This window comes from Lolium perenne, chromosome 6 (genome assembly GCF_019359855.2).
Source record: "Lolium perenne isolate Kyuss_39 chromosome 6, Kyuss_2.0, whole genome shotgun sequence".
NCBI classification, from domain to species: domain Eukaryota; kingdom Viridiplantae; phylum Streptophyta; class Magnoliopsida; order Poales; family Poaceae; genus Lolium; species Lolium perenne.
In genome coordinates, this window is record NC_067249.2 from 134,141,243 (window position 1) to 134,202,190 (window position 60,948).

Sequence of the window (60,948 nt, forward strand, 5' to 3'; positions counted from 1 at the left end):
TCGAAGCATCACGTGATGATCGAGTGTTATAGATTCTACGTGTGCATACAACGGGTTCAAGCCAGATTTGCACATGCGAATACTAAGATTAAACTTTACGAGCCTAGCATGTACAGACATGGTCTCGGAAAGTCGTCATGATATGATGGATAAAATTATGAGTGAAATTGTTCATCATATTACAAAATTACTAATAGTGAAATCTGGAACACTTGTCATATGATGATCAACTTCAAAGTAAGAACCTCAAGGTTATTGGTATTTGACCAACAAACCTAGAAGTTATTGATGTTGAAGTGTTTTTCTGAGAATGAGGAAAGCTAAAAGAGAAACTACAAAAGATATTTTGGTAGAAAGAAAGAAAAGACTAGAAAGTCTAGCTCAGGTGTATATAAATGATATACATATTATGGATGTATTCCTTGTTTGGTCATATAATGAAATTCTTGGGTATTTGTACCAGATTGGTTGGTATGAGATGTCATACAATACAACGCAATACAAGAATATGATGGCCTAAGTGACTGATCAGGAATATGGTAATAATGAACGTCTGGAACATAATAAAGTGTTATTATGTTTGTCGTTGGCATTCTACCTAGCCCTTAGAATTTATAATAAAGAACTTAATAATTGTTATTTTGCTCTGGTCAAATGAAAACAATGAGTTGTTCAAATTATGACATTACTCCATGTACGATGGATAAGTTATTATAAATCTTAATGGTGAAACACACATACATAACACTGACGCTAAAATGCCATAAGGCAAATGATTTGAATTCCACTTAATTGTGGAACCGCAATTTAGGTCATGTTAGAGAGGAACGCATGAAGGAACTCCATGCAAATGGATTTTTGGAGTCATTTGATTTTTGAATCGTTTGGCGCTTGCAAATCTTTTCTAAAGAGAATGACTGAAATACCGTTCATAGGCCAAGAGTTGAACGGGCAACTAACTTAGTGGAAACATACATGATGATGTATGTGGTTCACTGGGCATAGTTGTGTGCGGGAGATTCTTCTACTTCATGAAAACTTCCAACAATGAATTGAGTATATAAATGTGGATATATTCGATAAGGAAGAAGTTTGAAATATTTTAATGGATTCAAATAAAATTCAGCATGAAGTGGAAATCATCGTAATAGAAAAGTCAAATATATATGATTGGATCATGGTGGAAATATTTGAATTACGAGTTTTTAGCGAACATCTAAGAGAGTTATGAAATTGTTCTACAACTCACGTTTCTTGGAGTATCATAGTAATGATGGAGTATCCGAGAGATGTATCCAAACCTTGTTGGATCAATGATGAGATAAAATATTGATGCCATTATATTTTTGTGGATTATGCTTTAGTGACTACCGCTTTTACACTGAATAGAGCATCATCATGATCCATTGAAATGACACCATACGAGTTATGGCATGGTTATAAACCCTAATAGTCCTTTCTTTAAATTTTGGTCTAAGAGTTTACAACCAAAATCGGATGAATGTCTTTGTTGTTATCCCAGAATTAGAAATTCTTCCCACTATGAAGTAAAAGACAAAAGTGTTTGTTAATGTTACTTGCTTATTTCCAAGAAATTTTTTTCTAGCGAAGTATTTGAGTGGGAGGACAATAGAACTTGATAAGGTTTATGAACCTGAGCATAATGATCAGAGTAGCGCAGCATCGGAATTGGTTCTGGAAGCGGCCACGACGATCATGGCTCCCATGACTACAAAATGTTTTAGCCATGGAGATCAAAGTACCTATTGAACCTTGTAGGTATGATTTACTTTGTGATCAAATAAATGATTTGTGGACAAAGGATTGTTTTTGAACAATAATAAATCAACTACATACAAAGAAGTTATGATGGGCCCTGACTCCGTTAAAATGGCTATGCGCCATGAAATCCAAGATAGATGAATATTTTTTGAAAGTAAATGAATCTATAAAATTGATGGACTTGGATGTAATATCCTTGAAGAAGCTCGGCTTGTCAAAAATTTGTTTACGACAAAGTTCAAAGAGTTGACTGCGATAAGATTAGATCTTCCGTAGCAATGCTTATAGTCTATGTGGATTATTCTAGTAATCACTACATATTTCTTTTATGAGATATGCTAGTAGGATGGCAAAATACATTACTTAACAGAAGTGTGTATTAAAGGTGTATACAAGATACAAACCAAGAGTTTTTGCTAGTCCGTGGAATACTAGATAGGTATACGAACTTCAAATTGGATGAAGTGAGTATCACGGAGTTGGAATCTTCACCGGATGAAATAGTCAAAGAGTTTTTGATTTCATCAGAAACGGTGAAGATGCTTGCATTTGCAAGAAATTAAGTGGGAGCGCTGAGACATATTTATAATACTTTATGTAGATATAGTTGGTTATAAATGATGTAATTATATACTTGATTATAAAAGGTTTCATTGAAAATTAACTTCAAATGAAAGAATATGGACTAAAACATATTTAGTGTCAAGATCTATGAAGATAGATTGAAACACATAATAAGTTTAAGTCAAAGTACATAGAATGGATATTGAAGTAGTTCAATATAGAAATATTAAGAAGGTGTTCTTTTCATGTGAAGGTGTAGGGATTCGTTGCATAGAAAACAAAAAATTTCCTACCGCGAACACGCAATCCAAGCCAAGATGCAATCTAGAAGACGGTAGCAACGAGGGGATTATCGAGTCTCACCCTTGAAGAGATTCCAAAGCCTACAAGATGAGGCTATTGTTGCTGCGGTAGATGTTCACTTGCCGCTTGCAAAAGCGCGTAGAAGATCTTGATCACGGCGCCATGAACGGGCAGCACCTCCGTACTCGGTCACACGTTCGGTTGTTGATGAAGACGACGTCCACCTCCCCGTTCCAGCGGGCAGCGGAAGTAGTAGCTCCTCTTGAATCCGACAGCACGACGGCGTGGTGTCGGTGGTGGTGGAGAAACCCGGCGGAGCTTCGCTAAGCGTGCGGGAAGTGGAGGAGCGGGGCGGCTAGGGTTTGGGGAGAGGGGGGCGCCGGCCACTTGAGGTGGTGCGGCCACCTTGTGCTTGTTGGGGTGGCCGGCCCCCTCCCCTTGGCCCTCATTATATAGGTGGAAGCCCCAAGTGTTGGACTACAAGTCTCCGAATAAGACCCGAACCCAAAACCTTCCATGTGATAGGGAAACCTACCCAAGGTGGGAATCCCACTTGGGGTGGGATTCCCTGTCAACACCCGGATTTTTAAGTCCGGATGCCTATTATGTCATACATCGCAATCCCAGGAAATTGTTGTTGCGAGGCATAATAGTTAAGTATCACAGTCATCATTCATTACAAACCATAATGTCTTACAACTTGGAATCACATGATCCATATTACACAAATAGTTGACCTAATGATCAACGAACAAACACAATTTCATAGCGGAAGCGGAAGATACAAGGACTCTCTAGTCCACATGCCAACGCTTGACGTTAGAAGCTCCTAGTTGTGGTAGACGTCCTGCTGATCGTCCTCCTCGTACTGCTGCTCGGCTTCATAGTCTGGCCATTTGAATAGCCAGGGACAAAGCCGTGAGTACTTTATGTACTCGCAATCTAATACTAAAGCAAGTACTAGCATTGACAAAAAGGTGTTCTAAGCTCTAAGTTTATTTGCATAAAGCCAATTTTATTTCATAAACCCTTTTGTAAACAACTCCCCAAGTGCTAACTAACTCAAGTGGGAACATTAGTGTCATTCCCACAACTCAGTTGTGATTCACAGTCAAAGTCACTGTTCAAGTTCAAGTTCAAAAACACCAGTCACAAAGATATAAATTCTGATGACGGAAACAGAATGGCCTTTCCAATTGTCCATATCCGCGGACGCGGCTATTCGAATAGTTCTACACTCTGCAGAGGTCGCACACTTGTGCCACAACATTTGATTTCACCCGTCAGGGATAAAACCCTGAAAATCGTAACTCAGTACGCGGATCATCAACCGTTAACCTTTCACTTACACACCCTAGTATAGGCACCTCTCCCCATGAGCTTGGCCTCCCGGTGAAAACCAACTGTTAACCCGGGAACTGCACAGGGCTTGGCCGTACAATTCACCTTCAATTCACATCATTTCTCAACAACGGAGGCAGCCTCAAGCATAACCCCTATGATGTGTGTTCAGAGGGAACCCATACTAAGACACATAAATTTCCAGCTAAGCCCTACCCATAATCAGGTATTGTGGGGGTACTTAAAATTGGTAAGGTATCGCATCCAACTCAATCATCAGTTTTTATCCCAAAATCACCAAGTCAACTTCAGTGTCATATTCACCTTCAAAATCTGTCAATGGAAATGACTAATCATTCCAAGGTTTTCACCATCATCATTTCATCAACACATGTTCCCATCTAGAGTAGTCAATTTAAATTTAGCACTAGCCACTATGTGTGAGGGGTGCTAAGTATTTGCTTTGCTTCTAGGCTAAGTTTGATACTCTTGTACTAACTCCGTACTAACCTAGTAAAACATAAATCAAAGATACTTTGATAAAACAAAGGTAAATAAAGCTTGTAAAGTAAAACTGGGAAATAGGATCATAAGCATAAAGTAAATGGGGTAATGCCTTGCTCATGGTGAGCTTTGCACTTTGCAAGAGTATTATCTTGCCTTGGTTGGGAAACTGGTCAAAGTGGTCTTCTTCTTCCTGGAAGTAGACCTCCTCCTCCTCCTGGTACTCCTCGGTACTAGCGTCTAAAATACGAATACGGAGTACACAATCATCACACCAAACTAATCTATTAAACTATGCACAAACATGGTTCACACACCTAAACTAGCATCACATTGGCTAATAAGTTGGTGGATGTGTTTTTCTTAGTATTTAAGAAAGATAATTTCCTCTCATACTAAACTTAAATGTTACTTTGAATTATTTAGAGAAATAATTTCCTCTCATTATCTTATTAAGATTTAATTTCTCTTATACATAATATGTGACCTAGGTTGACCCAAGTCAACCTCTTCACACTTAGCATTTGGAGAAAAAGATTTAAATGAGGTGAGCACCTCATACCATTTAATTCTAGCATAACAAAGATTTAATATCACCAACAATTCCTATGGGTCCTAAATAACCAGAGTCTCCACTTCATTTGGAATTGGTGGTGACAAGATTTAAATGAGGGAAAACTCCCACATAAGATTTCTTAATAGTTTTGGATAATATCTTTGACTAGAAAATGGCCATAAGGCATTTAAATCAACTAAACCATGATCATCCAAAGAAAGCATGGCATATTTTTGTAGAAACAATTAGTATAAGTGAAAAGTGAATTATTGGAGGTGGAATTTACTGAAAAGCGTTTATGGTTAATTTTTAAGAATTATTATAAGGCAGAAAAGTCCCTGCCTTGTTTATTTTGTCATTTCATTTCTACAAAAGATCTAGGGTTCTAGTCAGTGGCATTGTGTAGACAATTTCATAAGGTTTCCAAAAATATAAAGTTTGTAAAATTTGGCCGAGTAGATTTGTCACTATTGAAATTCAAAGTTTGCAACAGATTATGCTATTTTTCTAATTTCCAAAATTGAATTCAAACGGTGGGCTTCGCGCGGGAAAGAACTTGGGCTGCGGAGAAAAAAGGAAAATGGGCCGGCCCACTTCGCGTCCAGCGCGAGCAGGCCGTCTGACGGCGGGACCCACGCGTCAGTGAGTTTTACTCACCGAACCGGTACGGGGAAGTGAGGAGCGTTGGATCAGGCGATGATCCAACGGCTGGAGGTTGTCGTCGTCGACGGCGAGAGGCAGTGGCGAGCGCGGCGGCAGCAGGGGGTCGGAGGGGTCGTCGGAGCTCCGGCGGTCGTCGGAGTGGTGCGCCGCGACGTTGTCGATGATGGGGAGGCGCCTGGAAGCAGCGGCGCGTCCTGGGGTGGCCTCCTTCTCCGGCGAGCTTCGGCTAAGGTAAGCGGCGGCGAGCTAGCAATTGGGGCGAGGCAGTGGCTAATCGATGGAATTGAGGCGGCGAGGAGAACTGTGGTGAGGTGGGGAAGAGATTGGCGTGCTCAGTTTGGGGCGCGGAGTGCTCCTTTTATAGCGGCGAGAGGTGGCAGTGGGGCGGAGCTGGGTTCGCCATGGTCGCCGTCGGTCCAGGGCTGCGAAGAGCCAAGGCGTGGGCGCGTACGGTAGCTGGTGCTCTGGCGAGGATGACGCGCGTGACGGTGAGGAAAAAGAGGCACTACAGCGGCGGCGATCGTGATGGAAGCTTGCAGGTCATGGCGGGAGGGCGTGGATGCTTACGTCGGCTGCGGCGTTCCCGCGGGCCAGGGGCCATGTCCAGGCGTTGCAGACGGTCGTCGTGCGTCGACTGGCGGTGAGCGTGATGGCGGAGGTGATGCGAGGACGCGGGGCGTCGTCACGCTCTGGGCGTCCAGGGTGAGCGCCATGCGCGCTCTGGCGCGGCATGGGCGAGTCCTGGGCGCGTCTGGGCGCTCGCGTTCCGACGCGTGTGTGCTCGGTCTCGGTCAAGGGAGGGCACGAGCTCGTCCAGGGTGGTGAGAGGGAGCCAGTGGGCATGGTGGTGCAAGCTAGAAGCGACGGGTGAGGGAGATGGCACGGTGAGGCCATGCCATGCCACGGCATGGCATGTTTGAGTTGATTTAATCAAACCCTGGCCAATGCAAGTGGTGGTGATGGTGTAGTGAGGTGAAAGGGAGACTCCAGGGTGCAGAGAGGGCAAGGTTGGACCAAGTCCAAGTAGAAAATGAGGTATGGGCTCAAAAATTTACCCTGCCTGCAATGTGTTCGACAGAATGCCCGCAAGAAAAATATTTTCGAATTTTGAAATTCTTTTTGGTGGGTTGTAAACATATATTGAAAGGAGCATTTTGGTGGTGGTGGTGGTCAAAAAGGAATTGATATGCAAAATCACATTTTGCATATGATCTTGATTATGTGAGAAAGTTCCAACTTTGCTTGCTTCCCATTTGAAAATGGTGAAGAATTTGGGGTGGTGGTTTTGGGCAAAATTGTAGTGCTTGAGTTTGTCTTGGATGAGATGAAAAGGTTTGACAAAGTTTAGAAGTGGAAAGAGGAGAACCAGGGGCTCAAAGTGGCCATCAGACTAAAAATGGCATAAGTGACCATATTGCATGTGACTTGGAATTTGAGTTTGATTTTGGTTTGAATTGAGTTGGCTTGATTCCAAAGGTGTTAATAAGTGTTTAGTAACCCTTTACAAGTAATGGTGCAAACCAAATTGGCCTAGATTAAGTATTTGCAAAAATGGCATAGGCCTTATGTGAGAGTGAAATGGATTTTTGGGATTTCTTTTATATTTCAAAGTTTTATTGGCTAAGGGTGATCAAGTGATCATTGCTAGGGTTTTAGAGTGAGAGGGAACACATAAGCAAACATCATGGCAATTGCACACTCAAAATAATTAATAAGGTGACCTATATGCATAAACCTATATGATGAGAAAAAGTTTTTGTTAACCCTGATTTTTGGATTCTTAAATTCTCTCTTGTTCATTTTGTTGAAACTTGGGATGTTACAAACCCTTCCCCCTTACAAAATATCTCGTCCCGAGATCTAGAGAAAACTAGGTACTAAAGAGATCTGGGTATTCCTTCTTCATATCTTCCTCGCGTTCCCAAGTTGCTTCTTCTTCAGTGTGGTTACTCCATTGTATTTTCAGGAACTTGATACTTCTGGTGCGGGTGGTCCTGAATGCTTCTTCAAGGATGCGAATAGGCACTTCGCGGTAGGTTAGGTCCTTGTTGATATCAATGGCTCTGTGGTCGATGTTCTTGAATACTTCGGTCTTCTCAGGCACTTCTAGACACTTCCGAAGCAGTGAGATGTGAAACACATTGTGTACGGCGGACATCTCTTCCGGTAGTTCCAACTGATATGAGACTTCTCCTCGGCGATCCAGAATCTTGAATGGTCCGACATATCTGGGGGCGAGCTTTCCTTTAAGTTGGAATCTCTGCATTCCTTTGAGGGGTGAGACCTTGAGATACACAAAATCTCCGATCTCGAATGTCATCTCTCGGCGTCTCTTGTCGGCGTAGCTCTTTTGTCTGGACTGGGCGGTCTTGAGGTACTCGCGGATCTTGTGCACCTTTTCTTCGGCTTCGCGGAGAACGTCGGGGCCGAAGACTTGACTATCTCCGACTTCCGACCAGTTCAGAGGGGTACGGCATTTCCTTCCGTACAGGGCTTCAAAGGGGGCCATCTGTAAGCTGGCTTGATAGCTATTGTTGTAGGAGAATTCTGCATATGGTAGGCAGTCTTCCCATTTGGATCCGTACTCTAGCACACAGGCTCTTAACATATCTTCTAGGATCTGATTGACTCTCTCAGTCTGTCCGTCAGTCTGTGGGTGGTATGCGGTGCTGAAATTCAGTCGGGTTCCTAGTCCTTCATGCACTTTCTGCCAAAATCTTGAGGTGAATTGTGATCCTCTGTCTGACACAATTGACTTCGGTGTTCCGTGCAGGCTGACTATTCTGGATATGTATAACTCAGCTAGCTTTGGGCCTTGGTATGTGGTCTTGACAGGGATGAAATGGGCAACCTTGGTTAACCTATCAATGACTACCCAAATGGAATCATTTCCTCGGCTAGATTTGGGCAATCCTGTGATAAAGTCCATACCGACAGAATCCCATTTCCACTCAGGAATCTGTAAAGGTTGCAACAGGCCTGCGGGTCGTTGATGTTCTGCTTTGACTCGCTGACAGATATCACACTTGGCGATGTAGCTTCCTATCTCTCGCTTCATTCCGTGCCACCAGAATTGTTCCTTCAGGTCTTGGTACATCTTGGTACCTCCGGGGTGAATTGAATAAAGGGTGTCATGGGCTTCTTGCAGAATGACTTGTTTCAAGTCAGAGTCCGATGGTACGCAGAGACGTTCTTTGTACCAAAGAACTCCGGCTTCGTCTACGGTGAATCCTGGTGCCTTTCCTGCAGCTATCTGACTCTTTATTCCGTCAATGCTGGCATTTCCCTTCTGGGCTTCTTTTATCTGGCTCATCAAAGTGGGTTGGAGTTCAATGTCAAGAGGAATCCTTCGCTCACTAGCTCTAGTCGGAATTGTTCAAACTCTTGGTACAGGCTTGGTTGCTCTATTGCGATCATGGAGTTCAACTGACACGGCAGTCTGCTCAAGGCATCCGCTACCACATTGGCCTTGCCGGGGTGGTAGTGAATTTCCATGTCGTAATCCTTGATTAATTCAATCCATCTGCGCTGTCTCATGTTCAGCTCCTTCTGGGTGAAGATGTACTTCAGGCTCTTGTGATCTGAATATATCTCGCATCGATTACCCATGAGGTAATGACGCCAAACCTTCAGGGCTAACACTACGGCTGCTAACTCCAAGTCATGAGTTGGATAATTCTGTTCATGTTGCTTCAATTGCCTTGATAGGTAAGATATCACTTTGCCTTCTTGCATCAACACACATCCAAGTCCAGTCTTGGATGCATCACAATAGACATCAAAGGGCTTGGTGACATCGGGCATGATCAATATTGGGGCTGTGGTTAATCTGAGTTTGAGTAGTTGAAAACTTTCTTCACATTTGTCATTCCAGTCAAATTTCCGGTCCTTCTTCAGCAGTTGAGTCATTGGTCTTGCGATGCTTGAGAATCCTTCAACGAATCGGCGGTAATATCCCGCCAATCCTAGAAATGCTCGGACCTCAGTCTGGGTGGTTGGGGCCTTCCATTCCTCAACAGTTTTGATTTTTGCGGGATCTACAGCAATTCCTCCTGCAGACAAGATGTGTCCCAGGAATCCCACTTCTCTTAACCAAAACTCACATTTGCTAAACTTGGCGTACAACTGATGTTGCCTAAGGGTTTCTAGAACCACTTCCAAATGTTGCTCATGTTCTTCTTCTGATTTGGAGTAGATAAGGATGTCGTCGATGAAGACAACGACAAACTTGTCCAGGAATTCCATAAAGATCTTGTTCATGAGATTCATGAAGTAAGCGGGGGCATTGGTCAGTCCAAAGGACATGACATTGTACTCATACAGTCCATATCTGGTGGTAAAGGCAGTTTTTGGAATATCTGTTGCTCGGATCTTCAGTTGATGGTAACCTGTCCTCAGATCAATCTTTGAGAAAACTTGGGCACCGGTCAGCTGGTCAAACAGGTCTTCTATCTTTGGCAAGGGATATTTGTTCTTGATGGTGACATCGTTAAGCTTACGATAATCCGTAACCAAACGGGTGGCACCGTCCTTTTTATCCACAAACAAAACGGGTGATCTCCAAGGTGACGCACTTGGTCGAATCAGACCTTTGTACAGCATATCATCCAGTTGCTTCTTCAGTTCCATTAATTCTGCGGGGTTCATGCTGTAGGCTCTCTGGGCTATAGGTCCTGTTCCAGGGATTAACTCGATGATGAACTCGATATCCCGATCTGGGGGCATACCGGGTAGATCATCCGGAAACACATCAGGGTATCGACAGACGACCCTGATTTGATCCAGAGTTGGCTTGGCTACACTTTGGTTGCAGGTAAATTTTCTTGGTAGTTTTTCAGATAGGTGTTCTATTATTATTCCTGTGCTACTTGTCATGGTGATGGCCTTCTTGGCGCAGTCTATCAATCCATGATGTTTCGCCATCCAGTCCATACCCAGGACTACTTCCAATCCTTTTGTTCCCAGAACAATCAAGTTTGCATAAAAGTCTATTTCATGGATTCTGATGGGTACATCTTTGCAAAATTTTCTAGCTTTAGTTGTTGATCCAGGTATTTGAACTACCATGACATGTTTCAAGCTGATTGGTTGAATCTTACTAGTGCACACAAAATCTTCTGTAACGAACGAATGCGATGCTCCAGAATCAAACAACACTCTTGCTGGTATTGAGTTAACAGAGAACATACCCAGCACCACGTCAGGTGCTTCCTGGGCTTCCTCAGCATTCATGTGGTAGAGGCGACCTCCGCGGTTGTTCGGGTTGTTGGGGGCGAACTTCTTGCCGGTGGAGACACGGCGTTGCTGCTGAGCAGGTGGTGCGGGGTTGCCTGCGAGCTTGGCGAGCCTCTTGGGACACTCATTGGAGTAATGCCCCACTACACCACACTCATAGCAAGTGATGGTGGTCTTGTCTTGCTTGTTCGCGACGGGAATTGCATTGCTCCCGGTCCTTGGTGCGGTGTTGGTGTTGTTGTTGCTGTTGTGGTTGTTGGGGGCTCTTGGCGGAGCGCGGTTGAAGTTGTTGTTGGTGTTGTAGTTGCTGTTGTTGTGATGGCCTCCTGGCCTGGGGTTTCCTCCACTCCGGTTCTGATAAACCGGACGTGACATCTGTGCATTGGGCTTGTTGGTTCGAAACCTCCGCCCGAGTTGGGGCGATACCTTGGGGCATTGCTGGGCCCACTCGATTCATCATGCGGCGCTTGCGGTTCTCGCTGGCTTGGTGCAGTTTGCCTTCCATCTGGATGGCGGAGTCAACGAGGGCTTCAAGGTCGGCAAAGGGGATGTTGATCAACACAGTCTGCATCTCATCATGCAGTCCGTTCAGGAACCTTTCCTTCCTCTTCTCAGTAGTATCAGTCTCATCTGGGGCGTACCTTGACAGTGTGAGAAACTTGTCGCGGTATTCCACCACGGACATCCGGCCTTGCTTCAGTTCACGGAATTCATCTCTCATCTTCTTTATCAGACCCGGGGGCACATGGTACTTGCTGAACTTGAGCTTGAAATCAGTCCAAGTCATGAACTGTCCCGCGTTCATGGCACGGGTGCTTGTCCACCAAGCTCTTGCTGGTCCTGCTAAGTAGTGCGTTGCAAACAGCACTTTCTCATTCTCTTCCACTCCAGCCTACTTCTAGATTGTTCTCCATAGTTTGGAGCCAATCATCTGCATCAAGTGGTTCCTCAGTCTTGCTGAAAACTGGTGGGTTGGTGTTCTGGAAGTTCTTGAGCTTAGATCCTGGATGATCATGGTGGCCTTGATTGTTGTTGACAAGCTGTTGAAGTGCTGCAATGTTGGCTTGCCTTTCAGCTCTTTCTGCTTCTCTATCTTCCAGCATAACTTGCAACATCTGCATCATAGCGTCTTGGTTCGTGTTGCGAGTTGGAGGGGCCATCTGAGTATTGAGATAGATCATGAGATAAGAGGGAAATTTTCTATGGCTTGTTTTGTGTTTGAGTTCAAAAGTTTAAAACTTGAAGTCTTTTCATGATGACACAAACATACATTCATTCATAGCAAACAACACACATTACAAGCTAACACACTAAGGGTTTTAAGAACCCTTCTTCTCCAAGCTACGATACATGGGGCGGGATACAACTCACACCTACGATAGTGCATAAGTGAACTACTCCTCCTCCTCATCAACATCGATGGGGGTGTGGTCATCATCCTCGTCGTCCAGGAAGTCGTAGTCTTCCCCCTCGGTGTTCTCATCTTCCTCGAAGTCGTTGTCGTCACTCGGGTAGTTGCTTCCTCCTGAATGTCTTCTCCATCTTCCTCCATCTTCTTCATCTGCTCCTCCACTGGGCCTTGACAAGTGGCCTCAAGTGCGGTTATCTTCGCGCGGAGGCGGGTGATAGTGGCATCCCTCTTCGCGCTGCGGCGGAGGGTCTGCGGTCCTTGGCGAGCAGCTTGATGCGATCACCTTGCTCGATGATGCGGGCGTGAGTCTGGTTGGCGTACTCACGGGAGTGGTCGAGATCCCGCCGAGTGTGGTACAAAGATGAAGTCGAGATGCTCCACATGGTGCTTCAGCTCCGGGTGAGATGACATGTCCATGGGCTCTCCAGCAGAGTTACGCCTCGCGAGGTGCGAAAAGCGAGGGTGCTTGAGTGCCTCCCCGCTCATCCCGCACAGGCGTGCGAGTCCCTCCTGAAGTCCGCGAGCGAGTCCGTCCAGCCAGTTGCTCTCCATGAAGGAGAAGAGGATCCTCTCAGAAGTGGGAGGCTCCATCTTGCCCCTCAAGTCAGCGGTGATGATCCACTGCAGCTCGCCTCCTGGCTGGTTCGCGATCTGCGATCCGTGGAACTCTGGGTGCGGGCGACCAAGGTGGTCGGACAGGGCGTTGAGGTCGTGCTCGAAGATCAAGCTTCCCCCATTCCCAAGCTGGTAAAACTTTGTGTTCACGGGCTCCATCTGAAAGTGAAGTAAAGGATTAAGTTAGAGAAGTGAACAAGTGTGGCAAAATTTTAGTTATATTTCTAAGGAAGAGCATGACTTCTTGTTTTTCCAAGGAGCTCAAGGAGAAGACAAGATTAAAATTTTCAGAAATACTTCATTTCTTTTTGAAACTCAATTTTTCAGAACGTCCATTTCTAACTAGGGTCTCCTAAGGTCAAACAATGGCTCTGATACCAACTTGTCAACACCCGGATTTTTAAGTCCGGATGCCTATTATGTCATACATCGCAATCCCAGGAAATTGTTGTTGCGAGGCATAATAGTTAAGTATCACAGTCATCATTCATTACAAACCATAATGTCTTACAACTTGGAATCACATGATCCATATTACACAAATAGTTGACCTAATGATCAACGAACAAACACAATTTCATAGCGGAAGCGGAAGATACAAGGACTCTCTAGTCCACAGGCCAACGCTTGACGTTAGAAGCTCCTAGTTGTGGTAGACGTCCTGCTGATCGTCCTCCTCGTACTGCTGCTCGGCTTCATAGTCTGGCCATTTGAATAGCCAGGGACAAAGCCGTGAGTACTTTATGTACTCGCAATCTAATACTAAAGCAAGTACTAGCATTGACAAAAAGGTGTTCTAAGCTCTAAGTTTATTTGCATAAAGCCAATTTTATTTCATAAACCCTTTTGTAAACAACTCCCCAAGTGCTAACTAACTCAAGTGGGAACATTAGTGTCATTCCCACAACTCAGTTGTGATTCACAGTCAAAGTCACTGTTCAAGTTCAAGTTCAAAAACACCAGTCACAAAGATATAAATTCTGATGACGGAAACAGAATGGCCTTTCCAATTGTCCATATCCGCGGACGCGGCTATTCGAATAGTTCTACACTCTGCAGAGGTCGCACACTTGTGCCACAACATTTGATTTCACCCGTCAGGGATAAAACCCTGAAAATCGTAACTCAGTACGCGGATCATCAACCGTTAACCTTTCACTTACACACCCTAGTATAGGCACCTCTCCCCATGAGCTTGGCCTCCGGTGAAAACCAAGCTGTTAACCCGGAACCGCACAGGTCTTGGCCGTACAATTCACCTTCAATTCACATCATTTCTCAACAACGGAGGCAGCCTCAAGCATAACCCCTATGATGTGTGTTCAGAGGGAACCCATACTAAGACACATAAATTTCCAGCTAAGCCCTACCCATAATCAGGTATTGTGGGGGTACTTAAAATTGGTAAGGTATCGCATCCAACTCAATCATCAGTTTTTATCCCAAAATCACCAAGTCAACTTCAGTGTCATATTCACCTTCAAAATCTGTCAATGGAAATGACTAATCATTCCAAGGTTTTCACCATCATCATTTCATCAACACATGTTCCCATCTAGAGTAGTCAATTTAAATTTAGCACTAGCCACTATGTGTGAGGGGTGCTAAGTATTTGCTTTGCTTCTAGGCTAAGTTTGATACTCTTGTACTAACTCCGTACTAACCTAGTAAAACATAAATCAAAGATACTTTGATAAAACAAAGGTAAATAAAGCTTGTAAAGTAAAACTGGGAAATAGGATCATAAGCATAAAGTAAATGGGGTAATGCCTTGCTCATGGTGAGCTTTGCACTTTGCAAGAGTATTATCTTGCCTTGGTTGGGAAACTGGTCAAAGTGGTCTTCTTCTTCCTGGAAGTAGACCTCCTCCTCCTCCTGGTACTCCTCGGTACTAGCGTCTAAAATACGAATACGGAGTACACAATCATCACACCAAACTAATCTATTAAACTATGCACAAACATGGTTCACACACCTAAACTAGCATCACATTGGCTAATAAGTTGGTGGATGTGTTTTTCTTAGTATTTAAGAAAGATAATTTCCTCTCATACTAAACTTAAATGTTACTTTGAATTATTTAGAGAAATAATTTCCTCTCATTATCTTATTAAGATTTAATTTCTCTTATACATAATATGTGACCTAGGTTGACCCAAGTCAACCTCTTCACACTTAGCATTTGGAGAAAAAGATTTAAATGAGGTGAGCACCTCATACCATTTAATTCTAGCATAACAAAGATTTAATATCACCAACAATTCCTATGGGTCCTAAATAACCAGAGTCTCCACTTCATTTGGAATTGGTGGTGACAAGATTTAAATGAGGGAAAACTCCCACATAAGATTTCTTAATAGTTTTGGATAATATCTTTGACTAGAAAATGGCCATAAGGCATTTAAATCAACTAAACCATGATCATCCAAAGAAAGCATGGCATATTTTTGTAGAAACAATTAGTATAAGTGAAAAGTGAATTATTGGAGGTGGAATTTACTGAAAAGCGTTTATGGTTAATTTTTAAGAATTATTATAAGGCAGAAAAGTCCCTGCCTTGTTTATTTTGTCATTTCATTTCTACAAAAGATCTAGGGTTCTAGTCAGTGGCATTGTGTAGACAATTTCATAAGGTTTCCAAAAATATAAAGTTTGTAAAATTTGGCCGAGTAGATTTGTCACTATTGAAATTCAAAGTTTGCAACAGATTATGCTATTTTTCTAATTTCCAAAATTGAATTCAAACGGTGGGCTTCGCGCGGGAAAGAACTTGGGCTGCGGAGAAAAAGGAAAATGGGCCGGCCCACTTCGCGTCCAGCGCGAGCAGGCCGTCTGACGGCGGGACCCACGCGTCAGTGAGTTTTACTCACCGAACCGGTACGGGGAAGTGAGGAGCGTTGGATCAGGCGATGATCCAACGGCTGGAGGTTGTCGTCGTCGACGGCGAGAGGCGATGGCGGCGCGGCGGCAGCAGGGGGTCGGAGGGTCGTCGGAGCTCCGGCGGTCGTCGGAGTGGTGCGCCGCGACGTTGTCGATGATGGGGAGGCGCCTGGAAGCAGCGGCGCGTCCTGGGGTGGCCTCCTTCTCCGGCGAGCTTCGGCTAAGGTAAGCGGCGGCGAGCTAGCAATTGGGGCGAGGCAGTGGCTAATCGATGGAATTGAGGCGGCGAGGAGAACTGTGGTGAGGTGGGGAAGAGATTGGCGTGCTCAGTTTGGGGCGCGGAGTGCTCCTTTTATAGCGGCGAGAGGTGGCAGTGGGGCGGAGCTGGGTTCGCCATGGTCGCCGTCGGTCCAGGGCTGCGAAGAGCCAAGGCGTGGCGCGTACGGTAGCTGGTGCTCTGGCGAGGATGACGCGCGTGACGGTGAGGAAAAAGAGGCACTACAGCGGCGGCGATCGTGATGGAAGCTTGCAGGTCATGGCGGGAGCGTGGATGCTTACGTCGGCTGCGGCGTTCCCGCGGGCCAGGGGGCCATGTCCAGGCGTTGCAGACGGTCGTCGTGCGTCGACTGGCGGTGAGCGTGATGGCGGAGGTGATGCGAGGACGCGGGGCGTCGTCACGCTCTGGGCGTCCAGGGTGAGCGCCATGCGCGCTCTGGCGCGGCATGGGCGAGTCCTGGGCGCGTCTGGGCGCTCGCGTTCCGACGCGTGTGTGCTCGGTCTCGGTCAAGGGAGGGCACGAGCTCGTCCAGGGTGGTGAGAGGGAGCCAGTGGGCATGGTGGTGCAAGCTAGAAGCGACGGGTGAGGGAGATGGCACGGTGAGGCCATGCCATGCCACGGCATGGCATGTTTGAGTTGATTTAATCAAACCCTGGCCAATGCAAGTGGTGGTGATGGTGTAGTGAGGTGAAAGGGAGACTCCAGGGTGCAGAGAGGGCAAGGTTGGACCAAGTCCAAGTAGAAAATGAGGTATGGGCTCAAAAATTTACCCTGCCTGCAATGTGTTCGACAGAATGCCCGCAAGAAAAATATTTTCGAATTTTGAAATTCTTTTTGGTGGGTTGTAAACATATATTGAAAGGAGCATTTTGGTGGTGGTGGTGGTCAAAAAGGAATTGATATGCAAAATCACATTTTGCATATGATCTTGATTATGTGAGAAAGTTCCAACTTTGCTTGCTTCCCATTTGAAAATGGTGAAGAATTTGGGGTGGTGGTTTTGGGCAAAATTGTAGTGCTTGAGTTTGTCTTGGATGAGATGAAAAGGTTTGACAAAGTTTAGAAGTGGAAAGAGGAGAACCAGGGGCTCAAAGTGGCCATCAGACTAAAAATGGCATAAGTGACCATATTGCATGTGACTTGGAATTTGAGTTTGATTTTGGTTTGAATTGAGTTGGCTTGATTCCAAAGGTGTTAATAAGTGTTTAGTAACCCTTTACAAGTAATGGTGCAAACCAAATTGGCCTAGATTAAGTATTTGCAAAAATGGCATAGGCCTTATGTGAGAGTGAAATGGATTTTTGGGATTTCTTTTATATTTCAAAGTTTTATTGGCTAAGGGTGATCAAGTGATCATTGCTAGGGTTTTAGAGTGAGAGGGAACACATAAGCAAACATCATGGCAATTGCACACTCAAAATAATTAATAAGGTGACCTATATGCATAAACCTATATGATGAGAAAAAGTTTTTGTTAACCCTGATTTTTGGATTCTTAAATTCTCTCTTGTTCATTTTGTTGAAACTTGGGATGTTACATTCCCCCCTTCCATGTGGGGGGGTGGCCGGCCCCCTTTGGGGGAGTCCACTTGGGACTCCTCCCCCTCTAGGGTTGGCCGGACATGGAGGTGGAGTCCCTTTGGGACTCCGCCTTCCAAAGTGGTTTCTTCCGGACTTTTCTAGAACCTTCTAGAACCTTCCATAGAACCTTCCGGATCATTTTAAATCTTATAAAATGACTTCCTATATATGAATCTTATTCTCCGGACCATTCCGGAACTCCTCGTGATGTCCGGGATCTCATCCGGGACTCCGAACAAATATTCGAACTCCATTCCATATTCAAGTTCTACCATTTCAACATCCAACTTTAAGTGTGTCACCCTACGGTTCGTGAACTATGCGGACATGGTTGAGTACTCTCTCCGACCAATAACCAATAGCGGGATCTGGAGATCCATAATGGCTCCCACATATTCAACGATGACTTTAGTGATCGAATGAACCATTCACATACGATACCAATTCCCTTTGTCACGCGATATTTTACTTGTCCGAGGTCTGATCATCGGTATCTCTCTATACCTTGTTCAACCTCGTCTCCTGACAAGTACTCTTTACTCGTACTGTGGTATGTGGTCTCTTATGAACTTATTCATATGCTTGCAAGACATTAGACGACATTCCACCGAGAGGGCCCAGAGTATATCTATCTGTCATCGGGATGGACAAATCCCACTGTTGATCCATATGCCTCAACTCATACTTTCCGGATACTTAATCCCACCTTTATAACCACCCATTTACGCAGTGGCGTTTGATGTAATCAAAGTACCTTTCCGGTATAAGTGATTTATATGATCTCATGGTCATAAGGACTAGGTAACTATGTATCGAAAGCTTATAGCAAATAACTTAATGACGTGATCTTATGCCACGCTTAATTGGGTGTGTCCATTACATCATTCATACAATGATATAACCTTGTTATTAATAACATCCAATGTTCATGATTATGAAACTAATCATCCATTAATCAACAAGCTAGTTAAGAGGCATACTAGGGACTCTTTGTTGTTTACATATCACACATGTACTAATGTTTCAGTTAATACAATTATAGCATGATATATAAACATTTATCATAAACATAAAGATATATAATAACCACTTTATTATTGCTAAGTGTGACATCTGTCAGAGAGTCAAGGCAGAACACCAACGACCCGCCGGACTGTTACAACCCCTCCAGATTCCGGAATGGAAATGGGACTCCGTAGGAATGGACTTTATCACCGGACTGCCCAAATCCAGCAAAGGCAATGATTCAATATGGGTAGTTGTCGATAGATTGACCAAGGTCGCCCATTTCATCGCCGTCAAAACCACCTATCAAGGCCCCAAGTTAGCTGAACTTTACATCTCCAGAATAGTCGCTCTGCACGGAACCCCCAAATCGATAGTGTCAGATAGAGGATCATAGTTCACCTCAAGGTTCTGGCAGAAAGTACATGAAGGACTAGGCACCCGCCTAAATTTCAGCACCGCCTATCACCCTCAGACCGACGGACAGACTGAGAGAGTAAACCAGATACTGGAAGACATGCTTAGAGCATGCGTACTGGAATACGGATCCAAGTGGGAAGACTGCCTACCTTACGCAGAATTCTCTTACAACAATAGTTACCAAGCCAGCCTACAGATGGCCCCCTTTGAAGCCTTGTACGGAAGGAAGTGCCGTACCCCCCTGAACTGGTCAGAAGTCAGAGAGAGCCAAGTTTTCGGCCCAGACGTTCTTCGTGAAGCCGAAGAGAAAGTCCACAAGATCCGCGAGTACCTCAAAACGGCGCAATCCAGACAGAAGAGCTACGCCGACAAGAGACGTCGGGAGATGACCTTTGAGATCGGAGACTTCGTCTATCTCAAGGTATCCCCCTTGAAAGGAATGCAAAGGTTCCAACTGAAAGGAAAGCTTGCACCCCGCTATGTCGGACCTTTCAAAGTCCTCAGCCGCCGAGGTGAAGTATCTTATCAACTGGAGTTGCCTGAAGAAATGTCGGCTGTGCACGACGTGTTTCACATCTCACTTCTCCGGAAGTGCCTTGAAGTCCCGGAGAAGACCGAAGTGTTCAAGAACATCGATCACTGATCGGTGGATATCAACAAGGATCTGACTTACCGCGAAGTGCCGGTTCACATCCTGGAAGAAGCTTACCGAACCACCCGCACCCGAAGCATCAAGTTTCTGAAGATACAATGGAGCAATCATACCGAGGATGAAGCCACATGGGAACGCGAAGACTTCATGAAGAAGGAGTACCCAGATCTCTTTAGTACCTAACTTTCTTTTCGATCTCGGGACGAGATCTTTTGTAAGGGGGAAGGGTTTGTAACACCCCAAATTTCAATAAAAAGAAAGTTAGAGAATTCCAGAAAGCAAAATTTCAAACCAACAAAAACTTTTCTATTTGCATATAGTACCATGCATAGGACTTGTGCATTTGAGTGATATGCCATGATGATTGTTATTACTTGTATTTGATATGCTCTAAAACCCTAGTGAGATCATATGAAGATCACCAACCAAATAAATCAAAGAGGAAGAAATTCCATAAAATGGAAAACCCTAAAAACCCTCACATATGCTCTATGGCATTTTTATAAATTTTGACCCTAGACCTATTTGGTCTTCACCATTAGTTGAGTAATGTTATTAAACACTTATTACAACTTTTGGAATCAAAGTTTCACAATTCAAATGAAATTCAAACACAAATCCAACTCACATATGATAATGGTCAATTTTGACAATTCTAGTCTGATCACCACTTTGAGCCCTTGCCATTCATTTTTCCCAAACCAACTCTTGCTAACTCTTTGCACCATTTCAAAGTCAACATCAAGGTGAACAACTTTGGTGAACATCATCATGCCAAATTCATCTTTGATCATGAGCAAGGCTCATCCAAAGTTCCAACTTTCTCACATATGCAACAATCTACACTTAGCCATTTTGGCCAACTTTTGATTTCTAATTTTTCCACCACCACCTCAAAAACTCTCTGGTCATTTACAACTTATATCAACACTCACATTTCAAAAACTTTCACCTTTTGAATTATTTCAAATTTGGATATTTTTGAATTTCACAAATTCGGACACTATTTGCAATAGTTGCAAATAGTGAATCTACCTAACCTAAACTACCCTAACCTATCACATTGTGTTCCCTGGTCCCCTTAAACCTTAATTGAGGCATAGTGATGCTAAGGGAGAGAGAGAGCAAGCTAGGGCATGGCCATGCCGGCCATGTCCCCGAGCTCGTCGACCTCCCCCTTCTCCCCTTGCTCCTCTGCCAGGACCCCCTCGCCACCGTGCGCCAACGCGTCCCCTAGCACGCCCTAGCACCGCCATGGTCGAAGGAACAGCGACCAGACGCCAGACGATGCGCGCCAGCACACGCCCTGGACGCCGCTCGCGTCGCACGCATGCACGACGCGGACACGACCAGTACACGCGCCGCGCCACCACCTCGCTCACTCCCTGGCCCTGCTCTCAACGCCTTGAGCACGCACTCGCCACCTGGAAGCCGCCAGACACGGCCAAGACCGCGACCCGTGCCCACCGCCGCCGGAGACGAAGAGGAAACCCCGCCGCGGGCGCGACAGACACGGAAGCAACGCGACATAACCAGGCCCTCCCCGACCACGCTGTCGCCACCATTCGCCTCGCCTGGACACGTAGAGCATCCCTGCACCCTCGCCTAGCTCGATAGCTCGCCGGAGACGCCGTGCCCATGTCGCCCGCATCACTGCCCCGCAACTCCCATGCGATTCTATAAATAGCACGTTCCCTGGACCAAACCAAGCACACCATTCCACTCCCCACCTCTCACTGCTTCTCCACCACCACTCCACTCACTCGATCGTCGCCGGAGCCGCCCCAATTTGGAGATCGGAGCCGCCAGTACCTGGTGGACGCCGCCGTCGATTGGAGCCACCCCAGGACGAGCCGCTGCTACCAGTCGACTCGCCGTCGTCCACAACTTCATCGCGCACCTTGCCAACCCTAGCTGGAGCCACGGTGAGCTCTCCGACCCCCTACCCTCGCCGCCAGCACGTCGGGTTCTCGTCGGAGAAGACGATGAACCTCGACCGTCGATCTGCGTTCTAATCCAACGCTCCACTTTAAAACATACCGCTTCGGGCGTTATGAGCCACTGACGCCTGGACCCCACCCTGTCAGCGCGCGCGCGTCTGTGGACCGTGGCTGGGCTGGACTGGGCCGTTTTTATTCGAATCTGGCCCAGTTTCGTTTCCCGCCGGCCCTCTTAATTCAAACTCCTTTTAAACATTTCCAAATAATTTCAATACTGCCCAAACTTTGAAAATCAATAGATTCAAATTGGCTTAACCAAATTCAATGAATTTTATATTGTTGGAAAGCTAGTAAAATGATCTACACAATGCCACTGGTCCGATGCCAAGATGTGCTGTAGAATTAATCTGATAAAAAGAAGAAGGCAGGGACTTTTCCCTATTCAAATAATTCTTAAAAATCAACCAAAATAGATATTAAATTAATTCCAACTCTAATAGCTCACATTTGACTTGCACTAATTGTTTATGCAATAAAATGGGCTGGTCACTTTGTATGATCATGCCATAGTTTAATTAATGGATCATTTGACTAGTTTAACTAGTTGATATTGTCCAAAACTATTAAAGTAAATTTTGTGAAGTCTTATACTTCGTTTAAACTTGTCTCACATGAATTCATGGGATGTTTGGACCCCTGGTCCCAAACTCTCTTATATGAATTACTTGAGATTTAAATCAAATGTAGTGTTATTTAAATAGTATGAGGTGATCTACCTCATTTAAATCATTTTCACAAATGATGATGATGAACATTTGACTTAGGTCAATATGAGTTCAGACATGATTGTTTGAGAAATTAAATCTTAATAAGATTTCAATGAGAGGAAATTATTTCTCAAGAACCCTATGGAAACTATCATTTACATATGAAATACAAAGAAGTGAATTCTACTTAACCCCCACAACCCATGCACCCTAGTTAATTTATTTATGTGCATAGAGTAGTTTGTGTGTTATATGTGATGTATGGAATAGCCATTGAATTAGTGAGTAATTATACTCGTATTCCAATTTAGACGGTAGCACCGGAGAGTACGCCGAAGAAGAAGGTTGCTACCAAGAGGAGGAGGAGGAACAGTTTGAGAACTACCAAGGCAAGCTATTATTCTTGCAAAGTGCAAAGCCCCTTGGGGCAAGGCACCATGATTCTTACCTTTTCTTACATGAGCCTATCCCAAGTTTTTACATTACAAGTTTTTACTTGTTTTCTAAATGAGTTACTTTTATAGTTAACTTTGGTCAAAGTACAAGTTGGATACTAGAGTAGTGAGTTAGTCTTCTCCAAGCAAAGCAAGATAGCACCCCTCATGAATTAGAGCTAGTGCTAATGAATTAAAACTTGACTACTCTAGATGGGAACAATGTGAATTTGAAATGATTTTGAAACCTTGGAATGAAGATGCATTCCATTGAATGATTTTTGAAGGTGAATGTGAACAAGAGAAGATGGTGATTTTTGATAAACAATGATGTTGGTTTGAATGCGATACCTTTCCAATTATTAAGTACCCCCACAATACCTGATTATGGGTAGGGCTTAACTGGAAGTTTATGCGTCTTAATATGGGTTCCCTCTAAACAAGCGTCATCGGGGTTATGCCGAAAGCTGCCTCTACAACAAAAGAAATGATATGATATGATGCGAAATGAGGTCAATGTCCGGCCCAAGCCCTGTGCAGTTCCCAGGCTGACTGTCTGTCTTCACTGGGAGGCCAAGCTCATGGGGAGAGGTGCTCATACTAGGATTTGTAAGTGAAAGGTTATGGTTGATGATCCGCGTACTGTGTTACGATGATTCGGGGTAATCCCGACGGATGATATCAAATGTTGTGGCACAAGTGTGCAACCTCTGCAGAGTGTAAACCTATTCGAATAGCCGCGTCCACGGTTACGGACGGTTGGAAAGGCCATACAGTTTCCGATGTCATATCTTTGAAAATGATGTTGTAAGGTGATGGTGAAATGACTTGTGGTGAATTGAATTGAAATCACCACTTGAATGGTGGGAATGACACTAATGTTCCCACTTGAGTTAGTTAGCACTTGAACAAGCTTTTCTCAAACTTTGTGAACTAAAACTAGCTTTATGCAAATAAACTAGAGCTTAGCAAACCATACTAGAATGTCTAGCACTTACATTAGTATTAGTTTGCGAGTACTTAAAGTACTCACGGCTTTGTCCCTGGCTATTCAAATGGCCAGAGTATGAAGATGACCAAGGAGATGACCAGCAGGACGCCTACGACAACTAAGCGCCTTCCGACGTCAAGCGTTGGCCTGTGGACTAGAGAGTCCTTGTATCTTACGCTTCCGCTATGTTGAACTATGAACTTGTGTTTGGTTGTTGATCAATAGATCAACTATTCGTGTAATATGGATCATGTGATTCCAAATTTGTAAGACTTATGGTTTGTAATGAATGATGACTGTGATACTTAACTATTATGCCTCGCAACAACAATATTCCTGGGATTGCGATGTATGACATAATAGGCATCCGGACTTAAAAATCCGGGTGTTGACACTTGGTCACCTCCATAACAAAGAAACATATCCTTAGTTCTTTTCAAGTACTTCAGGATATTCTTGACCGCTGTCCAGTGTTCCATTCCTGGATCACTTTGATATCTGCTAGTCAAACTAACAGCATGTGCTATATCCGGTCTAGTACATAGCATGGCATACATGATAGATCCTACTGCCGAGGCATAGGGGATATTACTCATCCTTTCTCTTTCTTCTGCCGTAGCCGGTCCTTGAGTCTTACTCAAGACCTTGCCTGGTAACATAGGTAAAAACCCTTTCTTACTTTCGTCCATTCTAAACTTCTTTAGAATCTTGTCCAGGTATGTACTCTGTGATAGCCCTATTAGGCGTCTTGATCTATCTCTATAAATCTTGATGCCTAATATATACGATGCTTCACCAAGGTCTTTCATTGAAAAACTATTATTCAAATAACCTTTTACACTGCTTAATAGTTCTATATCATTCCCAATCAATAATATGTCATGTACATATAATATCAGGAATGCTACAGAGCTCCCACTCACTTTCTTGTAAATACAGGCCTCTCCATGACACTGTATAAACCCGAAGTCTTTGATCACCTTATCAAAGCGTCGGTTCCAACTTCTTGATGCTTGCTTCAGTCCATAGATTGAACGCTGAAGTTTGCATACTTTGTCAGCATTTTTAGGATCGAAAAAACCTTTGGGTTGTACCATATACAACTCTTCCTCAATGTCTCCATTAAGGAACGCCGTTTTGACATCCATCTGCCAAATCTCATATTCGAAAAAATGCAGCTATTGCTAACAAAATCCTCACAGATTTTAGCTTCGCTACAGGTGAGAAAGTCTCATCGTAGTCAACTCCTTGAATTTGTCGGAAACCCTTTGCGACAAGTCGAGCTTTATAGACAGTAATATTACCATCAGCATCTGTTTTTCTCTTGAAGATCCATTTATTCTCGACAGCCTTGCAGCTATCAGGTAAGTCTACCAAAGTCCATACTTTGTTATCATACATGGATCCCATTTCGGATTTCATGGCTTCTTGCCATTTGTTGGAATCTGGGCTCATCATCGCTTCTTCATACGTCGCAGGGTCCTCATCATTGTTATCCACAATCATGACATTTAGACAAGGATCATACCAATCAGGAGTGGCACGTTCCCTTGTCGATCTGCGAGGTTCAGTAGTTTCCTCGTTCGAAGTTTCATGATCATTATCATTAACTTCTTTACATAGGCTTCGCAACCCCAAACTTTAAGGAACGACAGCTTAGGTTTCTTATTAAACCATAATTCATACGGTGTCGTTTCTACGGATTTTGATGGTGTTCTATTTAAAGTGAATGCGGCTGTCTCTAATGCATAACTCCAAAAAGATAACGGCAAATCAGTAAGAGACATCATAGAACGAACCATATCTAAGAGAGTTCGATTACGACATTCGGACACACCGTTTCGTTGTGGTGTTCCCGGCGGTGTCAATTGTGAAAGTATTCCGCATTTCTTTAAATGCATGCCAAACTCATAAGTCAGATATTCACCTCCACGATCAGATCGTAGAAATTTAATCTTCTTGTTACGTTGATTTTCTACTTCACTTTGGAATTCCTTAAACTTCTCGAAAGTTTCGGATTTATGTTTCATGAAATAGATATACCCATATCTACTCAGATCATCTGTGAAGGTTAGAACATAACGATAACCACCGCGCGATGCTACACTCATTGGTCCGCATACATCGGTATATATGATTTCTAATAAGTCAGTAGCTCGCTCCATCATACCAGAAAATGGAGTCTTAGTCATTTTTCCAATTAGACATGCTTCGCATCTATCAAGTGACTCAAAGTCAAGTGATTCAAGTAATCCATCAGTATGGAGTTTCTTCATGCGTTTCACTCCAATATGACCAAGACGACAGTGCCACATATAAGTAGAATTATCATTCAATTTAATTCGCTTAGCATCAATGTTATGTATATGCGTATCACTACTATCGAGATCTAACGGAAATAAGCCATTCTTTTCAGGTGCTCGACCATAAAAGATATTATTCATAAAAATAGAACAACCATTATTCTCCGACTTGAATGAATAACCGTCTTGCATTAAACAAGATCCAGATATAATGTTCATGCTCAACGCGGGTACAAAATAACAATTATTTAGGCTTAAAACTAATCCCGAAGGTAGATGTAGAGGAAGTGTGCCGATAGCGATCACATCGACTTTGGATCCGTTTCCAACGCGCATCGTCACTTCATCTTTCAGTAGTCTTCGTTTATTCTTTAGTTCCTGTTTCGAGTTACAAATATGAGCAACCGAACCAGTATCAAATACCCATGTACTAGAACGAGAACCAGTGAGATAAACATCTATAACATGTATATCAGATATACCTTCTTTCTTCTTCTTGACAAGGCAGCTCTTCGGATCAGCCGGATACTTGGAGCAATTACGCTTCCAAGTGTCCCTTCTCCTTGCGATAATAGCACTCAGCATCGTGCTTAGGGCCGTTCTTAGGTTTCATAGGAGGCGTGGCAGCTTTCTTGCCACCCTTCTTGAATTTTCCCTTAGACTTGCCCTGTTTCTTGAAACTGGTGGTCTTGTTGACCATCAACACTTGGTGCTCTTTCTTGATCTCAATCTCAGCAGCTTTTAGCATGCCAAAGAGTTCAGGTAACTCCTTGTTCATGTTCTGCATATTGTAGTTCATCACAAAGTTCTTGTAACTTGGTGGCAGTGATTGAAGGACACGATTAATCCCCAGTCTGTTAGGAATCACTATTCCCAAGTCACTGAGTTTCTTCGCATGCCCGGTCATGGCGAGCATGTGCTCACTAACGGAGCTGCCTTCTTCCATCATGCAGCTGAAGAAGTGTTTCGATGCTTCATAGCATTCCACGGCCGCATGAGTCTCAAATATAGCTTTCAGCTCATTGACCAACTCATGAGGATCGTGGTGCTCAAAACGTTTTTGAAGATCGGCTTCCAGACTGCACAGGAGGGCACACTGAACTTGAGAGTACCGAGTTTTCCGAGTCTCGTAAACAGCTTTTACTTCATCGGTTTCAGTTTCTGCAGGAGGGTCACCTAGCGGTGCATCAAGCACAAATTGCAGATTTCCGCCAGAGAGGAAGATCCTCACATGACGGAACCAGTCGGTGAAGTTGCTACCGTTGCTCTTAAGTTTTTCTTTCTCTAGGAACTTGTTAAAATTGATTGGGGACGCCATCTCTACAACATATATTTGCAAAAGTTTAGACTAAGTTTATGACAAATTGAGTTCAAATTTTAATTCAACATAATTAAAAAACTGGGTGAACTCCCACTCAAAACAATATCCCTCGCATTGTCTTAGTGATCACACGAACCAAATCCACCGCACCTAAGTCCGATCATCACGAGACAAGGTGTGATTTCAATGGCGAACACTCAAAGTGTTCATCATATCAACCATATGATTCATGCTCTACCTTTCGGTATCACGTGTTCCGAGACCATGTCTGTACATGCTAGGCTCGTCAAGGCCACCTTAGTATCCGCATGTGCAAAACTGTCTTGCACCCGTTGTATGCACTTGTTGATTCTATCACACCCGATCATCACGAGATGCTTCAAAACGACAAGTCTTGGCAACGGTGCTACTAAGGATGAACACTTTATTATCTTGAGATTTTAGTGAGGGATCATATTATAATGCTACAGTCGCGATCTAAGCAAAATAAGATGCATAAAAGGATTAACATCTCATGCAGTTCATATGTGATATGATATGGCCCTTTTGTCTTTGCGCCTTTGATCTTCATCTCCAAAGCACGGACATGATCTCCATCATCTACGGGCATGATCTCCATCTTCGGCGTAGCGTCAAGGTCAATGGCATCGTCTTCATGATTGTCCTCCATGTAGCAACTATTACAACTACTTTGAAATACTACTCAACATGAAATTTAAAGACAACCATAAGGCTCCTGCCGGTTGCCACAATACAATAATGATCATCTCATACATATTCATCATCACATTATGGCCATATCACATCACCAAACCCTGCAAAAACAAGTTAGACGTCTCTAATTTGGTTTGCATATTTTACGTGGTTTAGGGTTTTCGATAGAGATCTAATCTACCTACGAACATCAACCACAACGGTGATACTAATGTTGTCAATAGAAGAGTAAATTGAATCTTCACTATAGTAGGAGAGACAGACACCCGCAAAGCCTCTTATGCAATACAAGTTGCATGTTGAACGAGGAACAAGTCTCATGAATGCGGTCATGTAAAGTTAGTCCGAGCCGCTTCATCCCACTATGCCACAAAGATGCAAAGTACTCAAACTAAAGATAACAAGAGCATCAACACCCACAAAACCATTGTGTTCTACTCGTGCAACCATCTATGCATAGACACGGCTCTGATACCACTGTAGGGATTCGTTGCATAGAAAACAAAAAATTTCCTACCGCGAACACGCAATCCAAGCCAAGATGCAATCTAGAAGACGGTAGCAACGAGGGGATTATCGAGTCTCACCCTTGAAGAGATTCCAAAGCCTACAAGATGAGGCTCTTGTTGCTGCGGTAGACGTTCACTTGCCGCTTGCAAAAGCGCGTAGAAGATCTTGATCACGGCGCCACGAACGGGCAGCACCTCCGTACTCGGTCACATGTTCAGTTGTTGATGAAGACGACGTCCACCTCCCCGTTCCAGCGGGCAGCGGAAGTAGTAGCTCCTCTTGAATCCGACAACACGACGGCATGGTGTCGGTGGTGGTGGAGAAACCCGGCGGAGCTTCGCTAAGTGTGCGGGAAGTGGAGGAGCGGGGCGGCTAGGGTTTGGGGAGAGGTGGGCGCCGGCCACTTGAGGTGGTGCGGCCACCTTGTGCTTGTTGGGGTGGCCGGCCCCCTCCCCTTGGCCCTCATTATATAGGTGGAAGCCCCAAGTGTTGGACTACAAGTCTCCGAATAAGACCCGAACCCAAAACCTTCCATGTGATAGGGAAACCTACCCAAGGTGGGAATCCCACTTGGGGTGGGATTCCCCCCTTCCATGTGGCGGGGTGGCCGGCCCCCTTTGGGGGAGTCCACTTGGGACTCCTCCCCCTCTAGGGTTGGCCGGCCATGGAGGTGGAGTCCCTTTGGGACTCCTCCTTCCAAAGTGGTTTCTTCCGGACTTTTCTAGAACCTTCTAGAACCTTCCATAGAACCTTCCGGATCATGTTAAATCTTATAAAATGACTTCCTATATATGAATCTTATTCTCCGGACCATTCCGGAACTCCTCGTGATGTCCGGGATCTCATCCGGAACTCTGAACAAATATTCGAACTCCATTCCATATTCAAGTTCTACCATTTCAACATCCAACTTTAAGTGTGTCACCCTACGGTTCGTGAACTATGCGGACATGGTTGAGTACTCTCTGCGACCAATAACCATTAGCGGGATCTGGAGATCCATAATGGCTCCCACATATTCAACGATGACTTTAGTGATCGAATGAACCATTCACATACGATACCAATTCCCTTTGTCACGCGATATTTTACTTGTCCGAGGTTTGATCATCGGTATCTCTCTATACCTTGTTCAACCTCATCTCCTGACAAGTACTCTTTACTCGTACTGTGGTATGTGGTCTCTTATGAACTTATTCATATGCTTGCAAGACATTAGACGACATTCCACCGAGAGGGCCCAGAGTATATCTATCCGTCATCGGGATGGACAAATCCCACTGTTGATCCATATGCCTCAACTCATACTTTCCGGATACTTAATCCCACCTTTATAACCACCCATTTACGCAGTGGCGTTTGATGTAATCAAATTACCTTTCTGGTATAAGTGATTTATATGATCTCATGGTCATAAGGACTAGGTAACTATGTATCGAAAGCTTATAGCAAATAACTTAATGACGTGATCTTATGCTACGCTTAATTGGGTGTGTCCATTACATCATTCATACAATGATATAACCTTGTTATTAATAACATCCAATGTTCATGATTATGAAACTAATCATCCATTAATCAACAAGCTAGTTAAGAGGCATACTAGGGACTCTTTGTTGTTTACATATCACACATGTACTAATGTTTCGGTTAATACAATTATAGCATGGTATATAAACATTTATCATAAACATAAAGATATATAATAACCACTTTATTATTGCCTCTAGGGCATATCTCCTTCAGAAGGTTTAACAAGACTTGAGTGTGTCTGACACTCAATGAGTAAAGCCACATGAGTGATTTTAGATCACGAATAAAATGTACAAAATCAGATGTCCTGTGCTCTAAAAAGTTAGGAGCATATACCAGAATGATTCATGTGATGATTATTGGACAACAGTAAGAATATCCTTGAGTACTTTAGAAGAACCAAGGATATTTTTTTTTATATGGGGTAATGACAAACAAATCGTTGTAAGGTGTTGCACCGATATTAGTTTGGTCACATATAAAAATGAATTTCAAATCTCAATTAGGATAAGTGTTGATTATAAGGTAGCACAATGAGCTAGAAGTTGTCTATGCTAGATTTAGATGAGTTCTAAATATTGTGATGGATTCTACAAACGAAGGCAGAGTATGTCATTGTTTTGACAATAACTAAGGATGTTTAAGTCGAAGAGTTCTTGGAGAACTTGGTGTAGTTCCGATAGTGTCAGAACTTTGAAGCTATATTTTGTGTGACAATTAGTGACATATTTCAGACCGCGGAATTAAGGTTCCACCAGAATACCAAACATATACGATAAATGCCGACTCATTTGGAAAATGAGTGATGCGTTGAGACGCAAATGAATTGCAAAATACATACGTTTCTGAGCGTGTCAGATCCGTTGACTAAAACCTCTCCCGTGAGAAAAACATGATAAAGCACCGGAAGGCCAAGGTGTTATATCTTTACAAATGTGAACTAGATTATTGACTCTAGTGCAAGTGGGAGACTGTTGGAGATATGCCCAAGAGGCAATAATAAAATGGTTATTATAATATATCTTTGTGTTTATGATAATGTTTGCATACCATGCTATAATTGTATTAACCGAAACATTGATACATGTGTGTTATGTGAACAACAAGGAGTCCCTAGTAAGCATCTTGTATAACTAGCTTGTTGATTAATAGATGATCATGGTTTCATGATCATGAACATTGGATGTTATTAATAACAAGGTTATGTCATTGATGAATGATGTAATGGACACACCCAACTAAGCGTAGCATAAGATCACGTCATTAAGTTCATTTGCTATAAGCTTTCGATACATAGTTACCTAGTCCTTTCGACCATGAGATCATGTAAATCACTTATGCCGGAAGGGTACTTTGATTACATCAAACGCCACTGCGTAAATGGGTGGTTATAAAGGTGGGATTAGGTATTCGGAAAGTATGAGTTGAGGCATATGGATCAACAGTGGGATTTGTCCATCCCGATGATGGATAGATATACTCTGGGCCCTCTCGGTGGAATGTCGTCTAATTAGCTTGCAAGCATATGAATGGTTCATAAGAGACCACATAGCACGGTACGAGTAAAGAGTACTTGTCAGGAGACGAGGTTGAACAAGGTATAGAGATACCGATGATCAAACCTCGGACAAGTAAAATATCGCGTGACAAAGGGAATCGGTATCGTATGTAAATGGTTCATTCGATCACTAAGTCATCGTTGAATATGTGGGAGCCATTATGGATCTCCAGATCCCGCTATTGGTTATTGGTCGGAGAGAAGTCTCAACCATGTCTGCATAGTTCGCGAACCGTAGGGTGACACACTTAAGGTTTGATGTCGTTTAAGTAGATATGGAATATGGAATGGAGTTCGAAGTTTTGTTCGGAGTTTCGGATGGGATCCAGGACATCACGAGGAGTTCCGGAATGGTCCGGAGAATAAGATTCATATATAGGAAGTCACTTTCCAAGTTTGGAAATGATCCGGTGAATTTATGGAAGGTGGTTTCTAGAATTATCTCGAATAAATCACTATGGAAGGAGGAGTCCCGGAGGGACTCCACAAACCCTAACCAGCCAACCAAGTGGGAGGGTGGAGTCCATGGTGGACTCCACCTCCTTGGCCGGCCAAGAAAAGGGGGAAGGGGAGAGTCCCTGTCCCTCTAGGTTTCGTCCATAAGGCAGTTTTTCTGTTGGGGTCTTATTTGAAGACTTTGGGCAAACCCTTGGGGTTCCACCTATATAATGAGGAGGAGAGGGAGGGGGCTGCCCATGGCTTGGCCGCACCACCTAGGGCATCCAAGGGCAAGCGCCCAAGTGCCCCTCCCCTCTCCCGAAACCCTAGCCTCTCATCCTCCACATAATACTCCCGCAACGCATAGGCGAAGCCCTGCCGGAGTTCTCCACCACCACCGCCACCACGCCGTCGTGCTGCCGGGATTCCGAGGAGGATCTACTACTTCCGATGCCCGCTGGAACGGGGAGAAGGACGTCGTCTTCATCAACACCGAACGTGTGACCGAGTACGGAGGTGCTGCCCGATTGTGGCACCGTCAAGATCTTCTACGCGCTTTTGAAAGCGGAAAGTGATCATCTTCTGCAACAACGAGATCTAATCTCGTAGGCTTTGGAAATCTTCAAGGGTTAGTCTCGTAATCCCCTCGTTGCTACCATCTTCTAGATTGCATCTTGGCTTGGTTTTCGTTCTTGCGTAGGAAATTTTTTGTTTTCTATGCTACGAATCCCATCACTACCCTGGTTGGTGGTGATTTCAATCTCATCAGAGAAAAGTGTGAGAAAAATACTGGAAACATCAACCAACACTGGGCCAATCTCTTTAATGATTGGTTTAATAAATTTAATTTGATGGAGATTAAGAATCCTAGTAGGCAATTCTCTTGGGCTAATAATCAAGATAATTTGGTTATGGCTTTACTTGATAGAGTGTTTGTGACTACTTGCTGGGATTCTCTTTTCCCTGCTAGTAGTTTAGCCTCTAAAGCTAGGGTTGGGAGTGATCATACTCCACTGGTTGTGGATACTGGGGCTTTGAAGATTCCTGTTAATAAGCAATTTAGATTTGAGAAATGGTGGCTTAATATTGAGGGGTTTGACCAGGTGGTTGCCAAATTTTGGCAAGCCCCTTGTCATCTCTAGAAACCTATTGATAGATGGAATTTTAAGGTTAGAAATACTAGGAAAGGCTTAAAGGGTTGGGCTGCTAATATTGAATCTGCTCAAAGGAAGAATAAACAAAAGTTGGTTGCTGAATATGATCTGCTTGATATTATTGCTGAAACACAGTGTTTATCCCCTGTTTCTAAGAAAAGGATGAAAGATATTTCTCTTGAGCTCACCAAAATTTGGATTAATGAAGAAATTAAGGCTAGACAAAGATCTAGAGAAAGATATATTTTGGAAGGTGATCGTAATACTGCATATTTCCATTCTGTAGCTAATCAGAGGAGAAGGAAGAAGCAAATCTGCCAATTGCAAGGTGATGAGGGAATGGTGGAAGACAACAAAGGTATGCTGAATATTGCTGTTAATTACTATAATGCTTTGTTTTGCAAAGAACCTTGTCTTGATGTGGATAAAGTAGATGATTTCTGGGACCCAGAAGATATGGTGTCACAGAATCATAATGAGATGCTTGATGCTCCTTTTTCTGAGAAAGAGGTAAAGGAAGCTATTTTTGGCTCTTATGTTGAAGGTGCTCCTGGTCCTGATGGCTTTTCTTTTCTCTTTTATCAACATTTTTGGGAGCTCATTACAGCTGATTTTATGGCTATGGTTAAGGATTGGAATGAGGGAAATCTTGATCTTTTTAGGCTTAATTTTTCTCTTTTGACCTTGATTCCAAAGGAGCCTGATGCTGTAACTATACAGAAATTCAGACCTATTGCCTTGACAAATTGCAGTTTTAATTTTTTTTCTAAATGTGCCACTAATAGGTTGGGTGTGGTAAGTGAGAAGCTTATTTCTCCTAATCAGACTGCCTTTATTAAAGGGAGATATATACTTGAGAGTGTGGTATCTGCCCATGAAGTAATTCATGATGATGTTCAAAGTGGACATAGTGGCTTTATTTTTAAACTTGACTATGAAAAGGCATATGATAGAGTCTATAGAGATTTTCTTTTGAGAGTAATGAAGTTGAGGGGTTTTAGCCCCAAGTGGATGTTGATCATTGAAGGATTATTACATAATGGTTCTGTTGGTGTTAGGATCAATGATTGCAATAGCAATTTCTTCCTTACTAGCAGGGGTGTAAGGCAAGGGGATCCTATATCACCCATTCTTTTTAATTTTATGGCTGATGTTTTTACTAAGATCCTATACAAAGCTGCTTCTGGAGGAAAGATAGCTGAGCTTATGCAAGGCCTGGGAAGGGGGGTATCATTAGTATGCAATATGCTGATGATACCTTACTCTTCCTTGAGAAAAGATTAACCTCGGCCATTAACTTAAAATGGATTTTGGCTTGCTTTGAACATATGTCTGGGATGAGGATTAACTTTCATAAGTGTGATCTAGTTCCTGTTAATGTGGTTGAAAGTGATGCACAACTGTTTGCACAATCTTTGAGTTGCAAGTTGGGTGAGTTTCCCCTGCAGTACTTAGGGGTTCCTCTGCATCATTGCAAGCTTAAAAAAGAGGATATTCAACCTGTTGTTGATAAAATCATTAAAAGAGCTGTTGGCTCGAGAGGGAAACTACTCAACCATGCTGCCAAACTTGAGCTGGTTAGGAGTGTCTTGGCCAGTATCCCCATTTATCTCCTTAGTGTGATCAAGTTCCCTAAATGGGCCATTACCCTTATTAACTCTCAGATGGCTCACTGCCTATGGGATAATTATGAGGGGCACCATAAGTATCATCTAGCTAATTGGGGTTTGGTCACTAGAAAGAAGGAATATGGAGGTTTGGGCATCCCTTATTTATCAGAGATGAACATGTGCCTTCTAGCTTCCTGGATCAAAAGATACCATTTGGATGATAACAAAATTTGGAGACAGATAGTAGATAGTAAATATAATGTGAGTAACCCTAATATTTTTTCTTGCTCTGCTAATGGGGCCTCTCCCTTTTGGAAAGGTGTGCTTTGGGCTGCCAAGGCTGCTAAGATGGGATATATGTGGAAAGTTGGAAATGGTAGAACTATTAAGTTCTGGGAAGACCATTGGTTTGGGTCTTGCTCTTTAGCTATTCAATTCTGGGAAGTATATGTCCTGTTAAATGAACAAAATAAAACTATTGCTGATCTATGGGATGGTGTTTCTTTGAAAATGACTTTTAGAAGGTGTTTTGACCACAAATTGATGTTGCAATGGTTGGAAATTCAGCAAATTGCACAAACTATCTTACTGGATGATTCTAAGGATTGTTTGATTTGGAAGTGGGAAGCTAGTGGGGTTTATAGTGTTAAATCTTTATATGTTGTGGTTAACTTTGGGGGAATTCAAACTGTTGACATACATGGTGTTTGGAAAGTCAAAGTACCCCCAAAAATACATTTTTTCCTCTGGTTGCTCTTCCATAATAAGCTTCTCACTAGAGACAACCTGGTCAAAAGGCAAAATGTTGATGATCTGACTTGTGTTTTTTGCAATGAGTTAGAGTCATGTCAACACTTGTTTTTTGATTGTGTGGCTGCTGCTAACATTTGGAAAGGGGCCTTGGATGCTTTGGGTTTCGATTTGCAAATTTCAAACATACATGATGTTGCTGCTTTGTGGAATGACAGAAAGAAAATTAAGAATTGTAATATGATCTTTGCTGTTGTTTTGCGAACTATCTGGATTACCAGAAATGACCATGTTTTCAATCGAGTTCAATGGCTGGGTATGCAGGTTTTGTGGAAACGCTTGGTATGCAGCTGTGTTCAGTGGAAGATTTTGCTGAAGGAAGAGGAAAGAGAAGGGCTGATGTGTATGCTGAACAAGTTGGAGGGAGTGGCCAGGATGCCACCGCTATTGTGGCCGGATCCTGGGTGATTCCACAGAAAAAGGCAAGAACAACACTGGAGGTTTGTGACATGAACAGCTCGAGAGAATTTGGCCCAATGCTAATGACAGCAGAAGATTTGGCGAGGACCCTTGAGGCAAATGATCTGGTCTTGGTGGGTGATGGAGCGTGACCCTGTTGCGCTGGGTGATCTTTGGCTAACTCGCTTTCTTCTGTCGCTGGATGGTGTTGTGTGCTGTCTCTCTAAGGCCTTGGTTGTGTTGTAGTTCTGTGTTCTGCAAGTAGTGTTGGGTGGTTGTGTTTTGGTGTGTTTTGGGTGCTTGTAATGATAAAACTCTGAATGCTGTAGACTGTTTATCTGGTTTCAATATATTGGAACAGGGGGCATGCCCCTATTTCTCTAGAAAAATGAAGAGATCTGTGGTTTCTTATGACATTCAATGGATTTTTTTCATATGGAAAAATGTTACTTATAATTGCAACAATGGATACACAGTAATTTTTTGAAGAACTTTAGAACGTGAACAGTGGATCCACATTGGATTTCTGAAGAACTTCATAAGCAGCAAGGACGACCTAATATAAATCTAATAAAATCCAGGGTCTTTTTCGCAAAAACGAATCACCAATCTTGATGCCTCTCATGAAATAGACGGTGCGGGATAAGGGCCGGGCGCCATAAGGTCCGCTCAAAATCCGCGTTCCGCATGCACTACGTAGAATGACTTTTTGTGTTGCATACACGATGCTCCCATCTGGTCTGTTAACAGTCGGCGGAGTCAACTGACTAAGGCATAAATTCATAATATTTAAAAAACGTGTATATTTATAAAATTAATCGACACTCTATTATTTCAAAAAATCGCCTCCATATTTCACCTTTTCCACCATTAATTTTAATCAAGTTACATATATTGTAGATTGTGGGACAGAGGAAATACTTGAGAAGTGAAGATTATTTTAGAAAACAAACCCGGTCACAGATAGGGTGTTCAGGGCATCTCCAACCCAGCGACCCAAACGGACGCGCTGGGTCGTCCGTTTTAGGTTGTTTGGGCGGCCGAGCGGACACCCGGACAGTGGCCCGCGTCCGCGTGTTCGGTTGGGTCGCATGCTGCGCCCAACACGACAACCCAAAAATACGCCAGTTCGTCTTCCCTGCGCGGCGCTGCGCCATGGCAGGCCTCGACGGGACAGCAATGGCGGGCGGTAGAACGCGCGGGAAATTTCCCGCGCGCGAAAAGGCCATTGGCGTGCGCTCGCGCCCAAGTTTCCCGCCCAAGGCCGCCGGCTATAAAAGACGGCGGCGGTCTCACAGACCTCATCACAGCCGCTCCGCTGTCATCTCCCCCTCCACCTTCTCCGGCGCCCTCTCCATCGCCATGCCGCACACTCTACAGGCCACGTGGGCCAAGCTCTCCCTCGCCGCCCGGGCCAGGTTCCCGCGGACGGAGGAGGAGGAGCGCGCGGACGCGCGCTGGGTCGCCGACGACGAGGCGCTCTGCGTCGCTGCCGAGGCGGCGGCGAAGAAGGAAGAGGACGCGGAGATGGTGGAAGTGGCCGCGGACGGCTGGCACGAGACCGCGGAACGGTGGTACGAGGCCACGAAGGAGGGGGCCGCCGCGTAGGAGGAGCCCGTCGACGAGGAGGACCTCGCGCTAGCGAACATCAACGCCGCCATCGAGGAGCGTCTCGCCGACCTCACGCGCGTGACGAAGGAGCACGAGGCCACCTGCCGGGCCGGCCGCCGCCGATTAGGCGACCTCCTCGGCCAGAAGAACCAGCTCCTCGCTATGCGAGCAGCCCGCCACCTCATCCAGCTGCCCTCGCCCGAGCGGCGCGCCCGGGAGGTGCTGCGTCGGCGGAGCGCGACCGACAAGAGCGCATGCGCCGGTGGAACGAGAACCACGAGGCCCAGGCCGCCGGCCGCGTCCGCCTGGAGGGGCGAACCGCTGTGGAACGCGCCGCCCTGCAGGAGCTGGAGCTATGCGGGAAGCGGATGGTGCCGCCGCAGGAGGCGGAGCGCGAGCGCGCCCGAGGCGCGTGGACAGAAAGGGGGAGGATGAATGCCTCCGCCGCGCCACCCAGCTTGTAAGCTGGAGTGTAATCCTCACCCGTACAGGCCGCCCACGTCGAGTGAAATCCACAGCCCCGATGGCGCGTCGGCGAGGAATCGCCGGCGAGGCCGCCGGCCCCGTGCGTATTAGGATAGGAGTAGAAAAATGTAATGGATACCTTTTTAATGAAGAAAAATTATTTCTGCCTATGACACGCGGGCAGGGGCGGACAAGGGGCGGACGCGAGCGGCCAGCCATCGACGTCTGCGGCCACGCAAACTCGTCCCAGATTTGGGCCGGGTTTGGGTTGTCCCAAACGCCGCGGCCATCCGTTTTAGGGATGGGTCCGCGCGCTGGGCCGAGTTTTTTGTCCGGCTCGACCCATCCAGACGCGCGGGCGCGGGATGGGTCGCCGCGTTGGAGATGCCCTCAGTTTCCTTTTATGTTCTGGCTGCTAGAGCAGAGGACTGGAAATCATCTTTAGTTTAGACCATTGGACTCAAAACTACAATATATATTTTTGGTTTGGTCCATCAAAACATATTAACCGATTGTTTGTGTATCATATGTAAAGAAGAACATAAAGCCCTGCACCAGCGCTAGTTACATGTACGTTCATTAATAGATTATATGCCGTAGAAATCGCGCAGTTAAATTTGCAGGTTAAGTACCATTCCCTACATGTATGAAATTTGTTCACATATGTTCAGTTCCCCGACCGAAATGCAAAACCGCAATCCGAAACCTTGCTACACTCAAGTAAAACTGCTTGAGAAAGTTCAGGGTTTAACGTTTTAGTTTAGGCTTCATATCAGTGTAGAAACCATAATTCATGGTGTAAATATAGTGTTTCAGCAAAGCAGCACCAACAAAAAGTCTAGCGAAAGCAGCAGCGTTCAGAGCCTTTCAAGTTTTAACGATTTTTCAACTGAATACACAAATTTGTGCTGCGAACTAAGTAATGAACAAGAAAAGGAAAAACAAATCGACCCAAAAAAAACCTTGGCCAAACACAAGATGATAATGCCCATGATGTTTTACAGGGCCAGCATGTGCTGTAGAAATGCTGCGCTTGGCACGCGTGCATGCCACACCAAAAGAAATGTGAAGTACCAAGGAAAGAGTAAGACCACATGCTGGAATCTGCAGGGGCAGCATCATTGCACTGGGACTACTACTGTTGGTTGTTTGATTGGAAAATGACACTGCCAGTGTCAATGTAATTAGGAGCGTCCGTAAGCATTTGTTTGCAGGGGACATGTGGACGGCTACTACAGACATCCTATGATGTAAACATTGAACACAAACATAGTCACAGATATACCAGTATGTCAATATATCTTCAGTCTTCAAATATGACACTTGGCCTGATCAAAGGCCAGTGGTACTCACTGAGATCAAAAGACCAAATCATAATACACTACAATGATCATGTGATTGATGTACAGAAGATAAAGCTCTCTCCGAAAAAAATACCTGGTACAGTTTTGTAGTTTACATCACCATCACACATATGATTTTTTGTAAAAAAAAAAAAAAAGCAACACAAAACTTTTCACGGTCAACCTCCCATCGAAGTGGAATGGAAATTGTGAGGATTGAGACTTGGGAACAGCCCGTGGATATGTTCCTCCACAAAATCATGCCTTGTGAGAATTCCAACAATGGGAGGCCTCTGCATTCAAAATAAAAGCAATGTGTCGTCAGCTGCGGACAGCTTTACAAATAAAAAGAGAATTGCTCCATAAAACATCCTATCCTTATGGTTGGCGAGGCCAGTGACAATAGTTGATATGGAATTACACTAAAATGATGTATAGAAGACATGTAATGGCCGGAAAGAATTAGTTCCAATGCTACCACTGGTTTACTAATGATTAGTGTATTTTACTAATGATTCCCCAAGTAGAGAAAATAACAATTAGTGTGTTTTACTAATGATTCCCCAAGCATAATTCAGCAAGTGAGAGAATGCATCTCAAAATATCTTGAGAATGCAAGGGATGAGGGGCTTACATCTGGGGTCTTTGGCACAACCAATAGATGCCTCAATCCTAGTTCTCGGAAAAGGATTGCAGCTTTTGCTAGTGACATTGTCTCAACCACCGTATACGGTGAGGTGTTTGCAATCGCATGGAGATCCACATACATTTGCATCTCCTCATCTGTGAAATATAATTCCTCAATTTTCAAACCCTTCCCTGACCCTGCCTTTGCAAAATCGAAGGCACCAAATTTGTTCATAACAAAGCTACCACTGGTTTTATCCGGCTCCTTCATGAACATCTTGCTTTTCAGCAAAACCAACAGGTGAGACCTGATGACAAGCCCAACCAACTCAGGCGTTTCTGTTAGAGGTGGCTCATCAACCACCGGAAATCCATTGTGACCCGTGATCCTCAACGCGATAACAATGTTCGCAACCTTCTCGACGCCTGAAAAAGTGATTAGTGGGCCAGACACAACATCGCCAGCCACCAAGTGCCTCATGTATGGTTCGGCATGAGCCTCCATGAATGGCAAACCTTTCATTACCACTATCTGATCATAGACCCCTTTGTTAAAATTATCTGCTATGGTCTTGGATATGAGAAGAACAAGCATGACCAAAGGGAGCATTTGCAGATCATTGGTGAGCTCTAAGAGGATCACACAGACTGAGACAGTCATTCTCATTGTTCCACCCAGAAAAGAAGCTGCACCAAGAAGTGCAAAAAGGCCAGGATCAAGATTGGATATGGATCCCAAAAGCGTACCCACTATTCGCCCGTATGTGGCTCCGGCAAGAATAACAGGGATAAAGAGACCAGAAGGGACGGCAATTCCGTATGTCACAAGTCCAAGGCAGTAAATGGCGATAAAGAAGATGATAAGACTATACATGTGGAACTCGAGCTCGGTTCCATTGCTGAAAAGATTGCGGATGGCATCATCGTTTGTGTTGAAGAACAGTGATGCAAGACCATTGTAATACCCTGGTGGGCACTGAAAGTTCTTGTAGTTGCCAGAGCGACCAACGGTGGGACATTGCTCCACGGCATCCACAGGGCATTGAGTGCACTCAGCAAGCAAAGGGAGGCCAAAGCAGCACAATGATGTGATAATAGATATTGTTACAGTGAGAAGGATCTTGGATGGAGCACCTCTCCTGCATGCAGATAAAAAATGCAGATGATATAACATCTCAAACTAGGCGGAGCAAACAGTAAAGTTATGCAAGCACATTCATTAAGAATTCATGCTCATCACTTACTCATTGATTATACTGTAGACACGGAGAATTTTATCCAAGAGAAAGTTGAAGATGCCTCCGAATATGCCACCAATTATTCCAAGGAGAATTATTGCAATCAGATCCGAAGCACTATAGGCAGCCACAGTTGAACTGAGATCAAACATAATCAATCCACCTTGCCCAAAGAGACCACATTTTCCACTGCGGCAGAACTCAATCAAAGCCCTCAACACCACAGCAACAACAGCAGTCGTAAAGAATGCTCTCCATAAAAGAGCGCTTCGCCACCTGTAAAATGCATCTTGGTGTTATCACTTTTTGCAACAGTAGCATTCCGAAGATAAACATGCAGGTCAACAGTAAATAACTACGGTGTTATCAATTTTTGTCAGCATATTTATCCACCGCTTAACCATTGTAATTACATCTCCAATTGATGATTCTGGCCGAATACTAGAAACACAGTTTACATCAATATTAGGTAATAAAGTATGAACGCTGACAGCATACAGCTACTACAGTTGCGATTTCACAGAAACAGGATACCGAAATGAATGCCCCAAGAAAGAGCAAATATAACTTTGCCAGGAAAGAAGTGTTACCATGATGCTGCTTCCTCAAGAGCAAACAGGACACCGCCAACAGGTGCACGGAAGGCAGCAGCCACTCCAGCAGCACACCCACAAGTAATCAAATCACGCCTATCCCTATCATTCTTGAAATATCTTAGCCAATTCCATGTGAGATTGTACTTGCGTGACCCTCCCTGACCAAGTAGGTTGGCAATGCACGCTCCGGTATGTACCATTGGACCTTCCTTTCCAAGTATAAATCCAGCTGAAACTCCAAGTATTGAACCAAATATCTACAAACCAGTAGAATACTTCAGAAAAAATGTTATGCGATAATATAGAAGACTAGAATGCACAGAAGGACATTGATACGACATGTTTTCATCTGTCAGTGCAGAATGACCTGCCAAATGCAGACAAGCTCATCCCCACATTTTTCAATATACATAGCAACCATATCAACCAACAGTTCTCTAACATAGCATCGTCTGCATATTTTTCTTTGAAGGGTGCTGTTTGAGTGTTTGCAACATAAGTTTGCTATCAAACAAGTGAAGGTGTGATGCGCTGATGGTACACTCTGAAACTTTGTTGTGGTTACTGTTAGAGGTTAGTACTACCACCACTGTAAAAGTTTGCACACTAATAAGACATCACTCTCACTGATTGTTTCAAACAACATCACAGCTCATGGATGTCTTAAGTCGTAGCATTGTAGAGTATTTTGTTATTACAACTCAAACACAAATTATTAAGGCTCCCCTGCAGTAAGTGAAGCTTCAACTTTATTCACAACTATTTTCATTGTTTAAAAGAGAAGCTCATGCTGCTACTGGAAGCTTATTTAGCTTTTAGGTCGAGAAGTAAGAGAGTGACACACTTGATACTTGTGTATCAATCAGTCTGTAAGTTAGACCTCACCTTTACAAAGAGTGTACTAGGAGCCAATATAGAATAAGCATCAACACCGTTGAGATATGCTTTAACTTCGGGAATACCAGATCCAGCAGCTGCAGGTGCAACATAAGCACATAACGCAGCAGCAGATGCTGCCAGGACTAGACTGGAGCCTGCATACACGAAAAATGCAGCAACATACCTGCACTGGAAACATAACACTATTGATTACTTCAAATAATTACACAAGTGTAAGCCAATAAAACTCTTGCATCTTACATCTTGTAAGAAAAGAAACTTAATGATTGTTTTCATGAACTCGGTATGGTAATATTCCAAGAATTATGATATGACAAGGATTCGAAATCAAATAAAATTAACATAAACCTCCATCTCTGGATTGCTATGGGCCATTAGCAGGGGCTGAGGCAATGATGAACGAAAAATAACAGACGCCATGAAGTGAAACTTCACCTTTCATTGAGCATAAGTTCGCTTGTGTGAAGCAGTTTTAATCCAGCAATGTTTTCAACCGCAAGGTTATTGAAGAAGCCGATGAGCCCGGTGAACAGGCCGATAAGAAGGACCAGCGTCCACTTCATAACAATGTACTGAAATATCTGTTTCTTCTTTCTCGATCGCCAGTCTTGCTTGAAAAAGTCATTCTCTACAACTCTGAAACATGCACATATTCCGCGATTTAACAAAAACTGGCCATAAATGTCCAGTGTGGATGTATGAAAGTGTGAAGTATGTACATCGACAAAATTCAGTCTCTCTAGAACTCAACGATCAGCTAACAGCTCGCGCAGATCTACCATTATTTTTCTATCTAGATAATGAGTCAACAGAGTTACAGAATAGAGATTTATGGTCCTCCTCTTTTTTGAGACCGTTATGTTTCTCCTCCTCCAGAATGGGCATTCATGCTTGCTCTCCTAATTGACTCGGACTGCTGCTACTTTGTGTGCAGAACTAAAAAGTACTCAAAAATAGCACCCCATTTCGAATTCTAAAGATTAGCCCAGATAGATTAGGGTGGTATACTACCAGTGCCAGCAACACGAAATGAAAGAAGGGATGGGAGGTCGCGTACTCGTAGTCGAGGCTCTCGATGGGGCAGACGTTGGCGCCGACGACGGCGATCTGGGAGGTGGTGTTGAGGCTGCGCTTCCGCAGCATCGGCTCGCGCGCGCTCCCCTGGCGGTCGTCGTAGCGGAGCAGCGCGTCGGACGAGGCGTTCTGCCAGAACTCACCTTCCCCGGCGCCGTCCATGCGCTCGATATCGTAGTTGTGGCTCCCCTCCCGCTCCGGCGCGCGGCGGTGCGGCAGAGGCCGCGGCGACTGGCCGCCGTCCATTCCTCGCCGCCGCCGCCTCTTGCCTTCCTTCCTCTTGGTCTAATAATGAGCTTTGCTTCTTCTCTGCAATGTAAAGCTGCACAAGCATGAATAGATTATTATGGTTGCATCAATCATTCGCTTGATTTATCCAGAAAATGAAACCATTCGTCAGGATTTCTCAGAGTCAATGGAGAATTACTGTATAGGAGAAAAGAGAAAACACGATTCACTTGGATTAGTATAGTAGGAGAAACATTCTCAAATGAATTTATAAGTGGGAGTGTGGGACACAAACTAAGACAAGCAAGATCTTCTTCATCGAGCATTGGTGCCGTGGTCGATTTTCAGCCACTTCAAACGGCCGGAGAGCAAAATCTGAACGGCACGGTCCTGGGTCCAGGGTTAAATATTGGTAGACCGATCCTGAATTGGACGGGCGACACACGGAACCTGGCAACAGATGGACCTCGTGCTCGTGGAGGGCCTGGGGTCCCGGAACGAGACGAAGATGCATCTGCAGTGGATCGAATCAATGGATAATATTTCGCAACTGGTGATTCCCGAGGTTGCTACATGCACGCATGATTTCTTCTCTTTTATAAACACATTACAAACGCAGACGTTCAAATACACACGCATACACTCATCCTTATAAACGTACATACATCCTACCTCTGTTAGTACCTTCGAAAGACTGATCCGACGGATCGAATCTTAAAATTGACGAAATCACCACAGACGTCTCGCTGCCGACGGGAACGTCATCTCCCACTAAACGAATATTTCGCCTTTACAAAGACACACAAATATCGAATCTGGAATTTAAACTCTTGTGAGCTAGCGGTACAACCACCCTCCTAACCCACTCAACCTCAGGTTGGTTCTCAAGATTTCCTCTCATTTATCCATCCAAGAGCGGAACCAACATTCGTAGAAATACGTTACCCACACTGGTTCAGATTAATTGATGCAGGTATGTCTATGTAGGGGCGGAACTAGCCTAATTTTTTTGGGCGGGCCAATACACTAAAGATCTGTAAAATGGTTTATTATTAGGCTAGATTTTACAAACATATAGGCTAAAATATTTTGAGCTCGGCGGGCCACAGCCCTGTTTTGCCTCAACTAAGGTCTGCCACTGTGTCTATGTGCTATCGCCAGCTTCCATGAATAAGACGCACACTTATTTTAAGATGACATTTGATCAAAAACACTGTGCAACAAAATCATGATTATATTGTATGTAATTGGTATCTTTCGATATTTATATATTCCCTTTATCGAAAAAATATTGTACGTAATTACTTACTATCGTTGGATGTTGAAAAACACTTTATAATGATGCTAATTTTATACCAACAATCATTATATATTTCCGGTAATTTTTTGATAAAAAAACACGAAAAATAATGGCGTCGTATTCATTGGAATGGAGGGAGTAATACTGAGCTGCGTTAATTTTGTCTGGAGGAAGTAGTACCATATGCTAAATGTTTAATGTGCTCGTTTCTCGAAGGAAAAGGAAACCTAAATTGTCCGATGCATGCATCTGTCTGTCATAATATTAAGTAAAGATTATTTTACCGTGGTTTTTTTCTATTGGAAAAATATTCACTCAAGATTAAGTCATGTTTAGTTGATTCACGCAATTTTCAGAAACACGGAACATCAAAACATGGTAACTAGGTATCCTAGGACATTACATGCTCTCTCGCGTGTTTGCGCGTGATCTTTTTGTGTACATATTTTCTGTTGCTTCTACAAGCCCTCTCTTCAAAAAGTAGGTGAAGCGATGGTTCTGGTACATGACAAGGACAAACATGGAGATGCAGAATTTGACTCTCGCATGGTACAATGAGGTCGCCGAAGGATGCAAAGATTATAAATGGTTCATCAAAATGTTTTTGGAAGCTCCTTTTTAGCAAGGCGGCGATCAGTTTTGGTAGGTCCGTTTGGTACATGCACCACATGGTGTCCCATACAGCCATACTCCCATGCCAATGACATCTCCAGAACGGGACCTTGGACCCCCCTTCCCCGTCTACAGTAAAGGAAGGTGATTTGTAGCTCTCCCGGGCGCTCCACCTCGCCGGCGTCGATTCGGCGGATTCCTCGGCCTCCGCCGGCCGCTGCGGCGGCGGGAGGTCGGGGGATCCCCGATTCGCGTCGTGTATATAGTGTAGGAGTGTTTAGGTTCTCGGCTGCCGGCGTCTGGGAGGCGGTGGCGCGGCGGTCGGTGTTTGCAGGTGGTGGTTCTCCCCTCCGGCGACGGCGTTCCCTGGAGCTCCGCCGTGGATCCTCCGCCTTCGTCGTGCTCGTGCCTCTGCGGAGGTGCAGTGGGCGACTTCCCCTTGCTGGTGGCCGTGGACGGCGGTGCCAGCAGTTCAAGATCTGGCGCAAGAAGATGGCGCGATTCGGAGCGACGACGACGACGACCTCTGGTGTAGGTCCTCTGCGACCGGTGCTCGGCGACTTCCCGTCCGCCTGGGGAATGCTTCTGATCCAAGGCTTTGTGAGAAGCAGCGGCGGCGGCGCGCCACCGACAGCGCCCGTGTGTCGCCGGCGTAGTCAACGTGCAGGAGGGCTGTTCTGTATTTTTGTTTTCTTCAGGGACCTTTCTGTAATGTTTCCGAATTAATGCCATTTTCTCTGCTCGCAAAAAAAATACTCCCATGCCAATGGTTCTTGTGGGTCAAGACAAGCAGAGGGGCCAACAGATTGTGATGACCATCACCCAATAGCATATAGACACATCGGATCTAGCTTGGCTCTCCCTCGGTCCCTCCCCCTGCAAGCTACTCCGCAATTTCCACTATCCAGATCAAGATGAAGGGATCAACCTTAAAGGCTAATTAAAGCGGAGTTAAACGATCAACTGGAATCCATGGATGATTTCTCTACGTACGTACTATATTGTGAGGTACCGAAAGATCCTATCCGCAATTAAGAACCACTTGGGTCGCTCGGTTAAAACACAAAGCTCACAAGTCACATAGCTAGAAAGCAGAAGCATATGGAAAATTCAGCTATGAACAATCAGCTGCAAATTAAATTGCTAGCTAGGCGTCATTTATAATGGAAGAAACACTAAGAAATAATGGAAGATTTGAGGTTGAGAGCGGAAATAAGTAAGCATAATATTCCAACAATTCTGAACTTGAGAATGCAAAGATGGATATTATTCCTTACGTACCTACCTAGAGGATTCAAGCTGACCACGCCAGCAAGTCGCCAAGGACGACTAGCTTCTCCGGATCATCAAGAGCAGGCTAGTTTTGAGCAGACAAGTTAACTCACAGGCTACTCGAACGATCGATGCCTCCTTGTGTTCCTCTCTGCCTTCCCCTGTATCTCCCAGCTCAGCTTATATACTGAGCTGTCACTTCACAACAGAGAGAGAGAGTAGGCAAATCGGAGACTGAGGACAAGGAACGATTCGATGGCAAGAAAAGCCGTCGTTTGTACTAGTAGCTAGCTTCACTCCATTGTGTTGAGCTTGTCGTTTGTTCGCAAATCATTGGCCTTGGCCACGGGGATTATATACAGGGTATATATTACTATGTACGTTTACACATTGGACTACCGTCTGACGTCTGTAAGTGTGGTATACTCATGTGCCATACGTATGTCGCGTGCTTTCTTGGAGGAACGTGGCCTACACTACTAGGTAACATCACAGTGTCATTTCAGTGTTTACTTATCAACATCGATTAATTGATCAAGTAAAAGTCCATGGAGATCTTTTCTATTCCCCGTGGCCGATCCGTCCACATAGAGCCATCTTCCTCCATCCATCGTACAACTCCTTTTCAAAATAACTGAGCTGACGTGTGTAGAATTTAGCATGCAGTCCACATCCATTAATTGGATCCCAATCCGGAATAATGGAGTAGCGTTAATTAACGGCCCAAAGCCATGAACTACTTGTCGTCGGTCGGGGCCACGAGAGGGGCCAGCCTCGTCGTCCTCACATACCTTCTTGGCCGCGTCCACCTCTCGGCCATGTCTACATATGCCACGTGGAGAGAGATTGTGGAGACAAATATTCATCTCCTAATAGATCTCAAAAGCCACGTGGTCACATGCTTTCAAACTTTATGGATAATATTTAAAACTAGTGTTTCCGAAATTGCTACATGTAGGAAACGGCGAAAGATAAACTTACCCTCATTTTCCGAGAGCAGCGCCAACATTTGTAACATTTAATGTGGTCGTCTCTCAGATAAAAAAAGAAACATACAACATTTGGCATGCATCAAATGTGCTAGTATGTAATAATATTAATTCCAGTTCTTTTTGTGCGGTGCTTTTTTTTCTCTTGGAATTTTTTATTCCCTCAAGATTAATTAAATCCATGTTTAGTTGATTTGAACAATTTTAAGGAACGTGCAACATGGTAATTGGGTACCCCTAGAACATCACACACTCTACTACGTATTTGCGCTCTTCATGTACATGCATATTTTCAGGGGTGAAGCTACCCTTAGGCCAAGGCAGGGCAGCCACCATACCTTGATTTTTTGTGACTACATTTGGCTGCACGTGTTATTTTTTTAATAATTTGAGTGGTCATACATTAAAAACGGACTTCGTACGGAAAATTTATGCTTCTTTTAGTGAATACCGCGTAAAACCAGCTTCGAACCGAAAACAAGAATTAGGTATAAGAAATATAGACTCATTTTCCAGGTTCAACGTGAATAACATTGCTTGACTTGTAGATTTATCATGAACCTTATTATATACAAGATAACATTAAGCTATTTGTTATTCATACATGGAAAATTAGTGGCTTTAAAGATTTCTTGGTATTTGAAAGGCACATCATGTTTCCTCCGATGATATTATCAGCTCAATGAATTGGATTTTCTTTCACCGGTGACAACGATAACAATTAAAATATATTTCCGACCGAGTTGCGCATCGAACGAGAGATATTTAAAACTCCTAATCGATAGAATTACAACATCTATTTTCCTGAAAATAGGTAAAAGCTTTGCCATTCAAATGACAATTTGGTATGTCCGCAAGTTCTAATTATAATCAAATAAAATGTGTTTATATTTTCTAAGTATAATCATATATATCATTAATGTATCATAATTTTTTTATTTTGTGCATTATTTTCTAAGAGTTTAGTCGCCCTACCACATATTATTTCCCTTCTTCACCACTGCATATTTTCGTTGTTTCTGTGGTTATTCTCTCGCAAGTCAGAATGTAGATGAACCAACGGTTCTAATGAGACCGTTGAAGGATGTGGAGATGATGAATTGTCATTGGAGTGTTTTTTTGTTTTTGTTTTGTCCGATCAGTGATGCCCACCAAAGTACGAGTCCCCTGGATTTTATGCAGGAGCGGAAGCTCTTTTTTTTAGCGATGCAGTTGGTCAGTTTGGGCAGGAGCGCTTGGTACGTGTAGAATCAGGCACCACACATACGGTGTCCGGCCCATGGTAATGATATGGTTCCTCTGGGTCAAGACAAGCAGTGGGACAGATGCGCATGCCAGCTTGGCTTTTCTGGTTTCTTTCTCCCTTGTAAGCTACTAGCTACTAGCCATTTCTAGTATCCAGTTCAAAGGGGGTCATCTTTAAAACGGGGGAGGTAAACACTCAACTGGAATCCATGTATTCTCTGGGTGTATATGTTCTTGAGGTACCGAAAGATCCTATATCGGCATACTTGGGTCGCTTGGGGAAAACACAAATCAGAACTCACACAGAAAGCAGAAATTTTCAGCTACAGATCATCAAAATAAGCAGATTTCATAGATAGCTTCCTAGTGGAGAGGAGCAAATGTGAGGAAATCGAAGATCTTGCAGGCTGAGACAAAGGAAACATGCATGTATAGCTTGAAGCAATTTCGAGCTTGAGAGCAAGGATGGATGGCATGGCGTACGTACCTGGCTAGCTAGAGGACTCGGGCCTGACCAGTGACCACGCCAAGGAGGACTAGCTTCTCCAGATCTTCAAGAGCACGGTAGCTCACCGGCGGGCGGCGGCTAGCTGCTCGATCGACGATCCCGCCTTGCGTTCGAGTGATCCTGCCTCTGCCTTCCCCTCTGTGGCTCTGTCTTTCTCGGCTTATATATTGTGAGCTTCTTTCGCTCCGCAAACATAGCAATTAATACGGAAATACTATAACGTAGTGTTTGGATGCAGTGAATTGAACCCAGAATTAGTGGCGGAGAGAAAGAGAAGGAACGATTCGACTGAGAGAAAAACCGGTCGTGCCAATATACAAGGTAAATACCTGCCTTGGTCGCGGAAATTCAATTCGGCTCCCGGGTGCGTATGCTCCCTCTACCAAAAAATTATATTTTGAAATGTCGAAAAATTTGAACAAATTTTTTTACATGTCCTCCATAATATATGAATGTTTGTCAAGTTTCACGAAAAACTAATTTTTGTTGTGATCTATGTAAAAAGGAAAAATTAATCTTGTGAAAAGCATTATTTTTAGCACTGAATTTTGTCTTTTTTACACACGTCACATGATAAGTCGATTTTTTATTAAACAACTTTATGAGTGTGTAGCACGTAAAGATGTACGTGAGGATTTTTTGTTTTATTTTTTTGAAATTTAAAACATGTGTAAGATGCATTTCAAAATATAGGAAGCATATGCACCCTTGTTCTAAAACACCACTCTCCCTTGGTCGGCTGTTTGTTTGGGATCCATGTGATGTAGCGTTCAGAGTCTTGTATATGTAAAAACAACCTATACATGTAAGGTTGTACACTTTGGGCGCGTTTGGTTGCTTGGGCCGATTTGCTGCATGCCTGCGCTAGCGAGATGGGGAGCATTGCGCGTTGCGAACGGGCCATGGACCACTTTCGGCCGGTCATTTGGTAGCCTGTGAGCCCTTTTACGCGCCGGAGAAGGAACCCAGTCCTCATCGTTTGGTTGCCCGTTTCTAGCTCATTCTTCCCAGGTCGTGCATCCCACACCCTGTTTGGTTGTAGATAGCTCAGTGTTGTGGTAACTCATTCACTTTGAGCGGTGAGGTTACCTAGTACTGAATAATAGCACACATGAGATTCAGTTCATCAGAAAAGATGCTGGTAATACACAGCAACTACTATTTAGTGGACGATGCATCACGAACGAAGCAACTACTTCGTGATGCATCACATGTTCATCACGAAGGATTAGTATATACCACCTCAAACAAGTTCATCATTACAAACCGGAGATCAGGTTGTAGCAAGTCCTAGCTAATGGAGGGATACAAGATCACCTCCCAAAATCAGTGGATCATGACGAAGGAAGCAGAAGCACTAAGCAGGAAACTGGTTGCGGAGCAAGGTCCTAAGCTAGTTCCTCCTCTCCGGTGGCTACAGCTTACGGTAGACGGCATACTCGTCTTCATTGTCTGCAATGTAGTTGAAAGCCCTGACCAGCAAGTTAGGATGGAACAGCTGCGCCTTGCAGACGAACCGGGGAGTGAAGATCGTCTTCATCTGAGCGTAGTTGCTGATCGGAGTTCCGATGTACTGACGGTGCTTCAGGTACCGCTGCAATCGACAAGGAACACCTATAAGCGTACACGACATTGACATGTATATACTTTGAGATCTATGCAAGAGCTCAATGAGGATTCGTACCAGGATGTACTCGTCCGCCGCCCCTTCATCACCGTCGTAGAAGCAGCAACCAGCTTCGCTCCAGTCCAGAATGCGATCGGATTTCATCGTCGTGATGACGCTCCACTTCGTCCTCCAGTTTTTGATGTGGTTGTACAGCTGAAGAGTGGTGACATGTACCACAGCGAATGCAAGAACATCCGCGGCTACCTTCTTCATCTGCTCCTCCTTTAATCCCATGTTGAAGCAGATGCCGCTACGGACGAGCTGAACCAACCGGTTCAGCACAAACTCTGATAGCTCAGGTTTCCAAACCATGGCTGGTTTGCTTGCTATCAGAGATGTCTGAGCGTTCACACTTGCCGCAGACAGATCAGGGGAGCCCAAAGGTATGATCGCATACATGATAATACCAGATCAATGAATTACCAAATGGAAATCCGCAAGCAGGCCAGATAAATGAACTACCAAATGGAAATCCATAAGCACTACCAGATCAATGAACTACCAAATGGAAATCCTTAAGCACTAGCAGATCTATGAACTACCAGTACCACATCAAAGAACAACGAGGTAGGTAAGATCGGTGTAAGGGTATATTGCCCCTATGTGTGGTTTTGGTAATTAATGACAATCCCTATGGACTAATGTTTTCATTGAGTTTATATGAAGGAATATTCCATAGGTACTACTTGTAGTCCATGTGTTGGATTCAAGTATGGATGCCATAAAGATAAAGATATACCTTGTGTATTGGCATCAAGATCATCTATTTGAAGATATATATATATATATATATATATATATGATATGATCAAGAAGAAGAAATGAAGATGGAGTTCTTATGTGAAACTCAATATTAGCCATGCTCTAGCTTATGTGATAAGCAATGAATGATCAAGACCTTGAGTGCTTGATTACAAGTGAAGAACTCATGATATAGCTCTAAGTCGGTGTCATGATAGGCTCATGAGTTGAGCCATGGTTGACTAAGATTTAGAGCATGCAAACAAATGAAGAGTTCTTTATACAACTCAAGATAGTATGATAGAGCATGAGAAGATGTAAGTTTGACCAATACAAAGAGTGAAGAATAGATTCAAGTTTGGTCAACACATGAAGTATGAAGAATGTGCCACGTGAAGTCATGTGGTATGGTAAGCCTTGTCAATTATGCTTCATGAATTAAGCCATCATATATGTGCCCTTGTGTTGTCTATGTGGGTTAGGTATATTTCCATGGGTATGCATCAAAAGTGAGATCTCATATAGCCCATGAGAGGATGACGGCAAGTGGTGATCGTCATCAAGGTTGAGTTGGGAAAGTTCAAGGTGAGCATCTCGAGAAGATCATATGCTTGAAGCTTGTCATCCATTTCATGATAATGGACATGTGAAGATGTACATCAATGAAGCTTTCCCATCATAGTGTATGGGGGAGCATTTGTGAGTCTTCACGAAGTAACGATGATCAAGTAAGGCATTCCGGCTTGAGTGGAGCTTGAAGAGCTATCATCAAGATCAAGCGGGATGCGCAAGGCAAAGGTATGGTCTTGCTAGGTTTTCCTTTTACCGGTCTGAAGGTGGTTGTTGGGAGACCGGATTATAGGATAGATAGTCGTACTATCAAGAGGGGGTTTCGGTTGGGTAACTTGATCACATCGTCTTAGGGAGCTCAATCCTTTGCATACTTTGCATATCCCTATTGCTTCTTGGTGTTTCTCCGTGTGAGGTTCTTGAGCTTGTTTCTAGCTTTACAACAAGCCCAAGTTAATCGAAAACGGAATCCGCATGCATCTTCTATTGCGTTTTCGAGTTTGGACGTCTTCACCGTTTCTTAACGGTGGGAGACCCCCTCTCTAAATTCATCTAAAATTATCCTATGAGGAATCTCCATATTTCCAGTTTTTGTTGGGTTCTATTTGTCGTTATCTTTCCACAAAATTGGTTTCATGTCAATCGAAGTTCGGGAGCATTTTCTGTTTAAAATGAAGAAAAGTTGTTTTGCCCCTGGCCGGTCTGTGGACCGGTAGGACCGGCCGTGGCACCGGCTGGCCCGTTTCCAACCGGCCCCTGGACCGGTGCCATCCGGTTGCCATCCAGTATCGCCGGCTCCTTAGCCCGGTCATGGCCCGGTGCCCGATCCGGTTTGGGCCGGATGGCCCGGTCTTTGGCCCGGTCTGACCGGGTCCTGAACCGGACGGCCCGGCCCCAGGCCCGGTTGATCGGCCTCCTCGACGGTTGACTCATCCCAACTTTTTCCCAACGGTTATATTTGCTCTTGGGCTATAAATAGTCCTTCTCCCACCTTGGGCTGAATAAGTTCTTCCACTCCCTCTCCTCCATTGTTGTCTTTGAAGAACTTGCCCTCTCTCTTGATTCCCCCCATGATTCTTGCGTCCTTCTCCCACCTTGGGCTGAATAAGTTCTTCCACTCCCTCTCCTCCATTGTTGTCTTTGAAGAACTTGCCCTCTGTCTTGATTCCCCCCATGATTCTTGCTCATTCTTGAGGGATCTAAGAGAGGAGATCTAGATCTACAATCCCTACCAATCCATCTCTCCTCTTAGTGAAGGGAACCCTTTGGATCTAGATCTTGGAGTCATTTGTTGATTTCCTCTTTGTTCTTCCTCTCTAATCTCATCCTAGCATTTTTTGCTTTGGTGGGATTTGAGTGTGAGGGATTTGAACACGTCTAGTGTTCTTGCTTTGCATCATTGCATAGTGTTGAGCTCTCCACCACGATTAGTTCGAGTGAGAGACCGTGAGCTTGTTACTCTTGGAGGGAGACCACCTAGTTGGCTTGGCGGTTGGTGCTCCGGTGTTCTCTTCAAGGAAGATTGTGAAGAGGCACGGGCTTCTCCTTCGTAGAGCTTGTGAAGTGGTTGTGGAGCTTTCCATCTCCGGAGTGGAGGAAAAGCTAACCATAAGGAAAGGGCCATTATCCTTCGTGGATTTGGCTCGGATAATAGGGTGAGCCTTCGTGGCGTTTGGGAATCCTTCGTGGGACCTCCACTCCTCCAAACGTGACGTACCTTCTTGCAAAGGAAGGGAACACGGGAATACATCCTCGTCTCCTCGTGCCTCGGTTATTTCTATATCCGAGCTTACTTTCCTTGTGATAGCCATCATGCTTGAAGTACATATATCTTGCTATCACTTGTGTTCCATATATCTTGTGCCTATCTTTCTTAGCTCTAGTTGTTGTTGTTGCACTTAGTTGAGCCTAACATATTTAGGGGTTGTGCTTGTAAACTAAATGTTAGTTTAATTCCATATTCTTACAAGCCAAATCCGTAAGAGTTTTTAAACACCTATTCACCCCCCCCCCCTCTAGGCGACATATTGTCCTTTCAATCGGTCTTACAGTCAAAGGAGCCACACGCATCACCGAGGTAGGGGAAGCAGGGGACCCTGGCGGAGATGCAGCCAGCACCACCATCCCAGTGGAAGATGCAGTAAGCACTGATACGTCCAAAACGTATCTACTTTCCCGAACACTTTTGCTATTGTTTTGCCTCTAATTTGTGTATTTTGGATGCAACTAACACGGACTAACGCTGTTTTCAGCAGAACTGTTCTGGTGTCTCGTTTTTGTGCAGAAATCCAACTTTCGGGAAAATCCTCGGAATTTATGCAGAAGGCCCTATTTTCCCAGAATAATGACGGAGCCAGGAGGACAATTAAGGTGGAGGCCTGAGGGCCCCACACCATAGGGCGGCGCGGCCCAGGGGGGCCCGCGCGGCCCTGTGGTGTGGCCCCCTCGGCCGGCCTCCGACGCCCTCCTTCGGACTATTTATCAGCCTCGACCTAAAAACGCACGGGGAGAAGTCGAAGTCGCCAGAAACCCTCCAGAACGCCGCCACATCGCGAAACTCCGTCGCGGGAGCCAGAAGTCTCCGTTCTGGCACTCCGCCGGGACGGGGAATTGGAGGAGATCATCGCCATCATCACCGCCAACGCCTCTACATCAACCAGCCATGTTTCCCCCATCCATGTGTGAGTAATTCCCCCGCTGTAGGCCAAAGGGGATGGTAGGGATTGGATGAGATTGGTCATGTAATAGCATAAGATTGTTAGGGCATAGTGCCTAGTGTCCGTAATTGGTACTTTGATGATATTGTTGCAACTTGTTATGCTTAATGCTTGTCACTAGGACCCGAGTGCCATGATCTCAGATCTGAACATGTTATTGCTTCATCAAGATATTCATTGTTTATGGTCTTACCTATAAGTTGTATACACATGTCGCTGTCCGGAACCGATGGCCCCGAAGTGACAGAAATCGGGACAACCGGAGGGAATGGTAGCGATGTGAGGATCACATGTGTTCACGGAATGTTAATGCTTTGCTCCGGTACTTTATTAAAAGGAGTACCTTAATATCCAGTAGTTTCCCTAGAGGCCCGGCTGCCACCGGCTGGTAGGACAAAAGATGTTGTGCAAGTTTCTCATTGCGAGCACGCACGACTATATATGGAACACATGCCTATTGATTGCTTTGTACTTGGACACCGTTTTATTATTATCTGCAAATGCCCTGCTATGATTGTTACATGAGTTTCTCTCATCCATGCAACGCCCATCATCCGTCCCCGTGCCTACAGTATTTTAATCCTGCTGTTTACTAAAATCACTACTGCTGTCTTTGTTACTCTGCTGCTGTTATTTCACTACTGCTACTGCTATAAAACTGTTACTACTGATAAACTCTTGCGAGCAAGTCTGTTTCCAGGTGCAGCTGAATTGACAACTCCGCTGTTAAGGCTTCCAAGTGTTCTTTGTCTCCCCTTGTGTCGAATCAATAAATTGGGTTTTACTTCCCTCGAAGACTGTTGCGATCCCCTATACTTGTGGGTCATCAAGACTATTTTCTGGCGCCGTTGCCGGGGAGCATAGCTTTATTTGGAAGTTCACTTGGATTAATATTGTTCGCTGCAAATTCTCCATCATGGGTAAACCTCGCGATACTAAGATCGCCATATTACCATCCACTACAAGAAAAGGTACAATTCTGAATACCTCTGCTGCTCTTGATTCACCATCTGTGATTGATAAACTTGTTTCACCGCCGCATGCTTCACATGCGGGTACTTCTGCTGAATCTGAAAACTCTCATAATATTGATAATATTTCTGCTGTGCTTGATGATAGTGGTTCGTTGGGATCTTTTCTAGATGCTACAATTGCTAGGTCTAGACAAATTGAAAATACTGAAACTCCTAATGCTACTACACCTGTTAATTCACCTGAACTTGATTATTTTAGTGATGATCCTGATGAAGATTATGTGGAGCTTAATGATGATTTTATTGAAAAATGCAATGCTACTACTGATGCAAGAAAAATTAAAAAGTTGCTTGCAGAACATGCTGTTAGATATAAACTGTCTCCTGATCCTAAATTTTCCACATATCCTATAAACATTAAGGATAAAGATTATGATTTTTCTCTTGATCTATCTCATATAGCTATTGTTGAGAAAACACCCTTTTGTGGTACTGAAAAAGAAAGTGTTGTTGAACACATGACTGAGTTATCTACTCTAAGTAGCTTGTTTTCTGATGATGTCAAGATGCGTACTTACTTTGTTGCTAAAATCTTTCCATTCTCATTAAAGGATGACGCTAAAACTTGGTATAATAATTTGCCACCTAATTCTATTAGAAGTCCAAAAGAATTGCTTGATGTTTTCTTCCGCAAATACTTTCCTGCTAGCGCTCAACATATTGCTTTGCAGAGAATTTATAATTTTGACCAGGGAGATGAAGAGAAATTGCCTGAGGCTTGGGCGAGATTTTGCTCTCTTATTAGAGCTCGGCCTGATCATGATTTGGAAAAGCATGATTTACTTGATATATTTTATAGCGGACTAACCATTGAGTCTAGGGCATACCTGGATAGTTGTGCTGGTTGTGTTTTCAGGAAAAGAACTCCGGATGACGCTGAAGAATTATTGGCTAAAATAAGCCAGAATCATGATGATTGGACTACGCCTGAACCAACTCCAACGCCAATATTGAAGAAGAGGGGTTTAATTAAATTGAATGATGAAGATATGAGGGAAGCCAAGAAGTCTCTCAAGGAGAAAGGTATTAAATCTGAAGATGTGAAGAATCTACCTCCTATAGAAGATATATGTGAGATAATTCCCCCTTCATCCATGATTGAGGTAAACTCCCTTCAACGCTTTACTAGGGAAGATATTCCGTATTCGAAACCTCCTGCACAATGCTTAGATGAGTTTGATAATTATATTGTTAAGCAAGAAAATTTTAATTTGAGAGTAGAGAATCATTTAATGGAAAATTCTCGAGCTATTAGTGAATTGCATGATATTGTGGAGAGAACCTCCAATGATGTTAAGATGCTTGTTAAACATTTTCATATGATTCAAACTCAAATTGATCAACTCACTAAAGTGCAAAATGACTTGTTAGGGAATAATTCTAAAGAGAAACATGCTTATGAAGTAACAACTAGAGGTGGTGTCTCTACCCAGGATCCTCTATATCCTGAAGGGCATCCCAAAAGAATTGAACAAGATTCTCAACGCATTGAACCTAGTGCTCATTCTAAGAAGAAAAAGAAGAAGAAACATAAAAATGTTGTAGAATCCTCTGAACCTGCTAATGATCCTAATAGTATTTCTATTTCTGATGCTGAAACTGAAAGTGGTAATGAACATGATAAAGATAATGATAAGAATGATGCTCCTGATAAAGAAGAGGTTGAAGAAGAACCTGAAAAGCATGCTAAAAATAAAAAGTACACTAAAGAAGATTTTATTGCTGAGAAACATGGTAATGAAAGAGAACCTTGGGTTCAAAAGCAAATGCCTTTTCCTGCTAAGAAACTAAAATCAAAGGAAGAAGAACACTATAATAAATTTTGCGATTGGATGAAACCTTTATTCTTGCAAATCCCTTTGACTGATGCTATTAAATTGCCACCTTATTCAAAGTATATGAAAGATATTGTTACTAACAAAAGGAAAATCCCCAATGAGGAAATTTCCACTATGCTTGCTAATTACTCTTTCAATGGCAAAGTTCCAAAGAAGTTGGGCGACCCAGGTATACCTACTATTCCTTGTTCTATTAAGAATAATTATGTTAAAACTGCTCTATGTGACTTGGGAGCCGGTGTTAGTGTTATGCCTTTTTCTCTTTATAAGAGACTTTACTTAGATAAGTTGATACCTACTGATATATCCTTGCAAATGGCTGATAAATCTACTGCTATTCCTGTTGGTATATGTGAGAATGTTCCTGTTCAAGTTACTACTAACTGCTTAATATTAACTGATTTTGTTGTGTTGGAAATGCTGGAAGATGATAATATGTCTATTATTCTTGGGAGACCTTTTCTTAACACCGCAGGGGCTGTTATTGATTGCAATAAAGGAAAGGTTACTTTCAATGTTGATGATAGGGAGCATACCGTTTATTTTCCCAAAAGGATTGAGAAAGCGTGTGGAGTTAATACTATTTCTAATGTGAGAACTATCAAAGTGGGAACTATTGATTGTCCTATATATGAGCCTAAAGAAGAATATCAAACTCTCGTGATTGGATCCATATCAATACAATTCAAGGTAACATGATTGATTTGAGGTTTATTTCTTCTTATGCTATGTAAAATTTATTTGGTGACAAGACTTGATCAACCTTGTTAACGAATACTTTTTATATGCATAGAGGCGGTAAACAACATCTCTTTCTTCCTCCACTTGCTCTAGTTGCTGTAGCATTTTTAATTTGCAAAGTTCTTTAGTTATTCGAAGATTTCAAAATTTTTCCTGGACAGTAATAATAAATTAAATACCCAGAAATGTGCATTTTTCAAAGTTTTCAAAAATTCACAAAAATTATACCGTTGGTCCTATTTTTCGACGAGGCACACAGGAGCACCGAGAGGATGACCTGTGGGGGCACCGAGAGGCGCCAAACCACAAAGCCGGCGCGGCCAAGGAGGTGGCCGCGCCACCATGTGGTGTGGGCCCCCCTTTGCCCCACTTTGTCATCTCTTTCTCCCAGCACCTTCTCTCTCCCGAAAAAACTCGTACCAAGTTCCTCTCTCTCGCGTTTTTGCTCCAGAGCTCCAGATTGCTCGATCTCTTTGCTCAGCCCAGATTTCTTGCTGAAATTTGGCACATTTGCTCCTTGAGAAGCTATGAAGAAGTTCAACTTTGGAGAGTTGTTCAAGAAAGGGACAACCAGCACTGGGAGGCCTTCTAGGGCCGCCACCCGGATTAGGCGATCATACAATGAAGACATCATCGCGCCTAGCTTCGCGCCCGAAGAGGACAACGGGGCTCCTAATGCTTCGTCTTTTCCATGCTATGATTTTCTTAGGAATGCAGGGATATTGGAGGATTTCTTCACCCTTGTCAACAGGGCAGGGTTAACCACCTATGTGGGCGATGAAAGGGAGCAATACTACATGCTCACCAAGATCTTCATCGAGAGTTTCCAGTTCAACAACAAACAATATGAGCCGACGGTTGCATTCAGGATCTATGGTAATCCTGTTACTATGAAATTGGAGGATTTCTGTCGTGCAATGGATATTGTCCCTGTAGGTACAGCGAGTAGGATTGATGACAACCCCCGGGACTTGTTGGAGCTCTACCGAGGGATCACCGATGATGATTGTCGCACCATTCAGCGGGGCAAGATAAGGAACATTCAACTCCCCGCCATTAAGTATTTTGCATACTATATTGCTACTAGCATTCTTGGTAGGGAGAACACTAGCAACATTTCTAGTTACCATCTTGCTTTCTTGAATATTGCACTTACTGGTCAGACATCCTATCACCTTGGTGCTCTTATTGCTCGCCGCCTGACTACCAGGGGGCCTATTTTTGGAGGAACTATCGCACTGCGTGTTTTAACATATCTAAATCTTCCTATTGATCCTAATGATGTGCCATTGGCCCCTAGGAGACTCGATATTACTGCTATGAAGAGTCATCATTTTGTTACCACTGATTCTACTTTAG

The 60,948-nt window shown here is 43.9% G+C and overlaps 1 protein-coding gene across 5 annotated transcripts; it reads right to left on the reverse strand.

Moving 5' to 3' along the window:
• Window positions 1-39,617: 39,617 nt before the first annotated feature.
• On the reverse strand, window positions 39,618-50,442 carry LOC127334476 (chloride channel protein CLC-c). Of its 5 annotated transcripts, none has more exons than XM_051360930.2 (8): window positions 50,259-50,442; window positions 44,109-44,421; window positions 43,487-43,687; window positions 43,037-43,214; window positions 42,146-42,408; window positions 41,562-41,831; window positions 40,325-41,456; window positions 39,618-39,983 (listed from the first exon to the last, which is right to left on the reverse strand). In XM_051360930.2, the coding sequence occupies exons 2-8, from the start codon at window positions 44,369-44,371 to the stop codon at window positions 39,870-39,872; spliced, it is 2,421 nt and encodes an 806-aa protein (XP_051216890.1). In that variant the 5' UTR covers window positions 44,372-44,421; window positions 50,259-50,442; the 3' UTR covers window positions 39,618-39,869. The 5 variants fall into 5 exon arrangements, with proteins under 5 accessions (XP_051216890.1, XP_051216889.1, XP_051216886.1 ...); XM_051360929.2 differs by having other exon boundaries at window positions 44,109-44,434; window positions 50,259-50,441; XM_051360926.2 differs by having other exon boundaries at window positions 44,109-44,447; window positions 50,259-50,441.
• Window positions 50,443-60,948: the final 10,506 nt, after the last annotated feature.

Excerpts from the sequence above, each read along its gene's own strand:
- LOC127334476 (XM_051360930.2), bottom strand. The coding sequence starts at position 44,371 with ATGGACGGCGGCCAGTCGCCGCGGCCTCTGCCGCACCGCCGCGCGCCG. Across the intron at positions 41,832-42,145 it reads CTTGAGGAAGCAGCATCATG|GTGGCGAAGCGCTCTTTTAT; the intron begins GTAACACTTCTT and ends TGCATTTTACAG. Across the intron at positions 41,457-41,561 it reads GTCTACAGTATAATCAATGA|GAGAGGTGCTCCATCCAAGA; the intron begins GTAAGTGATGAG and ends ATCTGCATGCAG.